This window comes from Carassius carassius, chromosome 30 (assembly GCF_963082965.1).
Source record: "Carassius carassius chromosome 30, fCarCar2.1, whole genome shotgun sequence".
NCBI lineage: Eukaryota > Metazoa > Chordata > Actinopteri > Cypriniformes > Cyprinidae > Carassius > Carassius carassius.
The window spans coordinates 31093092-31165180 of record NC_081784.1 but is presented as its reverse complement, the minus strand read 5'-3'; the positions used below and the strand labels follow the sequence as shown (position 1 = coordinate 31165180).

The window sequence follows — 72089 nt, the reverse complement described above, 5'->3', positions numbered from 1 at the left end:
TTTATCATCCAGTTCAGCCTCAGTTCAGTTCAAATAGCAGCAGCAAGGAACCATATCTCCAAAGGGGTGTATATGTCATGCAGGCAATGTAGCTCGACTACGCCGCCCAATTGAAGAGCTGGGACTCGATTAATTAAATAACTGCAAGTTCTTTTAGTTTGGTGGGAGCAACACAACAGATTCACCAAGACAACAAATTTAGTAAAAAAGATATATTTATTATAATCTCCAATTCAATAGAAAAAGTGCCGATGCGCACACACACACTCGCACTCGGGCTTTAAAACTATTCATCAAGGTAAAAGCTGGACATCAGACAAACACGTTCAAGTCCACTGGAAGTCCATAAGAGCACAGTCCATAAGCAGTCCCTCGGCTCTCACACAAGTCCGTCTCACGCCAGGCAGTGACGTATACGCAGCAGTCCACCTGTCAATCACCGCACGCACCAGCACAACACTCACACAACAGGAAGAAAACCGCCAGTATCTCCACAGAAAACAAACACAGCATAGGCACAGCACCCCACTAGAAAGCTATCAATCGTGCACTAACCAATTACAACACTACAATCCGTGAATATAAGTTATAATGGTATGACTACAGTGGATCAGACTGACGCTCTCTAATTTAGATGAGACCGTGGCGTGGATCTTAACTTCGGACGAGGCAAGACAGCATAACTTGGTATAGAACGTCACTCACCCATAAACTGGGAGCAGACGAATCTAACTCCCAGTCTCGTTGAACAGCGCTCCTCAACCACAGGACCAGAACGAACGAGGCGGGGCTCGGACAGCACAGCGGAGGGCAGCAGCAATCCCAGCGCAACAGAAGACGGCAGAAATTCCAGCAAATCAGAGGATGACAGCAAGATTAGCACAGCAGAGGACGACAGCAATCCCAGCGCAACAGAGGAGACGAAACACACGGCAGCCACCAGGTCGACAGCAGAACCGGCACATCAACAGAACTTCAGGCTTCCATACAAGCAGACAATTATCTGCGCGATGATCGCGGCAACAAATATAACAATCCAGCAATAACGTGGGGACAGAGTTGCAACAACAGAGTTCGCGGGGCAGCAGACGCACCGTTTCAGTTCCTTCGCTCTTTTGAGCAGTCTTTGATTTAACGTCGATTACCAACAGCTGTTCATCTGCTAATCAGCCGTCATATGAACAGCTAAGAGAGTACAGGGGGTGTTGCCCAACATTCTAAATCACAATCAAACAATAATATGTGCATAGAAAATAATCAAAGAAAATCAAAGGAAAAACAACAGTGCAAAATACACACGCACACAGAACACAGCCAAATAAAATAAACCATAATCTCTACATATGACATCCCACCACTCTTTAATGTTGGCAGTCCCTGACAACCACAGAGATCAAGTATCTACGTGTCTCTAAATCTCACTGGGGGCTGTCCCATATTTGAACGGACAGACCTCCTAGGGGCCACACAAGTACCTGGGTCATCTAAAACAGGCAGGTCTACCCATGGTACATATAGAGGTTGGGGTTCACAAACAGGAGATACTGGCAGCTCAGGATGCAATGCAAGGGCACCTTGGGGTGGATTAATACAAGGTTTAAGAGAATTTCTATGCAGGACCCTCTCTTTCCCTGTGTGCTCAGATTTAACACGATAGGTTAAACCCTCTTTATTCAACTGTTCTACCACTACATAAGGCTCTGGTTCCCACTTGCCACAAAGCTTCTCCCTTCCCCCATCTCGCCTATTCCTTCGCCATACCCATTCCCCAAGAGCTAAAGGGAGTGACTTGGCCTTACGGTCATATTGTCTTTTATACTGCTCTGCAGCCTGGCCCATAGACTTAGCTGCTGAAGAGTATGCATACAACAGGTGTTGGTGATGTTCCCCCACCCAACTGTCCCAGCTATATCGGGCATGCTGGTTCTCTACGCCCAGGGCTACATCCACAGGCAATCGGACATGCCGTCCAAACATCAGGTATGAAGGGGCGTACCCTGTTGAGCTGTGTAAGGTGGCATTGTAAGCTTGGACAAGGGCAGGGAGAGGTTCAGGCCAGCGCCCTTGCTTTTCATCCTCCAAGGTCCGCAGCATGCTCAAGAGGGTCTGGTTAAGTCGCTCACACATGCCGTTTCCCTGGGGGTGGTACGGGGTGGTCCTGCTCTTAGAGATGCCATAAAGGCTACATAGTTCGGCCACCAGCTGGGATTCGAAATTTGGGCCTTGGTCCGAATGGAATCTCATCGGACACCCAAAGGTCTGTATAACCGCTTGCCACAGGACCCTAGCGGTAGTCCTCGCCGTCTGATCTCTTGTGGGGATAGCCCAGGCATAGCGGCTGAACATATCTGTCATTACTAAAATGTTTTGATATTGGTCATGGGGCCTCCCTAAAGAAAGGAAGTCTAGCCCAATGCCCTCAAGGGGGAAGGACACAGTAATGGGCTTTAGGGGTGCTTTAGACACAGCATCCATTTTTTTCACCTGGCAACGAGGACACAGGGAGTGGTATTGTTGGACCTGAGTCTGCATACCTGGCCAAAAGAAATGTCAACGTAGGCAACTTATGGTTCTCTCCACGCCCAAGTGTCCAATAGCATTATGATGTTTCTCCCACACCTCTTTGCGTTGTTGAGTAGGGCAGACAATCTGGAGACGAACTTCATGAGTGTTATAGTCAGTAACTCGACGACACAAAACTCCATCCCGCATCACCAGCCTTACCCTCTGTTGCAGCAGCTGCTTCACCCCAAGCGGAGCAGCTCGCCATTCTTGCCCCATTGGAAACTTCCCACTTTCCACATACCTCCGCACTTGGTCCAAGTCCTTGTCCTCAGACTGTTTGGCTCGCAAGTCATCCATCGACAGCCCTTCTGTTGATTGTACATCTGCCATTGCTGCCACGTTAGTCACATCAGCACCTAGGGGGGCTTCTACAGGTACTCTGGAAAGGGCATCTGCATTAGCATTTTCTCTACCCGAACGATACTTCACATGGTAATCAAAGGCAGCGAGTTGGGCTACCCACCTTTGTTCCGTGGCCCCCAGGCGGGCAGTCTGCAAGTGGGCTACAGGATTATTATCGGTGTAAACAATCACTTTGGCCCCCATCAGGTAATCTTTAAATTTTTCTACTATGGCCCACTTTAAAGCTAGCAATTCCAATTTGAAGGAGCTGTAGTTAGCATCATTCTTCTCACTAGGATGCAGGCTCCTACTGGCATAGGCCACAACTCGCTCACGCCCATCCTGTAGCTGGGCTAAAACAGCCCCCAAACCAGCATGGCTCGCATCAGTGTATAACACAAAGGGTTCTGCATAGTTCGCATAGGCTAAGATAGGGGCCTCGGTTAAAGCAGTTTTTAGACTGTCAAAAGCTTGTTGACACTCACCGGACCAAGAGATCTGACGAGATCCTGTTCTTTTTCTGCAGGGGCTCCAATTAAGAGGGCATTCAAGGGGAGTGCTATCTTTGCGAAGTTGGCAATAAAGCGGCGATAATAGCCTGCTAGGCCCAAGAAAGCACGTACCTCTTTGATTGTCGTTGGAAACAGCCATTCAGTCACAGCAGTAACCTTGGTAGGGTCTGGTTTCATTCCCTCTCCAGTGACCACGTGGCCCAGGAACCTTACTTCCCTCCGTAGCAGCTGGCACTTCTCTACCTTCAGCTTGAGCCCATGGTGTTGCAGTCGCTCAAAGACAGCCTCCAGGTGACGTAAATGGGAGGAAAAATCTGGAGAATAGACAATGATATCATCCAAATAAACGAGTACAGAGTCAGTGATTTGGCCACTCAAGCATTGCTGCATAAGCCGCTGGAACGTCGCTGGGGCATTGCAAAGGCCAAATGGCATCCTCTGAAACTCGTATAGACCTAGTGGGGTGGTGAAGGCAGTCTTGGGTCTGTCTTGGGGGTCGACTCCGACCTGCCAATAACCACTGGCTAAGTCAAGTGTGGTGAACCAGGAGGCTTGAGTCAGGAAGGTTAGGGTCTCCTCTATACGGGGGAGCGGGAAGGCATCTTTATGAGTCAGGGCGTTCAATTTACGATAGTCAACGCAAAAGCGCCAACTGCCGTCTTTCTTGCGGACCATCACAATGGGTGCAGCCCAAGGGCTGGAGCTTGGCTGAATAACGTTCTTCTCCAACATATCGGCTAACAGGGCACGCATTTCTTGGTACATCATAGGTGGTAGAGGGCGATATTTTTCTCTTACTGGGGGCGCATCGCTAGTGTGGATTTGGTGCTGCACCACATCGGTATGCCCAAAGTCCTCCTCATGGAGGGCAAACACCCTGACCCACCTTTGTAGGAGCACTTTAAAGTCTTGCTTCTGTTGTTCAGTCAAGTCATCCCTGCCTTGTAAATCTCCTAATACCTCGACAGGTGATTCCACTGATCCTCCATCTCCAGCCTCCACAATATCCACTGCGACAGTTCCAACATCTTGCACAATCAGGCATAGATCTGTCTGGCCATGAACATCAGCGCGGTCAACATGGAACACTTTCGCCAGCTTCTGATAGCGGCCTATAACGACAGGATAAGAAGTCACATTCTGGATACAAATAGGAAGTCGGCCATGTTTGACGAATGCAACAAACTTTGCCACCGAAAAAGCCCCTAGCTCAGGCAGCGCTTCAATCAGGCCACAGTAGTCCTGCCCCCTCGTACTAATCCGCGCACGCCCCCAGACCACCACCTCGCTTCTGGCTGGAACGGTTAGGCCCCTGCGGCTTGCTGGACGTACAAACCCCATCTATCCATCTTCCCCCCCGACGACAGCTGTCCGTTGGCACACAGCAAATGCACCAGTCCAGGCTTTCCTTGTCCCTTGATCCTGAAACACAGTCTTTAGGCCATCTGGTCGATTAAGTAAGTCATGCCAGCAGGTTGTAATAACATTCATACCAATCAGTAAAGGAGCAGTTAGACAATGATCGGCTACAATAACAACCCCCCTCCCTGAAATATTAGCACCTCCTACTTCAAAATCCATCACCGCATAGCCTTGATAAGGGATGGATAACCCATTGGCCGCTCGAAGTGTCAATTTGTTGGGGGCCACACCATGTGATAGGGCATCTGCTGGATAATGCTGGTCAAATACACTCTGTTGCATTAGCGTCACTTGCGAGCCAGTGTCAATTAGTCCAATAAGGGACACACCGTTTACTTTAACCTCAACCTTGGGATAGTCACCTACAAATATGGTCCTTTGACCTGCTTCCCCCAAATTCCCTGCTACTTGGACCTCAGTAGCAGGACAAATTAGTTTAAATCTGCATTGGACTCGGATGGGGGTCTACAGAACCTGGCAATGGGTCCGGTACGGCCACACCGGCGGCATATAGGCTTACCGTCTGCAGCCCAGGTGTTAGGCGTGTAGGACTGGAACCTCCCCCTACGTGGCGGCTGATTAGGTTGCGGTGGGTACCGCGGCGGCTCGTCTGCAGCGGGTTGTAACTGCTGGGTAATTTCTTGCCTTAATGCATTCATCTGCCCCCTCACTTCTTGAAGGAGCTCCCGTCGAAAGGTCTCAGCCCAGTCCTCCTTCCTTGTTACGGATTTAGAAGCAGAGGACTCACCTACAGCTTGCGCCACAATTTCATGTCCAGCCCCAGGCCCCTGTTCACATTCCAGCAAAAAGGTTTCTTCCAATACGGTGTTAAAAGTGGCGTCCGGATTACGACGTGCATAGGTCCTAATTGTGCTCCTCAGTTCTGCATTACGGAGTCCCATCAAGAGCTGGTCCAGCAAGTGACTTTCATCAAGGGGGCCATCTGGGTCTCGCTTCTTTAACCTACAGAACAGTTCCCGCAACCTGAGAACATAAGCTCTTAAACTCTCACTGGCATTTTGTGTGCAGCTAAAAAATTGTAATCTCAAATTTGCCACAGGAACCTGATCTCCATACAGGGTGTCTAGATGTTTCAAAATTTTTACCACAGTATCACGGTCTGTATCCCCTAAAACACAAACCTCCCGCTTAGCTTCATCTGTTAATGCCCCCAACACTATACTGACTTTTTGCTGCTCATTAAACTCTCGTGTCTGCAATAAACTCTGAATTTGTTCTTTCCACTCACTGAATTTTAAATCACCCCCCACCCCTTTAAACTTAGGAATCCAGGGTGCACCCGCATAAATTGGCATCATCATCATGTTCAAAACAGATAAAAAAAATATATATATAATAAGAATAATAATAATAAATAATAAACAACAACTATATATATATATATAAAAGTTATAACAAGTTATGTAGTTTGGCTAACCTGTATGTGAAGCTCCAAACCAAACCCTGCCGACTACGCCAAAAATGTCATGCAGGCAATGTAGCTCGACAACGCCACCCAATTGAAGAGCTGGGACTCGATTAATTAAATAACTGCAAGTTCTTTTAGTTTGGTGGGAGCAACACAACAGATTCACCAAGACAACAAATTTAGTAAAAAAGATATATTAGTTACTTCTTTTTTATTTTGAATGTTCTTCAGATCCCCATTTACAACCATTACTTCCACACCGATACAATACCCTTTACAGGGGATCATAACATTCACACATCCTTACGTGTATGATCAATTCCAAAGAAAAATATGTCCAAAGTTACAAGGATATGAAAAAAAAAAAAAAAAAAAAAAAAAAAAAAAAGTTAACAATGTTTAAAGTAAACAATTTAAACAGAACAAACATAAACTTAAAACAAAACATGGGTTGTATACAAGTTCCCCTGGCAACTATAACCAGTTATTTCTACTGATCCTCCATCACTGTCATTAATGGTGCCCATCTTTCAATAAAAAGTTCCCTCTGTAATCTCAACGAATATGTAATTTTTTCCATAGTGTAGATATTTCTCAAAATTGTTAGCCATTCAGCTTGGTTTGGTGACTCGTTTTTAAGCCACTTTATTGTAATTGCTTTCTTTGCTGCTATCAGTAATATCTGTAATAAATACATATTTTTCCTACTGCATATCACAACTGGTTTAACCCCTAAAATTGCTATCAGAGGATCTCTTACCAGTTCAACATTCAATACTTTATTAATATATGTAAAAATGGATTTCCAAAAGTTATCCAACAAAGGGCATTGCCAAAAAATATGTGAGTGAGTAGCCATTGTCTCTCCACACCCCCTCCAACACTGACTTGATTGATCCGGATTCATTTTAGCCACAACTTGTGGTGTTCTGAAAAATCTGTTATTTATTTTCCATTGAAATTCCTTCCACAAATTGGTGTTCGTGACTTTATGAGCCTGAGTACATATCTCCAACCAAACTTCTTCACTTATTTCGAGCCGTAGCTCCCTAGTCCACTTGTCTTTCACATAGAATGAATTATCTCTTGTCATTGAAACAATGATTTTATAAACATTGGTTATTGGTTTCCTCATATGTTCTCCACTCTGAATTTTTAATAAATACTGTTCTAATAGGGAGGGCTCTATTAATCTGTTCCAGTTTGGGTGCTTCAGTATAAAACTCCTTAATTGAAGGTATCTGAAAAAATCTGTTCTTGGTAGTTTAAATTCTGTTCTCAGTTGTTCAAATGATTTGAAGTTGTTATTACTAAATAATTGGTGGACGTAATGAAGGTTCAAAAGTTTCCAGTTTTTAAATCCCGTATCAAGTCTCAATGGAAGAAAATCTCTAGTATAAGTAATTGAACTCAAAACAGAGAAATCGCCTGTTAGCTTAAATATTTGTTGTATTTCCTTCCAGGCTACGTATGTTGTGTTCGACCATTCTCCCAAAAGTTCTCTGGTGGATTTAACCCTATTAAAAGGGATCACTGACAAGGGCATATCAGGGCTGTAACTTTTTTCTATACTGAGCCATCTTGTACTTGTGTCATCTGATAACCACACTATCATTGCACGTAATTGTGACGCTAACCAATAATGCTTCAAGTTGGGTACGCCTAGACCCCCTTTAGTTTTTGTCAGTTGTAAGACTTTATATCTTACTCTGGGTCTCCTACCCTGCCATATAAATCTTGAAATGAGACGATCTAACAGACTAAAAGTAGATTTAGGTGGAGAAATTGGTAGAGTTTGAAAAAGAAAGAGGAGCCTTGGGAGAACATTCATCCTAACAGCTTCCACCCTGCCTATTAAAGTAAGGGGAAGTGTATTCCAGCGGTTCAAATCTTGTTTAATTTTATCTATTAATTTAATATAATTATTTTGATATAAACTAAGATCAGGGGGTATATTTATTCCCAAATATCTTATTCCCTCCCTGGGCCATCTAAATGAGAAAGCAGATTTCATCTGTGGGGAAATTAAATTGTTCATGGGGAGTGCTTCTGTCTTAGTCACATTTATTTTGTAACCTGAGTAAAATCCAAAGGTCTCAATACATTTCATTAAATTAGGGACAGACTTTGTGGGATCTGAGATATACACAATTACATCGTCTGCATATAGCGACAGCCTGTGTTCTTCTCCACTCACTTCAATACCACTAATATCTGTGCTATCTCGTATTAGCTGTGCAAGGGGTTCTATACTAAGGGCAAAAAGAAGAGGTGAAAGAGGGTCCCCCTGTCTACAACCCCTCCCCAACAGAAATTTCGGTGAGAAACACCCATTTACTTTTACTGTCGCTTTTGGAGATGAACATAACAATTGGACCCATTTAACGAAGCCAGGACCTAGACCGTATTTCCTCAAAACACTAAAAAGGAAAGGCCAGGAGACACGGTCGAACGCTTTTTCCGCGTCCAAAGCCAGTGCCATACATGGCACTGGCTTAGACTTGGCATAGGACATAACATTCAGTAACCGACGAATATTATCAGACAGCTGGCGACCAGTAATAAAGCCTGTCTGGTCTGGGTGCACTAGAGTTGTAATAACTGTTTTAAGTCTTTTTGTCAGTATGGAGGTCAATATTTTGCAGTCCGAATTTTGAAGCGCTATGGGTCTGTATGAACTGCACTCTGTAGGGTCCTTTCCCTCCTTATGAATAACCGAAATTATTGTCTCTTTCCAATTTGGTGGGAATTCCCCCTTTTCAAATGCATAAGCATAAGCTTTCTCTAAAATAGGGCTTATGTCGTCTACAAAGGCTTTATAAAATTCGTTACAGTATCCATCCGAGCCCGGACTTTTGCAGTTTTTTAACCTTTTAATTGTTTCCACAATTTCTTCTCTTGTAATAGGTCGATCTATGGCTTGTGAATCTTCTTCTGATAGCTTTGGCAGGTTTATGCTTTCTAAGTAGGCATATATTTTTTCAAATTCTGTACATGTGTCCATATTTGAGTACAGTTTCTTATAGAAAGTGGCAAAAGCTCCTGATATCTCATCTGGCTTATACAGAAAGGGCTTATCCGGGTCGTTATTTTTAATTTTCTGTACAACTGTTAGGCTCATCTGTTTTTTGAGTTGGAATGCTAATAATTTACTTGCTCTACTCCCATGCTCATAATAGCGCTGTTTTAGGAATCTTAAATTTCTCTCAGTATTATCTGTGAGCAAGTCTCCCAAGGCCCTCCTGGCCTCATTTAGCTGAGTTAAGTCGCTTGTAGATAATTGACTTTTATGTCTCTGTTCTAACTGTTTAATTTGTTCTTCAAGTTCTTTACGTTTGGCTTCTCTAAGTCTCGCCTTAGCTGATGCAAATGAAATTATCCTTCCCCTCAAAACTGCCTTGGCCGCCTCCCACAAGATCCCTGGTGACGTCTCACTCGTGTCATTAAAGTGAAGGTATTGGTCCAATTCCGCCTTTATATAATCTTTAAATGCATTATCATTTAGAAGTGAGACATTTAGGCGCCATAGGCTTGGGTTATAACATCTACCCAGATCCCAAATCAAACTAACTGGGGCATGGTCACTTAAGGTTATGTTATGTATTTTACAATCTAGGACTCTGTAAGATTCATTTTTAGCGACAAAGAAATAATCAATCCTGGAATATGAGGAGTGTGGGTTTGAATAGAACGTGTAATCCCGGTCTCTTGGGTGTATATGTCTCCATGCATCGATCAGGCCTAGATCCTCCATCATTTGCTTTAGAATCCTACTGGTCCCTGAAGGCATGGCAAATGATGGTGGATTTTTATCCATCCTATTTGACAAAATGCAATTAAAATCTCCTCCAATCAAAATGATTCCTTTAGCTTTTTCTATAATCATTTCACTAATTTTCTTAAAAAAATTAGGATTACTTTCATTTGGAGCATAGATATTCAGCATAGAGACCTTCACACCACAAATGGACCCATTCACCAAAATAAATCTCCCTTCTTTATCCGTAATTTCTGAATGTAAACAAAACTGCAACGAACTGTGCAACAATATTGCCACTCCACGCCTTCTGCCTGAACCATGAGATGAAAAATACACTTGGCTGGCCCATGACCTTTTAAGTTTCATATGTTCAGAGTCTGATAGGTGGCTTTCTTGTATAAAAGCTATGGTACATTTAAGATGTTTAAGCTCATTGAGAATTTTTTTCCTTTTTATGGGGTTATGTAAGCCCTTAACATTATAGCTAATTACTCTTATGCTATCCATTAACGCTTACGTATGCGGACCATTTATCACACATTGTAGTTCTTTATGATCTTGAGGCACATTGTTATACATATCCCATGTTGTAAAATAAAACATTAACACGAACACTGTAACTATATACATGGTAACATTCTGCATCCAGACTTCCAATTTGTTCACCCATAAACATATGAGTCTTCCTTGCAGTAACATTGACAGAACAATATAAAGCACCTGAGTCGACCGTGAAAAAAAAGAGTCTTGCAAGGAAGTAAAGGATTATCCAGAGCCTCCATAAAGGAGTCTGGGCCTTGACTGCAAGATCGTTATTGCAGTCCCGCAGTAGATCTGTGTCCACTCCAACCATCACAGATATCCTGCGTTTATGTCTCCCACTCTTATCGCCAGAATTTTTAAATACAAAATAAATAGAAAAAAAATAATAATAAAATAAAAGATCCTTTTTCCGCCACTAAAGATTTTTTTTGTTTCATTGCCTTTATACCCATAAAGTCACCCAACAAGATAGAAACCATGGTTGTTAGAATTTTTTTTTTTTTTTTTTTTTTTCTTTTTTTTTTTTTTTTTTTCCTTCCTCCCCCTTTTTTCCCTTTTCCCCTTTCCTCCTTTCCCCCCTGCCGTTCTGTTATTTCACAATTCACAATCTACTTCCCAGATATCGTCTGGGGTGTAATTGTAGAAATATTAGCTTATAGAGTTCTTATAAGCAGATATGAAAATCAATGAAAAATGCCTATGAAAACAGCAAGTAGAAGTAAAAAAAAAAAAAAAAAAAAATAGAGTAAGGGAAACAAAAAGGGCTCTCGTTAACCAATCAAGAACTTAGTAGCTTACCTCCCTAATAAAGTCACGCAACAAGTTATTATTACCCCGCCTCCGAGGAAGAGCAGGGAGGGAAGCAAGCAGCAAAAATAAATAAATAAAATAAAATAAAAAGTCATGAAAGAGATGACACCGTAGCTTCATCATGCTTCCCCTCCCAGAGCAGCAATGAACTGATAGACTGCAGCAGGCGTGTTGAAAGTGTGTGTGCGTCCTCCGTGGGTCACAAGCAATTTGGCTGGAAAAAGCATCCTGTGTTTGTCAACTCCCTTCTCCCTCAGCTTCTGCCGCACTTCATAGAAGTCTCGCTGTTGTTTATATACTTCAGCCGATAGATCCGGGTGGAACCTGATGCTGTTATTCTTGTAGATCAACTGGCCTTTTGCTCTTGATGCTCTCCATACTCGCTCCTTGTCTCGATAGTTTAGAAACTTAACAATGAAAGTTCGCGGGGAGGAGGCGGGGGCGCGCGTCGATCCGGTAATGCGGTGAGCCCTCTCCAATATCACCGGCGGCTGCACACTTAGATTTTCGGTAAACCATTTTTCCATAAAGGCGCAAGAATCCGTCCCCTCCTCTTTCTCTGGTATGCCCACAATTCTCATGTTATTGCGACGGCTTCTGTTTTCCAGATCATCTGCCTTCGTTTCCAAAAACTTCACCTTTCCTTCCAACGCACTGACTTTTGTTTGCAGGCCGCTAATTGAATCCTCCGCCGAGGAAACCCGTTCTTCAGCCTGTGTGATGCGCCCGTTGCACTCGTGTATGTTCGCCTGAACATCCTTAATAGCCGTTAACACACCACTAATTTCTACATGAAAGTCGTGTTTGAGGGATTTAATGGCTTGCATAATATCAGCGCTGGTTACGTCGTTGCTGTCGTTCACCTGCGCGTTGTCCGTGTCCACCGACATGGCGTCTCCTTCACAGTGTTCGGGTTCTGAGACACTGTCCTCACCAGCTTGGAAGTCCAGAGAGTTGAGCGTTTTCTTATGTTTGTTCTTTGATACTCCTCTGGGCATGTTTATAATGACATTAAGTTGACTTTAAGAAGTTTTAGAATAGATTGGGCGGGTTTGTAGCAATAATCTGAAGTTCAGCGACGGAGCGGGGAGATCGTGCTGCCGTTCAGCTCGACGCCATAACCGGAAGTCCCCAAAAAAGATATATTTATTATAATCTCTAATTCAATAGAAAAAGTGCCCATGCGCACACACACACTCGGGCTTTAAAACTAATCATCAAGGTAAAAGCTGGACATCAGACAAACACGTTCAAGTCCACTGGAAGTCCATAAGAGCACAGTCCATAAGCAGTCCCTCGGCTCTCACGCAAGTCCGTCTCACGCCAGGCAGTGACGTATACGCAGCAGTCCACCTGTCAATCACCGCACGCACCAGCACAACACTCACACAACAGGAAGAAAACCGCCAGTATCTCCACAGAAAACAAACACAGCATAGGCACAGCACCCCACTAGAAAGCTATCAATCGTGCACTAACCAATTACAACACTACAATCCGTGAATATAAGTTATAATGGTATGACTACAGTGGATCAGACTGACGCTCTCTAATTTAGATGAGACCGTGGCGTGGATCTTAACTTCGGACGAGGCAAGACAGCATAACTTGGAATAGAACGTCACTCACCCACGAACTGGGAGCAGACGAATCTAACTCCCAGTCTCGTTGAACAGCGCTCCTCAACCACAGGACCAGAACGAACGAGGCGGGGCTCGGACAGCACAGCGGAGGGCAGCAGCAATCCCAGCGCAACAGAAGACGGCAGAAATTCCAGCAAATCAGAGGATGACAGCAAGATTAGCACAGCAGAGGACGACAGCAATCCCAGCGCAACAGAGGAGACGAAACACACGGCAGCCACCAGGTCGACAGCAGAACCGGCACATCAACAGAACTTCAGGCTTCCATACAAGCAGACAATTATGTGCGCGATGATCGCGGAAACAAATATAACAATCCAGCAATAACGTGGGGACAGAGTTGCAACAACAGAGTTCGCGGGGCAGCAGACGCACCGTTTCAGTTCCTTCGCTCTTTTGAGCAGTCTTTGATTTAACGTCGATTACCAACAGCTGTTCATCTGCTAATCAGCCGTCATATGAACAGCTAAGAGAGTACAGGGGGTGTTGCCCAACATTCTAAATCACAATCAAACAATAATATGTGCATAGAAAATAATCAAAGAAAATCAAAGGAAAAACAACAGTGCAAAATACACACGCACACAGAACACAGCCAAATAAAATAAACCATAATCTGTACATATGACATATATGATCCATTTAAAGGGTATTGAAATTACAGAGACATTACCACTATCCATATTATATTCCCGCACACATCAACAGCTTTTAGTATGTGCAGCTAAACGTAGGATAAACTCACTGATCTGTTTCTTCTCTAATGTGCATTGTCTTTAGAATGTAATGATGTTGTCGTAACAAGATTCGGGAGGAGCGCGTCAGATACTTAGCCTAATCAACACAGGTGGACCACAATCTAGTAATCAATCCCACAGTATAAATATCGCTGACTTACCTCTATCCATTGACGGTTTATCAGCATTTGGTTCGCCCTGTCTGTCATCTTATCACAGACCCGATTTTCCTTACAATGAAGAGATCTGTACTGGGGAATTTTTTCAGATCTGCCACTTTTTGCCGGACCCATGATCACTCCTACCTCGCCAAACACGGCCGCCGAACACCATTAAGCGGCTCAGCCTTTTCACCGCGGCTTTTCCGGTCGCAGTGCAGTTGGTTTGGTGAAAATGAACAGGTCTACTTATAATTTTACTGGAGTAATATTTTATTGGGGTATCTGTACTTTTACTCAAGTACTTGTGGGACACAGCCTGATTATTATAGTGATTTTTTGTGTATAACTGTTCGTTAGTAGTTATTTCATAGTTATTTTTCTTGAACCTTAACTAGAAGATAATTAATAGTAGTTCTTCAGGAGGTATCACAGAATACATTAGTTATTGATTAGCTAACTGTTACTTAACACAATCATAAAATTATATTACATACTGATTAATTAACACATCTTTCTTAGTAGTTAACAGTAGTGAGTTAAGTGTTAATGAATAATCACCTGTTAGTTCTTTAATAATTCCTTATTAGTTATATAGTAAGCAAGAAACAGTATTCTAAAGTGTTACCGAAATATGAATTGGTTAAATTTGTCATCTCGAATTTTTGCTAATCGCATTATGTGGTCGCGTAGTTAAATTACTAAACTTATAATAATCGTGTCTAGATCGCGCTTAATTCAACTGAAGAGCCCCGCCAGTGTCTGGACATGTTTAATCAGTAGCGGGGTCACTGCTAGCCCCTCAGACTTAGAGCTGCAGCCGAGCCAAAGTTTCGGCGGGATGAGGGTAGGGTGCTCCAGGGACAGACTCTACGCGTGCTTTTCACCAATAGCCTAACATTAACTGTGTTGACTCCGTACTCGTGAGCTTGTTGAGACGGGGGAAGGAGCACATGCTTTTTATCTACATCTGTGCTGTTTTGTGCTGTAAAGATTTCCGTCTGTGCTGGTTTGGTTTTTAAATTATTAAAAACTTTAGAGCCTTGAGGCGTCTACAGTCCTCTGAGGCGCGCGCACGTGTCTGTGTGGCGCACGGCAACACACACTGCGTGCAAAAAAAATATCTCAAACAAAAACAGCACAATTGTAGCTCAAACGATTGACATTTTTATATACATGTACGTTTATGGGGGTGTGTAATGTATATTATATACATTTACGTTTAACATGTACTTGCTAATCAAACACTTTATATGAACAAACTACTAATCTTTAAAACACAATCGGTCTTCCGACCCTTTACTATTGTTAATTGATATTGATATGCGCGAGGGAAGAGCAATAGAGCGCTCGTGCTGTTTGAAGGTGGTTAGTGCGCGCGCGGCCAGGGCGCTCTCTCTCTCTCTGCTGGTTTTTTATGCGCCCTGTCCACTGATCTAAATAATTAGTTGTTACGACAACTTATTTGTTCCCTCCTTTTAATAAATCGAGGACACGTTGAACTATTTCCCTCCCTCATTTTGATTTAACAAATTACAACGTGGCCACAATATAGTAAAACGAGGGAACAGTATAATCTGCTGAGGTTTTATTAATTCGTGCCACGAAACAATATTCACCTAATCTGCTGAGGTTTTATTAATTCGTGCCACGAAACAATATTCGCCTGAATATTCACCAATGCACAAAAATATAGGTCTTTTTAAATATATTTAAATGTTAGAATAAAATAAACCAAAATGCGTGGGTAAAACTGCTGTAGTGAAACTGCGCATGCGCGGGGTGAAACCGTGGCTCTGCAGTCAGACCCTTCTCCAGCTCCGTGCAGTTTATAGTCTGGGTCGGGATCGGACAAACCTTGAACGACCTCGGGTAAGGTCATGTTGGATTTTTTTTGGGCCCATTGTAAACTCGTCCACCCTGTGAACCTGCTCAGATTAGAGATAGAAGAGGACGACAGTGTTGCCATACACATTTATAAATTCAATGTCCGTTTTGCCACAATGGCTATATTTTCTCTTAAAAACCTTCCTAATGTTAACTTACTATTTACTACTTGTATGTATTTATCACATTGTATTTGTAGCAATGGTGAGAGCAATGACTGATTAAAGAGAAACACTACATAAGTTATAATTTAAAGTGACTAACGTTAATGAAAATAATAATCACTGTCCCCTATAAATTCATGCCATTTCCTTTGTATTTACAGGTGCCCTCTTTAGTAAAGAGACCAAAGAGAGAAGCTAACCATATACCCGACATTCCAACTGGAGAGACTCGAGAAAAACTGGAAAATGAGAGACACTCACTTTTAACAGAAGTAAAGAAACGAGACAATCGTGCAGTGGTAAAGGACAAAATGGCCAAAACCTTTTCACTGCGAAGACAAGAAATTGTGGAAAAGGAATTGGGAGTTGATCGAAAGATGGCCTGGCGTTGTTCACAGAGGATGAGGCATGTAATATTTTGAACTATAAGTAATGGCCTGTAAAGTAGAGGATACTAATGGCCTAGTATAAGAAATCTGCTATGAAATATTAACATTTTGTTCAAAATGACATGCATTTAAAACATTTTTTTTGTAATTTTGTGTTTCAGAATGTATCTCACATGTAGATGTCATGTAATCGTTCTTCTGTGTTTTGTTTCATTTCATATTAAGATCAACGCTGAATTTCTCAGGATTACAACTGTTCCACTTCAGACAAGATTCCTGGCTTCTTTGGACAACCCCCACAGCAAGCTGATCGAGCTCTTCAGAAGGAAGGGAGGAGTTATCAGAGAGAAGACCCAGAAGATATTTAAAGTTCTTGATCTGGTATTTACTCGGGTATTGTGTATAGATAGATCTAGATTCATTTGTATGCCTATCCTTTGATCCTTTGTTTGCCTTGTAACTTGTATTCTGAATTAGAAAGTTACAATTGTGGGTTGAAATTAGTTTTAAAAATTAAAATGAAGTGCCATTTTACTGGATATGGTAAATGCACTCTAATCGAGTGACACTCTCATGGTTTTATTTCCCTCGTAAAAGTTATCAAATGTTTGTGTGCAATTTGGTCACTTAAAGGAGCTATATCACGCAAACTCTTTTTTTAACTTGATTCATGTGTGTTTGAGTAATCTTCGTGGATCCTGCTTGCTGAGCAGCAGCCCCTCCAAATATACTTAAGAAAACTAGATGGGACATGATAACCGTTAACGTGGCAAATGTGGCGGACATTTTGTGAGTGGCTGATTAGCTGGATTCTTATTTTAAGTAATTTAAGAAGAGGGACAGAAATGTCAAAGAAGAGATCCAGTGGTAATGCTGGAGTCCTAACAACACAGGGAAGGGCATCTGTCTTTATCAGGACATCATTCTACTGAACATAATTCTACATTATTACACTAAACAGAAATATTAACATCCAAAAACACTGCACTGGGCTCTGCATTAAACAGTATCTTTCTATGTCAAACTTCAAAATATTTTTTAAAGATATTTTCCTATTAGTATTGTTAGATCGTTACCTTGTCAGCAAGCTGAATTCTTGTAGGTAAAGACCTAAATATGATCACAATTACTGTAACTCTGTCCGCATCTTAGTCTTGTCCATGTTTCCGATTTAAAATGTAAAAATATATATTTGTGTGTGTGTGTACTCATCTAGAGCCTTGAAGTCAATATGAAAAGAGAGTGTCTAATTCTCTACTTCGGGGAAGACCTGGACCAACTCATTAAGGAGTATCTGGTGAGTAGTTTTGCATGAATCCATAAGCTTTTATAATGATAAAGGATGCATCTGGCACATTGCCACCCTTGCCCATGTGGAAGCAAAAGAAAGAGTTGCTGGGAAAGTGCTAATTTGGTCATATTTTGATGAGAAAATGCTGATTTTTGTTTTTTTTTTGCATTATTTCATTACATTTTGAATTTGCTAGAGACCAAAACCAAGTCGTCAGCAAGGCATTTTACTTACAATTTATAATCATCCTACTTGAAAACTTGCTTGTCTCTGGGAACCAGATGACTGTGAATCCTGAGTCTTGTGTATATAATATAAACCAGCTTAATCTCATCATCAACATTTTTTTATTTGATTTTGGGAACTGTCTGTGTCCTTTATGTCTGTACATTGGAAACTGGTTTCATCAGAATAACTTGTAGCTCGTCTCTTGTCAGGTTGTCCAGAGGGATGAAGCTGAAACAGAGCTTGCAAGTTCCAGTTCGTCCTCAGGGAAGAGGGTGATTCTCTCCAACCACCACATGAGATTAGTATAGTCATTGAAGGTGTGAAAGTCCTGAACAGGTTGCCATCAGTCGCACATGCATGTGCCATGTTATTTGGCCTAATTTATGTGCTGAACTTGAGCTAGCCAGGTGAGCTGGAACACACCTTTGATGCACTACAAAAGTTATTAATGGAGATTGAACCAAAGAAAATGACACTCAGCCTCAGTGTTAAGCTGTGAAAGTGAAGTAGCAAAGAGAAATACATTTGAATACGTTGTATTTGGTTCTGTTTTAGAGCTTGTACTCAAATACATTGCAGGTTAATGAATTACTGTTCAATGAAAAAACTTTAAACTGATGTTAAACTCAATTTATTGTCAAGTTGTTTTGTGGTATAGATATTTGGGCACATAGTTAACATTAAAGGGATCGTTCACCCAAATAGCAAAATTATGTCATTGATAACTCACCCTCATGTTGTTCCAAACCCGTGAGACCTCCGTTCATCTTCTGAACACAGTTTAAGATATTTTAGATTTAGTCCGAGAGCTCTCAGTCCCTCCATTGAAGCTGTGTGTACGGTCTACTGTCCATGTTCAGAAAGGTAAGAAAAACATCATCAAAGAATGAAGAACGAATCACTTGATGTAACTGGATCTTCTTGAACCTGTTCACCAAATCGAACTGAACTGGTTCAAGAAGATCCGGTTACATCGAATGATTCGTTCGTGAACCGGATATCACAAACTGCTTTGTTTTGAACTCTCTCTCACAACAGACACGGAAGAGAAGACAATACTATAAAGTCGTAGTTTTTGCTATTTTTGGACCAAAATGTATTTTCGATGCTTCAAAATATTCTACCTGACCCTCTGATGTCACATGGACTACTTTGATGATGTTTTATCAACATCCTTACCTTTCTGGACATGGACAGTAGACCGTACACACAGCTTCAATGGAGGGACTGAGAGCTCTCAGACTAAATCTAAAATATCTTAAACTGTGCTCAGAAGATGAACGGAGGTCTCACGGGTTTGGAACGACATGAGGGTGAGTTATTAGTTACATAATTTTTCTATTTGGGTGAACGATCCCTTTAACTTTTAAACGGTTTTACAGTTATTAAAGGCTATTGCATTACATTACTCAGGTTTTACATATTTTACTGTTTCATTGATTGGTAATGTGCTCAATATTGATGTGGGACTTAAGCACTTGTTTTTAATTTTATTTTTTTGTTAATCTAGCCAAGTTTGTACAGTGTAGAAACTGTATTGCATTTAATTGCATACCATATTTACTGTCACAGCTGTGGATGTTACATGGTCTGCGAACATGTTTTAAAAGAGATGTAATGCTTGCAGAATAAAATTTCCTGTCCTTTTGAAGTAAATTTTTGTGTCTTTATTTAAGGAAAATGAGCTACAGACCGAAACAAGGTATTTTGTACAACAAAACTTGAATAAGGGAGCAACTTTGGCTTTTTTATTGAGGCATTATAATATTGACCAACATTTATTGACTTTGTTATAATTAAAATTGATAGTTTGTTCTGAGTAAAAAATTCAACTTGAGAAAACCTAATCTAATAACTTGTAACAAATTTACATCAATCTTATTAGTTTTTTCCAAAGTAAAAATTCAATTTATTTTATTGAAACTGGTTCAAATTATTTTTTTAATTTTGGAAAAACTAATATTTTCAAAGCAAAACTTTGATTTACATCAAGTAAAAATTTATAGTTTCAACAAAATCAAAAAAATTATTTGAGAGAAACTAATCTATTTAATTAGTTTATTTCAAAGTAAAAACTTGGATGTAATTGTAAATGTTACGTTTTTCTAAAATAAAAACACTAGGTTGTATCAAAGCAAAAAAATGACATGTTCTTTGTAACAAACAATATTATTACTTTGGGTTTAAAGTAAAATGTTGTGTTGGAAAAAATTTAAATTTTGGTTTAACGTTAAATCAAAATTTACGGTTTTAACTAAATCATAAATACAACTTGAGAAAATCTAAAAAAATTAGATGTAACAAATTACATAATTTTTTTTTTAAGTTAATCCAAAGTATAATTTTTTTCAGTGCAGTTACTTTTGACAGTAACTAATACTGTAACGCATTACTTTTTAAATAAATTAACTCCGTTACCGTTACCACATGGTGCATTGTGCGTTACTTTTTTTAATTAATTAATTTTGGCTGAAGTATTGCCTACAGCCTAACCTGTTTGAAGCAGCGACGCATTATAGGATTGGTGGATGCCAACCACTGTAAACACGAAGACGCACTGTGGGCGTGTTTCCGTTTATTCAAGTATGTGCGGCAGTCATGGCGACTAGTCAAGGCGAGCGCAAGATGAGTGGAAATATGCTCATTATTTTACTTTAGTTGAGCATAAAGACAAAAACATTTTAGTCAAATGTGAGCTGTGTCTTTCTGGTTCGAATGTACGGAGCCCCGCACGTCACCTGTAGGAGAAAAAAAATAATTCCGTGGCGACGGTTTTGCAATCTGTCCTGTCAGTTCATAAACCGTACTCACGAATTCATAAACTGTTCCCTCGGTTTAACAAATCGTGCCCACAGATTAACAAACCGTACCCTCGGTTTTAGAATCTGTACCTACGAATTCATTATCCGTGCGCACGCTTTCGCAATCCGTTCCCTCGGATTTGTAAACTGTACTCATGGATTCATGCTGCAAGCTCCTACGTGTTAACATACAGTTTTAATGAATATTATTATGTGGAATAGGTCTACAGCAAAGTGTTTTAAGTGATTCTCTTTCAAGTGCAGTACGAGGTGGAATACAATGATTTAATAAGAAAGATTTGCATCAAAATCTTGTTTAATTTGTGATCATCTTGATTATTATTATCAAATAGACCTGGCATTGTGACTGACTCTGAAGTAATTTGTTCCTCTTTTGTAAGTTGTTTTGGATAAAAGTTTCTTATGCATAAACTGTATAATAATATATAATAATGATAAAAATAAGTTACTTTTATTAGTATTTTAATTTATAGGCTTAATCAATGAGTGCACTTAAGAAAGTAAAAATGTTTGTCATTAAATAATTCATGAATGCCTTATTTTTAAATAACCTTTTACAGTTTTGGAAATGTTTGTGTACTATTTTTTCTTAACATTAAGACTTATTTTGTTGATTGTATTATACTAAGCTCCAAACAGAGTTAGATGCATGCTTCACTGTTAATGTTATTATTAAATAATTAGGCCTATTATAACATTACATTCAGTTAGAAAAGAAATGACAACATAACCGGCACATTATGTATTGCTTTTTGCCTATTTTTCTTCTTCTTTTTAGCGTTTATATTAGGTTATAAAACACAGGTGGCGATGTCTTATCCTATTGGTGATTTAATGTAAATTAAACACTAAAAAGCTGATCATGGCCTCATATACATACTATGAAAAAATAGTGGGGGCAGAGCCACAAAGCCGTGAGTTTACAGATTTGAGGGATTGCGAAAGCGTGCGCACGGATAATAAATTCGTGGGTACGGATTCAACTCTCTGAGCGCATGGATTGAAAATGTGTTTAAATGATGTTCTCGTTAACAAGGTTCGGGAGGAGCGCGTCAGATACTTGCCAAACTCGGCTGCCGAGCACCATTAAGCGTAGTCGCGACAGCTGCTCTTCTCGCAAAGCCACACGTTGTGGCCAATAGACCGTGCAAAGCCCCGAGCCCGAGCTCGTCTCGCTCCCGCTCAAGACTGGGCTCTCCTCGAGCACTGAATCGCAGCAGACATTCAACCAGCCTGGGCCGCACCCCAGTTCTCACCGCAGCAAGTCTCTCTCGCTTCCCGTCGCGGCTCAACCTTTTCACCGCAGCTTGTCCGGCCGCAGCGCAGTTTGAGGCTGCCTCCTCTAGCAGCGCAGACCGCCGGTCGTAAATCAATACATTCTTCAGGTGAAGACGCTAATGCAGGTTTTGCGGCTATAGTTGTTAAACGACGTCATGAAGTAATTCTGTTGGATGATGCCCTTTAACCACGAAGCCAAGGCATTTTTTCAAGGCAAGCCATCCACACCGAAATGTCTGAAGACATTACATTTGCCCTACCGTGCATGTTTAAACCTCACTGAGATGATACAGACATAGGTCCTGCCAGAATGATTGCATGCAACTTAATTATTTAGGTAAGGCAAGTTTATTTATATAGCACATTTCGTACAAAATGGTAATTCAAAGTGCTTTACATAAAACAAAGTCAAATTATGAAGGGAAATAATAAGTAAAACAAGCAATTTTTTTACTTTTTCAAAAATTATATTAAAAAAATGTACTTATTTAAAATGAATTTAAAAACCGTTTAAATCAGAAAATGATTTTGCCAAAAAAAAAAAAAGTGCAACCAGTTCGGACATTGCACAAGTGCTCATTCAATAAATGCACAGCTAAACAGATGAGTTTTAAGTCTAGATTTAAATGTGACTAGTGTATTAGCACATCTGATCTCTTCTGGAAGCTGATTCCAACTGCGGGCAGCATAGTAACTTAAATGTTAAAAGCCGACTCCCCTTGTTTGCGTGAACCTTTGGTATTTCATACTGACTCGATCCTAGTGATCTGAGTTGTCTGTTAGGTTCATATTCAGTGAACATATCTGCTATTTATTAAGGGACATAATTCACCATTTACTTGCGTGATCACTCAGAATTGATCTAAAACACAACTACCCTCGTGTTTTGCCACAGGACAGCAAGGGTGAGTAAAATTTCTGTTGTCTTTTCAGGACTGTAATACGAAAGCACTCAAAGTAAATATCTTTAGAAACTGCTTGAAAGTGTGACACAGAGAGATGTTTGAAATCTGTCTGAGAAGAGAGAGAAAAAAAAAAAGTAGAATGAGATTATATATTAGGCCTTTTTCGTCTTGGTATTAACATGCTTTCCAGTAGCTAATTTCACCGTGACACTTCCCTCTTATTTCTCTTAGTGATTTATTTCTGTCAGATGTCTACAGAAGATCTTATTGAGCATTACAGTTACAATGTTTTTACAGTGTTAGTTCTACTGTTTTGGACCCTGTTATAGCTTTCACTTTATCAATCGTGCCCAAACCTTCAGAGAACTTACCTACTTTATGCATTCTTCTTATAATGACTTTGTCACCAACTTCAAACCACAAATTTATCTTATCCTTCCTTTATTTCCGGTTCACCATATTACACTTGTTGAGATCCAATAAACACTTATCAATAAGCGTGTCCCACCTATCCAGTTTTAATTATTAGCAAACCATTCCTTAACAGATATAATTGTGCATTCCAAAATTCAATTTGTCAAAATAGATTTCATTAGTATTATTCTATTTTCTTTACAGAATTTCTCTACTAGTTAACTGCTTATATTATGCGCACTATCTGCTCTCAAACTTTACATCGGTCCATGCCACTTTATACATTCTTTCAAACAATCTACAGGTGCATCTCAATAAATTAGAATGTCTTGGAAAAGTTCATTTGTTTCAGTAATTCAACTCAAACTGTGAAACTTTATTAAATAAATTCAGTGCACACAGATTGAAGTAGTTTAAGTCTTTGGTTCTTTTAATTGTGATGATTTTGTCTCACATTTTAAAAAAAATCTCAACAAATTAGAATACTTCATAAGACCAATAAAAAAAAAACTTCCACTAGGCCAACAATTCATTAAAAATGTTATGTAAATTTACTAGACATGCAGGAAAAGAAAGAAATCAGTATCGTCAACCACTCTACATGTTTGACACCATCTGTTAGAAATGAAAGTTAAACAGTTAGACGACGGAGTTTTATAATTCTTTTGTTGATATCTGGCAATGTTTTACCAAATACCGGACCTTATAATGACAGTACCTCAGTTTTTAATGTTCCTACTGATCTCAAATCTAGATCAGGTTTGGGTTTTATTCATATTAATGTGAGAAGCTTGCTTCCTAAGTTGGACATGGTGCGTATCTGGGTAAAAAATACCAATGCTGACGTTATAGTATTATCTGAAACATGGCTTAATAAATCCGTTCCGGATAAAGCTATTGGTTTCGATGGCTATATTGTCCATAGGACCGATAGGCCAAAAAGAGGAGGTGGGGTAGCAATTTATATCAAAGATAGATTTGAAGCCACTGTATTACTTTCTGAATCAGTGGCTAAACAATATGAATTATTAGCTTTAACACTTATCGTTTCTAAAACTGTACATCTTACAGTAGTTGGATGCTATAGACCTCCTTCAGCTAATAATGACGCCATTTCATCTCTGATGCACACAGTGACATCATTGGATTATAAGAAGCTTCTTATACTGGGTGATTTTAATGCAATTGGTTGCAGCTTCTGATGGTCTTAAATTAATTTGTGATACTGTTAACTTCTCTCAGCTAGTTGAGACGCCCACTAGACCAAATTTGAAGGACTATAAAAAGTCAAAATTAATTGATCTTATTTTTACAAATGTTCCACACAAATATTCATTGGCTTCTGTATTTGCAAATGATGTTAGTGATCAATGTGTTGTCGCCATAGTTAGAGATACAAAACTACCTAAACCGAAATCACGTATCATTACAAAAAGGTGTTTGAAATATTTTAATGAGCAATGTTTTCTCCATGACCTTGCTACTTATGACTGGGAAAGGATTTCCCTCATCCCCGATGTCGAGTCTGCTTGGAAATATTTTTATGATGGACTTACTTCGGTTCTTAATAGGCATCCACCAATTAAGAAATTTAGAGTTAAAGGCAGGAATAACCCCTGGTTTTCTACAGCATTGTCTACTCTTATACGTGAGTGGGATATTGCTTGGTCAAAAGCTAGGCAATCTGATGTAGATTCTGATTGGATTTGATTCAGACAGCTTCGAAATAAATGTACAGTCGCCATCAGGAATGCTAAAGCCGACTACTTTATTGCTAAAACTACGACTAATTTAAATAATCCTAAACATTTTGGCAGAATATAAAATATATAGCAGGGAACAAAAAAATCATCCGATTTTCCTTCACGTATAAATATGGATTCCACTATCATTTCTGATAAAGAGAAAATACTTAACCATTTTAATAAGCATTTTATTGATTCTGGGTCTTTGAGTCATACAATCTTTGGCCCTCAAATAATGACTTTGTTAGTGCAGAAACTAGTTTTTAAACTAGCACTTAAATCGCTTGATATAAATAAATCTCCAGGCCCTGACTGTGTGGAAACTATCTATTTGAAACTGGCAGCTGATATCATTTCGACCCCTTTAACTTATCTTTTTAATCTTTCATTAGATACTGGTGTTATTCCTGAAATCTGGAAATCAGCTTTTGTTATCCCCTTATTAAAAGGGGGAGACTCTACTATACTAGATAATTATAGGCCAATCTCTAAGCTTTGTGTTCTATCAAAAATTTTAGAAAGTTTTATTAGTGATCAAGTGACTTGTTTTTTGAATGCTCACAAAGTTCTATCTAGTAATCAATCTGGGTTTCGCAAAAAACACAGTACCACTACAGCCGTTATGAAAGTTTTAAATGTCATCATTGGATTAGTTGATAAAGGTGATTACTGTGCTTCTCTTTTTATCAATTTATCAAAGGCTTTTGACACAGTGGATCATGAGATATTGCTGCCTAGATTAAGGAGTCTTGGCTTATCAAAACATGTTATTTTTTGGTTTAAAAATTATTTAATTAATAGAACCCATTGTGTTAAGGCTGAGGGCAAAAATTCAGGACTATTGGAGATTGTTAAAGGAGTTCCTCAAGGATCCGTGTTAGGGCCTCTTTTATTTACTATCTACATAAACAGTATTGACCATGGTAATCAAGACGTTAATTTTCATTTTTACGCAGATGACACTGTTATGTATTGTGGTGCACCTTCAAAACAGCATGCCTTGATTAAACTTCAAGCGGCATTTGATGTTTTTCAGTCTCGGCTTCATACACTAAAACTTGTTCTGAATGCTGATAAAACTAAAATCATGTTATTCTCAAGCTCGAAAAAGGCGGTAGACAATCTTATTCCTCTTCAGACTTTGCAAGGTAATGTGATTGAGTTAGTGAAAGAATATAAATATCTTGGTATCACTATCGATGATAAATTATCTTTTGGGTCACATATAACTAATTTAATGAAACAATTAAAAATAAAGCTTGGGTTTTATTTTAGAAATAAGTTCTGTTTTTCATTTAATGTAAGAAAGAGGTTAGTTTCTGCTACTTTCTTGCCTGTACTCGATTATGGTGATGTGGTTTATCAATTTGCTTCTTCTCAACTTCTTTCTTCTTTGGATGCTGTTTATCACAGCGCTTTAAGATTTATATCAGATAGTAAACCTTTAACTCATCATTGTATATTGTATAATAGAGTATCCTGGCAATCTTTGTCTATTAGAAGGATAATTCATTTTTACTTAACCTAGATATGAAGGCAACAACCCCAGAATAGTTTTATAAATGATTGTCTAATTCAAAAGAAAAATGTTGGGAAATATTCCGTCCGGTCTGATAATTGTTTTACTCACATTTGTCACATTTGTGAGAACTGAACTGGGAAAAAGGGCTTTTATGTACGCAGCTCCATTTGAATGGAATTTACTCCAAACAAAATTGAAATGACAAACTCTGTTGCCTATGGAACATTTTAAATCTATTATTCGGTCACTCGAAGAAGACTCATTGATTTGTAATTGTTTTTAAGTGTTTTAAAATGTACATTTGTTGTTTCAATTTGTAAGTTGTGACTGTAACTGCTGTCCAGTCTTGGCCAGGACTCTCCTGTGAAAGAGTTTTTAATCTCAGTGAGATTTTCCTGGTTAAATAAAGGTCAAATAAATAAAATAAATGTACTCAATACTTGGTAGGGGCTCCTTTTGCTTTAATTACTGCCTCAATTTGGCGTGGCGTGGAGGTGATCAGTTTGTGGCACTACTTAGGTGGTCTGGAAGCCCAGGTTTCTTTGACACTGGCCTTCAGTTCATCTGCATTGTTTGGTCTCGTTTCAATTCAAGTTTATTTGTATAGCGCTTTTTACGATACAAATCATTGCAAAGCAATTTTACAGAAAATTAAGTTTCTACAATATTTAGTAGTAGCTTATCAGTGGTGACAGCCATATGATGAACATTATTTACAGCAATTATTATATGATGTAGTCACACATGTAGCAATATTTGTTAGTTCTGTTTGTTGATTCAAGGTTAGCATCATCTGGGGTCCTCTGAGGGTCAGCATCATCTCTTCTCAGGTGTTCTGGATCCAGACTGGAGCTTGTGTAAATCCAAGTTAAAATAATGTTTGTTGGCAATGTTTCTAAGATGGAAGAATGCAGTTTTTGTAACATGGGAAATATGATTTTCAAAACACAATTTGCTGTCTAATATAACACCCAGATTTCTGACTGTAGAGGAAGTAACAGTACATCCGTCTAGCTGCAGATTGTAATCTACAAGATTCTGTGTACCGTTTTTTGGTCCAATAAGTAATATCTCTGTCTTATCTGAATTTAATAGGAGAAAATTATTGGTCATCCAATCTTTTACATTTTTAACACACTCTGTTAGCTTAGATAATTGGGAAGTTTCATCTGGTCTCGTTGAGATATATAGCTGAGTATCATCAGCATAACAGTGGAAGCTAACGTGGGCTGCAATTTATCTTCATAAATGTCCACTTCTCAATTGTGCACATACATCAGTTTGTTTAATCTAGTATTGCGCATTTGAGTGGTTTGTGTTTGAAAGAAAAAATCCCTGTGGACTGATTAACTGCTGACGCTGAACTGCGTAATCAACAGAAGAAAAAATAAAGCAGTCTCTGCATTGTATCTTGATGAATTTCCACACAGAGGTACGCAACAAAGTAGGGAGGATGTTTTATCATGTATTTGATATACCACTATTTGCTGTTTAATTTAAAAACGTATTATATCCATCTAGCCAAGTTTCGTATGTAATTTTCCTTTACAGTAAATGTGAGCATTGCAAGACTGGAAGTAAATATGCACACACTCGTGTCGCCAAAGCTCACCGGGCACCATCTTGTGCTCTGAGCCCATACCCAATAGATTCTCTCTGGGGTTCAGGTCTGGTGAGTTTGCTGGCCAGTCAAGCACACCAACACCATGGTCATTTAACCAACTTTTGGTGCTTTTGGCAGTGTGGGCAGGAGCCAAATCCTGCTGGAAAATGAAATCAGCATCTTCAAAAAGCTGGTCAGCAGAAGGAAGCATGAAGTGCTCCAAGAGTTCTTGGTAAACGGGTGCAGTGACTTTGGTTTCCAAAAAACACAATGGACCTACACCAGCAGTTGACATTGCACCCCAAATCATCACAGACTGTGGAAACTTAATACTGGTCTTAAACCAACTTGGGCTATGAGCTTCTGCACCCTTCCTCCAGACTCTAGGACCTTGGTTTCCAAATAAAATACAAAACTTGCTCTAATCTGAAAAGAGGATTTTGGATCATGGACAACAGTCCAGTTCTTCTTATCCTTAGACCAGGTAAGACGCCTCTGATGTTGTCTGTGGTTCAGGAAATCTCTTGACACTTGTGTGTGTGGTTACTCTTGATGCCTTGACCCCAGCCTCAGTCCATTCCTTGTGAAGTTCACTCAGATTCTTGAATTGATTTTGCTTGACAATCCTCATAAGACTGTGGTTCTCTCGGTTGGTTGTGCATCTTTTTGTTCCACACTTTTTCTTTTCACTCAACTTTCTGTTAACATGCTTAGATACAGCACTCTGTGAACAGCCAGCTTCTTTGGCAATGAATGTTTGTGGCTTACCCTCCTTATGAAGGGTGTCAATGATTGTCTTCTGGACAACTGTCAGATCAACAGTCTTCCTCATGATTGTGTATAATTAACAATAACAAGTAGAAAAATAACAGTTTCATTTTTGAGTTTTTGGTCATAACAGTCCTGCAAAATCTATGCTAACCTGTTGTCCTTGATAGTCTTTCAGCAGTTTGCTTTCCTTACAACCTTTAGCTGTCATAAACTTCCTGCATATCTGGCATTCCTTTCTCACCTCCCTATAATTATTTCTCCAGTTAGGGATGTTTAGATTTCTTAATCTAAGTTCCACTTGAATCATTTTTACACTGGGAAGGATTAGCTCATTATGCAGTTTTTTAAATAACTCTTATTTCTTGGATTTTTCTTTACCTATCTGTTTATCTATTTGTCGATTCCCCTCAGCAGAGTCATTATTCTGCTGCGTATGACTAACTTAATGATAAATATGATCTTTTCCCACTGTTCTCTGTGTGCCATTGGTTTACCTCTAGCTGTATGGAAGTCATTAGATTTCCACCTATCCAGTTCTAAATTAATTCCATCAGTCACATATTCAGAATCACTGGATAGAACGATTTCTTTGAGCCCTATTTCAACAGCTCGCTGACGTGCCCTCTCAATAGCAGTAATTTTCTCTTTCCTTTTTTGTTTAATTCTTCTCCAATCTAATTGATTGTCCCCCAGAATTAAACTCCATTGATCCCATCTAATACTACTGATATGAGCCTGGTTCATCACTAGGTTTCTATTTAACCTAGCCAGTTCTCCAGCCATAGAAAAAATAACTATTGGTTGCTCTTTAGCTACAGCTTTTAACTGTAATTATATTTTACTCACAGCAGCTAGTATTTATTCCAGCACTGTTTTCATCAAAACATTTCCTGCTTCCTGCTGATGTCAGAAAGGCAATGGGTCATTCCCCCTCTGCATTCCACAGTGTTAGAGTAATTCCTCTTCTTCTTTAGAGACTTGAATGTTTAGAAGAAGTGTCACATCTCGTCTTTCTAATGCACCACTATATAGAGCCATTCGGATTAATTTTAATCTAGCCTGGTCCATTTGCTCGGTCCATTGTCATTTTCCCTCCTTGGTTCCCTGATATAATATTTTATGCCTCCCTAGAATATTTAGGGATCAACTCTCTAATATAGTTCAGGGTCCCTAGCAGTGACTGCAGCCGTTTCCTGTTTCTAGGAGGCACAGACCATTCCATTTCCTCTAACTTAGTTCTTGTATTTGTTGACAGAGCTTTTGTATATTTGCCAAATTTAAATCTTAGAAAATCTACTTCATGTTTTCCAATTTCCATTCTCTTTAAACAAGGTTTTAAGACAGCCTTTTTTAACCTGTCCAGTGTCTGTTCTAGCAGTTTCAAGTGCTCTCGCTTCTCCTTTGTGAATAGCAAAATATCATCAATATAAATGCAACCAGTATTCCTTATAACATTTCCAAAATTGTGCTGTGAAAGTAATTAGGTGCATTCTGATAACCTTGCGGTTTCCATACGTTATGGTCACTTCCGAAAGTAAAAGCAGTTTTTAATTGACTTTCTTTTGCCAAAGGAATACTCCAAAAACCATTTGCGAAGTCAATTTTTGACAGCCAGTTTTTCGCTCTGCCTATATTTCCACTCACTTCACGGCAGTTAATCAGGTATCTAGTATCTGGGATTGTTACTTCATTTAACATCATTCATTTAACTTCAACATCCATCAGGTTTCAAGAATGCCTTCAGGGGTACATTAGTACATTCCAGTTCCTCGTTTGGCAGTTTCCTGATAACACCCTGTTCTGTCAGTTCTTTAATAGTTTCACCTATTTCCTTCTCAGCTGCACTATTAATTTTGTATTGTCTCTGTGGTGGAGGAATTACTCCCTGAATCACATGATCATACTTCATCTGAACTCTCCAGCTCCCCTTTATCACGTAATTCTGACTCTCTTACTGTTCGTTCAATCTCTCGAATCTGATCCACTATTCCTAATTGTTTCGTCTCTCTGTCTTTGTCTGTTTTTTTTTTTTGTTTTAAGCTCAATTTATAAAATTTCTGGACTTATGTAACTGTATTTCTCTCTACTGTTCTCATTTCGGTTTTCCTTAGGTTTTGATTGCTCCCTATATTTTTTCCCTCTATGGGATTTATCTTTAGGGCTAAATCTTTCTCCCCTTTTCTACAATTTTTATCTGCTTTTGGCTCAGGGCGATATAAGCATCTACTCTCCATCTCATAGTGGTTATAGGGCTTCTTTTCACGGCTTGACCGTCTCATTTGGTCTTTAGACCTCTGTGTTTTATAATCCGATTTTTCTCTGTCAGTCTGAATTATTTGTTTTCTGTGATATTGAATTAGAAATTTTTCACATTTTTCAGGAGATGTATCTGGGCCATAAACAAGGAATTATTTTGCTCCAATTAGAGTGTTTCTTTTTACACCTTGAAAAATGTGTTTCAAAATCCCTTCTACACCTTTTTCTGTGATCTCTTGACAGGCTGTCAATGCTCCTACCATACACTACTTTTCTTCAAAGTGTCCCTGTTCAGTTTCTTCTTTATTAGTAGGAATTAACCCTTCAAGAGTCCGAGATAATTTTCTGCCTCTATGCAGCCCAAATTCAGCCCAAATGCAAATCTACTGACTCACCAGACATCTTCAACTGTTCACCATATCGGACTTATTCCCTCACTTTCCTTTAACTATGGTATTTTTAAATTTGGCCTTTGTTTTAAATTAGTTTCATCTCCTGATCTTTTCTCATTAATTCTTCCAGAGTTACTCTGGATTCCATCAAATTCATTTCAGTTCGTCTCGGGAGTATGCAACTGATTTATGGGAGTTATTGGCATTTCTTCCATTCAGCAAACCCCACAACGGCCCACATGTTATACCTGGAACACATTCTTCATCCCACTTATGTAATCTGTCTAAAGTAGCTTCTCTTTTTCTACCTCGAGCATGTGTGGGTCTATAATATCTCTCTCCTAATCAGAATGTTTCAAAAGTTTTTCCAAGCTTCAATTTAGGAAATGGGTTTTCTGCCCTATCTTTCCTTCCTCTGGCGGCTCTTGTCTGTTTTACCACTGACCATTCCAGGTCTGAATCTTTCCTCTGAAAACTTGGCCGTGGTGTTTACTGGTCTCTGTGTATTATTAGATCCCAGACCTGATCTCCCCTCTCCTGCAGCCTGATCCTCATTCACTCTCTGAGTTACTCTTTCTATAACTGTAGGGTCCGGGTGACAGATCTTCCATAATTTGGGCAAATTAGTTCTATCTGTTTTTCTTATTAAATGCACTCACAATGGCTGCCCCCATTGTGATTAGAGCTGAAGATCTTTGCCCGAACCCGATGGGACCCGGCGGGTTTGGGATTAATTTATATCATCTCCCGCGGGCTCGGCCGGGCTCGGGCTTGCGCTCCGGTTTGCGAGGTAAATGAGCGGTCATGTGATGTGTTTCGATTAACACGAGAAAGATGCGAAAATGTATGCTGGGAAGGTGTAACGGAGGCTTGCCTCTGGCGAACATGTTTTGGTGTCACCAGCAACTAAAGCAAAGTCTGAGGTTTGGAAAGGTTTTAACCATGTTTATAATGAGAATGAGTGAATAATGACGCACTATCAGTGAGCGCAGGAACGCGCTGAAGCCATCTACAGTGGATTCAATCATGTTCCTCCACAAAAACATGTAGACCTAGCCTAATCTCTGTGAGTAAAGGTTTTTCAAATGATAACTAAATATTAATTGAGTCTTAAATGCATAATGTAGACAGAGTATTTATGCTAATGTTGGCATTATTCTTTTATTAAATGTCAGCTGCTAGTGGCGAAGCAAATCCGGCGGAGCCTTTATCTTAATTTCGTTATTGCCAAATACCCATCTTAATTTAAAATCTATTTTAATTTAATTGGTTAAAAAAAATGTGTTTTGGTCTATTTATAGGTTAAATGAGTCTGTGTCTGTTTAAAGTGCTGAGATGTTAAGATGTTACAGAGGACTTATTTTATTTCTTTGCTCCAACATCCAAGTGGTGTAGTCTACGTTAGTTATGAATACATTGTTAAAACATGTATAAATGACTCATTCTTGACACAAGGAAAAAGAGCTGTGTGCGCAGATTTGGATAATGTCGGGTTGTAAACGGGTTCGGGATTTTAAAAAGCTGTCAATCAAAATGTACCTGTCTGACTCGGGTCCTGTCGAGCCTAACTTTTAAGGCCCAAGTACAGCTCTAATTATGATTTCAATTTTTCATTCTAATTGTGATTCTCTAGTATTTGTCTGATTAAGCCTGACGTCACTGGCCTGCCCTTCTTCTGAAGGCACCTGCTACAACATCTCCATGCTGGAGATCTTTATTGGCCGCGTTAATCAAAACAAAACCTCCTCGTCTAATTCCAAATATCCTTTCTTAAGAATAATTAAATACCTTTCCCAAACTAAGTCTTAAGCGGTTCTTTGCTCTCTGACTCTGACTCATCATCTGGGCTTAGAGGATTTTCCAGCTGTGGAGCACTTGAATCTAGAGTATTTCTAATCCCCTCTCTGCGGGGCATAAAACTGGGGCTACCGATCCGCGTTCAGACCCTTCCCTAGTATCTATATCATCCAGATCATCCCAACTCCTTCCCCATATTCATCAAACACTCTAACTTTGGGAGAACCATCTCTTTCCCCTCTGTTTGAATAAATAAAGGTTGGGATTTCTGCTCCTTCACAGATCCTAAGATTCACCACTGAAGCTAGCATTGTTATCTCATGCCATGGAATCTGATCTGATCCACACCTGCACTGTGTGGGATCAAACGAGCCTGACCATTCTCATCTGACCCACTCTGAATTTTCCCTGGATATCTATTTATTTCTTAGCAAGATCTCTTCTCTTGCTTCTAGCTCACCGAGCACTTTGTCTTTCTATTTCAGGTCTTTCTTAAGCCTGCGCACGGGTTTCAAAGACTAAAGTCCTAGGTATAGTCCTAGTTTCTTAGGTTAAGTTCTTTATGCTTACTGTTAATTTTAAATTATCCTTCTCCTATATTCGAGCCCCACATGTTTGGGAGCCATGTTGTAAAAGTATTCTGACTAAAGAATATACATAAAAGCTCTATTCACATCGATGTTTCCCACAAGCAAAGGCAATCTATAAATATCGCTCTTACCTCTGTTATTTCTCTGATGCAGTAGAGACTTCAGTACTTCTTCACACCAGAGTCCAGTTCAGCTCAGTGGAGTCCATGCCGCTGTGGAACTTTGTAATGTAAGTTCAGGAATAAAATAAAATAATAACTTTACTCTCTATAAATTACTCAGTAAATGTTTTCCAACCACAATATTTTATAGTTACAAAAGCGATGCGTCTTTTCTGTCCAGATGCCTTTTTTCGGTGGACACACTCACCCACACACACACACACATACACAGGTTGCTATGGATACAGGGAGCTTGACCCTTCACCTAGCAACCTGCAGCAAAGTAATTGCTGCATCTTTTTCATTAAAGCAAATTAATCTATCCCCAGTTTTAATCTTAACAATTACAACATCTTAAAGGCGTAGGCTAAGCGAATAACTATTTCTAAACTGCATAGCATCATTTCTTTTATGATAAGATAAAACATATCATAATACAACACTTTAAGAAAGAAGGTCCATTCTGCAACGATGTTGCAATCATCACAGTTAGCAAAAAGCATACATACGTGGCAGTCTTAACTGCTGAGTAAATTCTAGCAGAATGTATATCTCATTACTGCCTTTAAAGGCTTTTCAGGTTTTGTGGCAGATGTTTGCAATCTTAAAGCTCTGATATCATTTGTGAGAGATTGCAACTCATAATTAAAGTTAACCAACTCAATCATTTCTTTCAGCATTCTCATCATTTTCTTAATCAAATCCTTTTGTTTTCACATAAGTTGAATTGTTCTTCTTATCCTAAAAACAGTCTCCTGTTGTTCCATCAGTTGACATTGTCTCCTGTTTTCCTCGACGTATCTCCTTCTTCTTTTGTCTTTTGACTTCTTTGTTCCAGTTCCTCTGAATCCCTTCTACAAGAAGATCATCAAAGTCAGTTTTTAATTGACCTGGATCATTATCACAGTTAGCGCATGAGAATCGATTGTGAATGAGGAACTTCATAGCAAACGAATCATTAGATTCTACGACAGTATGAAAGGGAATGTGATGAAGCTTTAGTCCTCTGGCCACACCAGCCTGTCCAGTCTTCAAAGGGTCAAAGGTCAGAGTGTGCTTGTGTAGCTTCCTCCATCATGTCCTGCTGCAGTGGAGCTCAGATTACTGTATAAAGCCCCGCAGAACAGAGTCAGTACGTCTACATTTGTGCTGATGGGTCGAAACACAGTGACTCTGACTGATCTGATCTGAGAGAGGAAACTGATCTGAGGTCAGATGTGAGAGTGATGTGATCAGAGGTGAGATGAACAGCTTTAGTGGAGAACTTCTCCATGTACTGCGATTGCCATCATCTAACTGTTATTTAAAAGTATTTTAATGAAATGTGTACAAACAAGGAACAGTAGTTAGATGTGGGTCCTGACTGATTAAAAGATGTTATTGTTTTGTCTATTAAACAGAGAGAAAGCAATGAGTCTGGAAGAGCAGCAGAAGTAAGATGAGAAACAGTACAGTGTCTATGTGTCAGACTACACTGCAGCAAGTGTGTCAGCACACTGTACATCATTCAGATACTGTAACTTCAGCTCTGCAGTTTAATCTTCTGAGCCAGCTGTATAACGCATCATTGTTCATGCCTACAGCAATGTGCTTAAACATGAGTGTGAGGGTGAATACTTATTATTCAAACCATTTATGTATGCAACAAATGTTTGCAGAGTAATGTAGATTCAGTCAGCTCATTTAGCACATCACATCTGCTCAGGATTCACTGCATTTCTTTTATTTAGCTGTGCACCTCACATGCTGCAAACACAAGGTGCAAATACCATCGACTCAGCAAGATGGCAATGAGATTTCATTTGTTAACGTTAGTTAATAAATATAATAAAAATTAGTTCACTTGTTATAGCACTTGTATATCATTGCTCTTTTGTTGTTTTTGATTGCTTCTTTAGTCCTCAGTTGTAAGTCGCTCTGGATAAAAAAAAATGTCTACTAAATAACTAAGTGTAAATGTAAATGTAGTTGTATAATAATAATTGTTTTATAATAATTAATGTGCATACACACACACACACACACACACACATTAAAATAATAAAAAACAATGTTAGTATTAATTAACATTAATTAATGATGAATCATGATTAATGTAAATGTTAATGTACAAAAAACTATTTACAAAAAAATTCAGATAAATTTAAGAAAAAATAAAACTCATGAAAAAAGTCATTAAACATTTAACATTTAAGTCATTAAATGTTATTATTTGTGTCCTGATGAAAAATATCAATAAATTAATTTTCTGGTGTCTATGGGTTAAATGAAATATTATTCAGTAATAGTCTGGGTCTGCGTGAAATATCAACAGAAGTATAAAGGACAGGAAACGCGTTAATGACAGCGTCCGTTTTGACCGCTCGCTGCACCCTTAAGGCGGGCGTACACGGTGCGAATTCGGATGGTCGGAAGATCGTATGTCCACGCACACGGCACGAGTGAGTTTATCTGAAAATCGTACGGACGAGATGATATACGACACGATTTTACAACCTGCGAATTCCAGAAGCAATCGCACGAAGTTGATAGACGCGTTCGACTTGAAGCACCGCTGCACGCACAGAATGTATGACATTAAAGTACCGCGAGAGCGCTAAGAAAGCACACATATCCAATGCATTCGAATCGCTCTCGCGGTACTTCAATGTCATACAGGTGATGTCATTCTGTGCAGCGCTGCTTCAAGTCGAACGCGCCTAATATAACTGCTCTCCCTCTCCCATAACTGCTTATAAAATATTGATACAAGCCGTGACTGTTTCCTACACGTACATGTTATTTTTCAGCAATAGGAAACAGGGACGTTTGGTCACCCTGTGTGTGTGTGTTCTTGTAGGTTTATAAATATCTGAAATAGGTATTACAATGTAATCATGGTTTGTGAGGACAATTCCTGTGCCCTCGTAAACCAAATGGCTTTAAAAAAATACTATACGGTGTTTAATAGAAATTTTTAACATGCATTTTCCGTAATGGATAGAGGTAGTGTATGGGGATATACAGTATAGAATACCGTTACGTCTATGGAGAGTCCATGTAAACTACATAATGCGTGTGTGTGAGAGAGAGAGAGAGAGAGAGAGAGCGAGAACTAAAAAGCATGGTACACGTTGCTAGAAACATCATACAGCGCTCGCTGTTCCTGTCAGACTTCAGCGAGTTTATCCTCCTGGTCAATAGTCCACATTCGCCGTGGCGCTGACCTGTTCGTGTTTCTTCTTCTGTGGTTTTCCTAGTTCGTGATTGGTCAACTTCAGATAAATCAACAAATCGGCTCGTTCAACCGCACACATGTCACGAATTCAAACCGATAGCTCACGAACTTTTTAGACCTGTTTAAAAATGATCGGGAGGTCGGGAAGTGCTCGTAAGCCACTCTGCTCGGCTCGTAATTCATCGCAAATGATACGAGCCGCGAACATACGAGCATACGCTTGCATTTCCACACGATTGAAAAAAATCGCATGCGAACTCATACGACAGCAAAAATCGCACCGTGTACGCCCGCCTTTACCGAAAGCGCGCAATTAGATGCGCGGCAGGAGCGTGACGCGGTGTGTATTTTATGGAAGGCCAAAAGGGCCAAATACACGTGAATTTTAACGCATCAACAACACGTTAAATACGTGTATTTCACGCGTAAACAACATGTATTTAACGCGTTAAATACGTGTTGTTTACGCGTGAAAAAGTGAAAAATCAGCGCGTATTTAACGTGTATTTCACGTGTTAAATACATGTGAAGTACGCGTTAAAAATCAGTTTGAACGGGTCAATGTCATTGGCTGCTGAGGACTTGGGTCAAACCACTTCTGTGTGCTTAGGGGGGTGTACCATTCATAGATAGGCAACCACCATTTAACATGCTATAGATCAGCTTATTCATCCCTTTTATATTGTCCTTTTTTGTATAGCCTATAGAAATAACAGTTTTATGAAAAATTAGATATTATATTATGAATAAATTTGCCTTGTTTTTCTCCACATATGCCTAGTAAATAAACCTATTAGTGAACATTATAGTTTTAACAGTGATCAAACTTAAGTTAGCATCAGAGATTTTACATTTATGTGGGTAAATCACTTACAGTGGAGGTAAGCAATCAATGCGGGTTTAAGACGGACCATTGTAATCAATATATGTCTTTGGAAAAAGTGAGCTTTTTCTTGCTTACATTTACAGCTCTCACCAGCAGGTGGCGCTCATTATGCAGTATTTAAGACTTTCAGTTCAGGAATGAGAACTTGATTTGGCTTTCCTGACAGCAGAAATATTCTACCACTTCCACCATTTAAGATCCTCCTATTATATCCTCCTTTTGTATTTTTCCCCCTTTCCTTGTGTAGTCCAAAGACAATATCTAGGTTGCTGTTTTATGAAAAAATACTTTTATCAAGAATCAAGATAAGATTACCCCTTTTTATGCACATTAGTTGGCATTAACCACACCTCAAGTTTTCTTACATTAAACAGTAACATTTGAGGGGGTGGAAAAGTGTACAGATGTGGTTCTTGATTAATGCAATTGTAATGAATATCTTTATTTGATAAACAATATTACCTTGTTTTTTATTTTTTTTATTTATCGGTACAGCAAGCATTCCACCAAGATGCTACACAAGGATCTTAAAAACGGTAAACCTCAGTGACCTTAATGCACACTGAACTAAACTGAACATTACAGTGACACCATAAACAAAACGAAACAAAAAAACTTTTCAAATTACACAGGGCTGTTCAATGATTAATCGTGTCCAAATTAAAAAGTCTGTGTTGACATAATATGCTTGTGTTGTGTGTGCAGATATATATATATATATATAACAACAATTAATAGTTGAACATCCTTATTACAATAGAAACAATCGACAAGAAGCTACTGATGCAGAATATTAATTACGGTTTGCAGTGCATCAATAGCTAGACTACCAACAGGTCCTGCAAGATTGTCTACATCCTGCACTTGTTGCATCTGTGCCTGGGTTGGACTGAATTGGTTAGCAGGAACTGTAACAACTTCCTGCCAATCCACAGCAGGAATTGCAACTTCTTGAGCAGGTCTGTGTCCAAAAATCTCTGCCATGGCAGTGAGCGATGATGTTTGCCTCTGAAGACATCCTCTGACAAACATCTGATATGGTGTGTGGTAGCCAGCAGTGCGCAATCCATGATTGTTCCACTGTTCCCTGAAAACCTCCAAGTCCCGGTTAATCCGGGGAATGTACACATGATGCAGTGCCCACATGTGTCGCTCGTTGGTACAGTCAATGACTCCATCACTCTCGAGAAAGGAGAAAAGCTGGTGGTACACATTAGTCATACCCCGCCAAAGATCTCCCCAAAGTCTCTCGATCCTCTGGTTGTGCACACTTCTACCACGGATGGCACTTCCTCTCTCAGATCCATGATAGATATTCATAAACAAACCAACTGTATTGTTTTCTCCTCCGTGGTCACATCTAACTCGAGATGGAACACCATACCTAGCTGTGGCTTGAACAAACTGGTCAAACACTGTGCCAGCCCTGTTGTTGTCAGAAACTTGCAAAAATACAACCAGTCTGCTGAAGCCACAGATCCCCCCATGGATCACTATTCTCCACCTAAAGATGAAATAAAAAGCTGTTATTTGTCTTCTGTGTTATGATTAAATAAATTAATTCAGGCTTCTATGTTTACACATGGCAGGAAGGTAAACTCTCAGAAATAAAGATACAAAAACTGTCACTGTGTTGGTACCCGTTCAAAAGATATGCTTTGGTTCCTATTAGGTTCTAACATGTACCTTTTAAAAAGGTACTGCCCCAGTGACAGCTTTTGTACCTTTATTTCTGAGTGTCTAGGGTCACAGTAAAATAGTATTTTCTATATAATGTAATGTCACTGAATCAATATTATTATTAATACTAAAACAACAGAAACATCTCAATTACAAGTGCCATAACAGGAGGACAAATGTGAGTGATATATGTGCACTGTAGAGCCCTGGAAATGATGCATGTAAGTTATGTAACTGATGTATCATCCACATCTACCTGATCAGCTTGTGGTTCCCATCTATGTGCCACAGAGAGTTAGGACCTGCAACATTGTAGGTTCTCCAGTGCAGTCGATGAGATAGTGCTCTGTGTGCAGCTCCGGCTGGGTTCACTCGGATCAAACTCTCCCTCACTCTCCTCCGCTGAACTCGTACTCCCATAGTAGCCATTCTGGCCCGAACAGCATTAGATCCAATTTGTTCATTTTCTCCAACCAACTGACGAACGACTTTGTCAAGTTCGGCCTCCGAAAGGTGTGCATACCTCATGCTATCAGATAAGTGGGACCGCCTAGAAGATAACTTCATTTCACTGAACATGACCATGATAACTACACCTGGAAAAAGAAAAAGTTTGACATTATAAAATAATAATAATAAAACAGTTGATACCCAAAGGTACCTAATGTCAGCAAAACACATTTCAGCCATTATCCAAAGATCTGAATTAAGCTCTATCCCTGTATCTGAGATTCCCGCATACTGTTACAGAATGAACTAATTTAGACTAATTAACTGTTAAAATATAGTAGTAATCTATATAGTATGTGTTTGTGCAGTATGAATACATTTCAGACGCATTACATTCGCCATGTTTTCTTTTGTCATGTGAACTGTATGCTCCTTGACCAATGACTAATTAACAACTGACAAAATAAGGTACTTATTTAATACAACAATTTAATAACTTGATCCTCTATAATTTACACTTGAAAAGTCCCAACATGTTTCCGTTATTTTTAATTTAAAATAACATTTTAAGCCTATCTCCTGGTTCAGTTGAGGAACCCTTGCGCATGTGTAGTAAAAGTATTACCTGTGGGGAAAAAGCCGTTTTAAATCTTATTTTGAGGCAAAGTCATGTTGAATGACATGGTGAATAAATGATGAAAATAAAAGAAAACTATTTACATTTTTTGGCTGAACTATACCCTTAAAGTTTTACTCACTGGTGAGAAATGGCCCACAGTATTAATAAAAGTCATTACCTTCTTCAGTTGACAAAGCGGTTTTCACAAGTTGAATAAATTCGCTAACTAATGGGAGAAGTTCATCAGCACCATTAAGATGGAGAATCCTCCCTCTTGCCCATCTTATGCTCCTTTCAAGGGTTTCCAGTCTAGGGAATTGGCACAACAAAATGGGACACAAACAAATCTAAATTACAACATCTAATATCAACATTTTTAATGGGAATGTAACGATTACAATCTCTATACCCATTCAAGCACATCTGAGAACAAGAAGACCGTTTATAACTCTAAATTGAATTTTTATTACAAGCAATTAGGTTGAACAAGTTCAAAATTCTGACCCCGCCAAATTATTACACCAAATTATTTAGGATTAGGTGTGGACGAGGGGTTAGGATTAGAGGTGGTGTTAGGATAAATGAGGAGTGTAATAACAAAGACTATAGAATACCCTTAAAAGGACTTTGGTAATAATTTGGCAGGGAGTCGAAATTCATCACGACACCGGTATGAAAGAAAAAATTAGGGTATGCTCAAAGTCCCAATTTGAGGATTTTCTCGGAGGTCATATTTGCAAGGCATCCATAAAATAAGTCCTGAAATCGGAAACTGCTGGACTCGAACTCATAATTAAATAACGCATTTCAAATCAGTAACCAAATCTGACATAAAATACAACACAAATGTTGTTTCTTTTGCTCAAACATAAAATATATATATATTTTTTATTTCGAAGAAGGTGCATGTTCAGTTTTTATGGGAACCGGATCCCTAAAGGAAGCTGCAAGACATAACGATTATCAATCAGTAATTGGCTCTTTTATTGAGGCTAACGTTAGATGTATTCCATCATATTGCGCTTTGTAGTTTCTCCAGTTCATAGCGAGTGAACCGTCTTTTCATATCTAGTTGCCAGATCCAGCTACTATAAGCCGTTTTTTTTTTTTTTTGTTTTTTTACTTGTTTTTGCACTAAATTTAACACTTTAGAAAGTTAATAAATTAGGAAGTTGCTGTTTAGGGTCAGCGACAGTCTTATCTAATTTCCAAAATATTTTAAATAATTTCGGTTTATTTTATTTATTTATAGGTTTTTGTTTATTTTAAGTGACATCTTGTCAAAGGCAGCAGCTATTTAGACTAAGTGCAAATAGCAGCATTTTTTAGTGATATGTCTATGCTATTTACACTAGACGGAAATATCTATAGATTCGATTTATACTATGATAAAAATAGCAGGATTTTCTCCTGTGTATACCACTTACTGCAAATAGTGGAAATTACCTGCACCTCAGTATTGTAGTATATTATAAAACAGTATGCAAAAATTATAACTTATTGAGTCCAATTTAATGGATGCCACCTTATTGGGACAATAAAGCCCTCCCTACCCTTAACTCTTTGATTATTTACTTTTCACTGAAAATAAATGCTTTTCTGATGTGATTTAAAAAATTTGAAAAGGGAAAAAAGAAATCGCCAAAAGGCGGATTGACCACGTCAATACATGCATATCACACGTTTTACCTTCTGCACCACTAGCAGATGCATCTTTTCAAGTGTTAGAGTATATAATTAGTTTTATTTATAGGGGTTATTATAACACAATTCTATAAACCCCCTGGACCTCATGAACAGCATACCAGGCCAAACATGCTCGTGTTGTCCATTACTTATTTCGTAATCGAACGTAAAGTAATTGCTACTCTATAGTACTTACCTTACAAGCACTGGTCTCAGGACATCACTGGATACATTATCCGTGAGGAAAATTCTAGCACTTTGTGTGTACGTAACTTTACAATGATCCAGAAATCTTGCGAAAGCCATCGTCTTTTTTTCTATCCCACTTCCTTCAACCAAAAAACAATCACCAAGCAATCACACTGCCACCTCCTTATGATTTGATTGGCAACCTAGTTAAAAGGTGCATTACTGCAACCTTCCAGACGGTAGTGTGGAGCAGCAGATTGCAAGAAGGAGAATAAAATTAACTCTAAAATGGGCGGAGGAAGTTTATTTGGACAGAATCTCCCCTCGATTTTAGCATGTGTAATTTGCATGTAGAAGTATTTTAAAGCTGTCAGTTATTTAGGTCAGTTAAGCAATTTAGAGGAGTTATATAAATACTTGTAACTATTTGTTCACTGTTGCGTGATTCCCACAGGGTTAATTTGCATAGAACACAACTACAACGTTTATAATAAACCAGCTCAAAGAAAACTTTTTTATAGACTTAAAGTGTTCTTAAATGCAGCCTATCCAACTGAAGTAGCACAAACTTAGCTGTTTATTAGGGTAGATGTATTTCCAAACACCCATTCAAATTTCAATTGTTAACTCATAATACATAAAGTATTGTGTGCAACACAGCTTTGACAAGACCTCAAAACGTTATATTACATTATATGAATCCTCAATTTTTAGGCTTGGCCTATCAGCTAAACTTTGAAAAGCACTATGTCATTTGATAAATTCCCCTTAAGACTCTTGGGTTATTTGTAATAACAGACATCAAAGAAGAAAAACACAGAACTGGTTCTGAACTTTCTGATTTTGTTTTGTGAGAACATTCAACTATCCATTATTGATTACAGTTACTTTAAGCCAGTCCAAAAGTGGGAGCTTGAATAATGCCCTCACACATGTACTTGGTGAACACTTCATAGGGGTTATGGATGGGAAGTTTTAGTTTTACAAGACAAGTATTGGCCTCAGGGTACTTTCGCCCTGTCTCATGAATGAAATTCAGCGTTGGTTGCGGAGAAAACCCCAGAGCTGGAATTCTGTCAGCTCCAGAGGCGAACACCAGCAGTTGATCTAGTGTTATCTCAAACACACCATCTATTAAATAGTAATGGAATAAAATCAATAACATTTGTGAGATGCAGGATTGTGCAAAATTAAAATACGATTGTGTCACCGGTGCAGGCCGGGGCGGACTCGGATGACCAGCCGCCCCTGACTCCAGACGCCACCGTGAGGAGCCGATACCACAGGAACGCAACAGACGGACAAAGGAGGAGGCAAGTAATGGAGTTCAAAAGTAACAATCTTTATTGAATAATAATCAACTTAAGGAAAGAGTGAGCAACTCGTCTTCTCGGGCTATTTGACCGGAGACGCCGCTGGGACGATTCTTCACTGTCTTCGGGACACAATGGTGTGATAGTGGCTAGGAAGGCTTACTCCACGGCGTTGTTGCACATCTGTAGGACTCAGACGGTAAGGAACAGGTAATGCTTCTCTCAACAGCAGATTCTCTTATCAGGACGTGAGGGGGAAATTGTGACTTTAAAACTCACTTCACAGCGTTGCTGCACATCTGTAGGACTCAGACAGTAAGGAACAGGTAATGTTTCTTCGAGACTTGTAATTTTCAGAGAAAGAGAGAGAGTTAACAGGAGCCTTCAATGAGGAATTACTTCACGACAATACTCCGTGGAAGAGAGAATAATACAAAGCATTACTTCACAAGTTCAGTTGTATCGTTCTGGAATTTAGATGGGGACCAGTAGATCATTTCACAAGAATGAAAGCAGGTGTTGGGAGACTCTTCTCAGCATAGCACACAGCACTCGTGTTCACTACAAATCCACAGCATTAATTCAGCGTGCATCAGGTAAGGCAAACAACTGCAAATCACTCACACAGTAGGGCTGATCAGAAGCCTCGCTTCATCCATGCATTTCAATGGGAATATTCAACTCTCAATTCCTCTCCAGTGTATCTGAAACAGATGTCCTCCTCAACAGTACATTTCACATTCACAGTCTTTTCTTCAAGCTCTACATTTGATTCAACGATGTAATTAATTCACTTATCTTTCTCTCTTCCTCTTCCAGCACAGATCCAAGCAGCAGTTCAATCCAGTAATATTCCACAAGCGGCTCTAAACGACAGACTCCAATGGCAGTTCTTCATTAACACGAATTTCCAGGATTACAACGTCCAATGTGAGGGCTCAAACAGGAGATCTTCTACCCCAAAACACGACGACAGAGACCCAGCCGAACCACTGATCAACTGGACACCGACTGCCTTTTACCAACTCCAACCCTCCTCTTCTCTTCTGAACGACTCTTTTATCCTCCTCTTGTGAAACGGAAAGCCTGTGCAAACGCCGCTCCTCTCTCTCTCACACCTGCCGTGTATCAGCGGTAATTAGGTAGGGAATAGTCCCGGTTCTCCCGATGTCCAGTCAGCGCCTGATTTCCACAGACACGCAGAACGTGCAGGATTCATATTCAGTCTTTTTGCGGCTTAATATTCACAGACATCAGTCCATATGGGGTTTTGATTCAAGTGTACTGACCTACTTTTGATTTATTCGTCCAAAATGTGGCATATTGCGTCCGCGTTATAGGCTGAATTCCATTTTTATGACTGGATTCTATGAATGTGTTTTCCGCGTCTCTGAGATTATGGGCCATATGTCTTAGTGCAATTTGGGAAAGAAATAAGCTGTATGTGGATGTGTGTAAATATTCAAATGTAATCCTCTTTGTAATCGTTACAATTTTCATAAGTAACTGTAATTTAATTACTCATTTTTTCTCAGTAACTGTAACTGATTACTGTTACATTTATTTTGTAATTAAATTACGTAACGCCGTTACATGTAACTAGTTACTCCCCAACACTGTAATTAGGTAGGACAATGCCTCTGCTACACCAGGAACCGGAGTGAGGCGTTACACCAAAATAATCCCCTCGGGGAACATGGAAAAAGAAAGGTTCCGCTTTCCCAAGCATTCTGTCACCCGTGACAATTACTCAGCAAATCATAGATTTAGCTTCAATATCTAAAAGGAAGTCTCTCCAGAATCCTTCAACTTTTGTTTCCAGTCGCCACCGATTGCTTCCAGGAGGGGAACAAGATCATCAAGTCTGTAGCTTTTAGAGGCTTATCAGATGAACAGAATGCTGTCTTGAAGGCGCTGTGATGAATTTTCATCATGTCCAGAAGGCCAAGTGTGCTTAGCCCTTCAGCAAATCTGTAAAAAAGAAGGTATGCCGTTATACAGAGACTATCTGTACATTTAAAAACATGTTCACAGAAAATCATGTTACCCCAGTGATCATATAAGTCAGTGGTTCTCAAACTTTTTTCGTCTTGCCCCCCTGTAAACCTATAATAAAATCTGGAGCCCCTCCCCCCAGAAAACCCACAAACACCTCTGACTACCAAATAATTTCACTACAAATCTAAAAAAACAACATGCAATGTAACACAACTGCATTATTTTCATTGTTTTTTTTAAAGTATATTTCAGAGATGCTTTGTATGAACAATATATAAAAGTTCCGATAACAGTGGTCTGCAATCAGCAATCAACCAATGAGTAGTTGTTACAGAGCCTCACAAGTTCAGCTTCTTGCAAGTTATGTCTTCCCACCAGAACCCGTACAGCAATGGAGTGAGCGTCATTCAAAATAGCAGCTTGTGATTCCATTTCATCTGCTGAAGCTTGCTTTTCTATGGCAACTGGCAAGCAACATGTTGGGTTTGTTCACACAGTGACAAGGCAAGATCTGAAGAACGATTCAGTGTAATTGCCATTCAGTGCAGCTTTATAAAGGCAGCGTGCCAACTGCTATTCATGCCCATGATGGCCTTTCCTTGATTTTCACTTTTTTTCCAATACTTCCCCCCACCCGGCCCCCACAGTTTACGTACCCTTGGTCCCGCCTCACATTTTGAGAACCACTGGGTTAAGTGAATCAGAAGTAAAATCCTCAATTCGCCATCATAATACAGTGAAGCAATTCTGGCCGAACAGTGTCGGTCAACCCCTGGCCCCACATTTTTTCAAATAGGAGCAAGTTCACCAATGAAGGTAACAGTGTTTAGCACTAGCCAGAGGTTTGTAAATAAATCAAATAAAAACTGGCTCACCAAGTACTTTTCCTTACAATAAGTGGGGGGGGGGGGGGAATATCTGCTCCAACCACTCTGGTACTGTCGTGAAACAAAACGAAGGCTTTAAAACAAGGTTACAATTTGTGTTGGTCATTAAAGATGAACTGCGGAAGTACACAAATTACATATAAAAAAATATTATATTACATTATACACACACACACACACACACAACTACATAAAATATACACACTTACTGTAGTAAGGCTTCTTCAGTCCTTCCTTCCACATAGAAAGTAATGGCTGCCTGAACTAACTGGTCCCGTTCCTCCATGGTGGTGATATGCCCCAGGAACCCCGACAAGGATAGGCTATCTGCAGCTTCCATAATGGCATCCCTAGCTGCTGTAATATCTTCTGCCTCACTGATCTTTGTCATGTACAGTTTATTAGTAGAAGTTGGAGTTTGTGATACCTACATTATTGTCTTGAATAATTAAGATTGTCATACCTTTTTTAATTTCCACTGCAAATCCAGATCAGTGATTTCTTCAAGAGTGGGTAATGATGATGGAATAGAGCACAGGTTTTGGTAAAGCCTCTCAGAAAAGAAGGAAGGAAACAACCCTCCATGCACGAGTGCCACCGCAATCATTATTCCATATATTCGGTACAGACCTCTCTGTAATGCTGCAAAAATAAAAGTGTTGAAAAACGGAAAATTATTATTTTTCTATCAGTAAGAGTGTGGGAAATAATTGCATAAAACAATTATAAATTGAAATCTACATTTGAAAAGGCATAAATATAATTTAAGTTTGTAAAAAGAGCAGATCATATGTGAATACTAACCACGGCTATCCAGAGACAGATTCTTATTATTCTGTGGCCCTGTAAAAAGAGAGCGTTCCTTGAGAGCTACCATAAGGAGTCTGAAAAACTCCCGTTTAGGCCCACCCTCATCCACTGCACCCTCCGCTTGATTGAAGTCATCCATAAAGACAACACTTAATTTGGCCTCTGGGGTAAAGGTTCTCCTTGCAAAGGCTCGCACAGCACCATCCGTTACGTTTTGTCTGCATATATTTATCATGTTACTGCTAGGCGTCTCTTTAATACATACATTCGATACTAGGGTGGCCAGTAATGTTTTCAGATCTGGTCTAGAAAAATAAAGCATAACAGTAAATTAAAACCAATACATGGACAGTTATATTCTTAAGCAGTAGCAGTTAATAAAACATATTGCAGGTGAGGCTTTGCAATATCCAAAACAGATGGGCTAGCATATTATCTTGAATCTATATGCAGCACCCGGCCTGCCAGCAAATCAATGAACAATACATTAATAATAAAGTAGGAAACTTCCACTTACTCATTAGTGCCATTAGTGTCATTAACATGAGTAAAATCTGGTGAGCCGACAGTTCTATCCAAGTACCCAGATGAGTCGTTCTCATGCATGTTCTCTATAGGAACCAGGGTGTGCTGACAGAACAAAATTAAAAAGCCAAAGTAAACTCCTAAATAGAATTTAATAAGGTTTTGAATTTCATAGTTATGAGTCTCACATCAATGTCTGTGTTGTCCATTACATCATCCCAGGTTACAAAAACGGTGCAGGACTCATTGATGTAGTAGTACTCCTGATTCGTGGCGCCATGGCCCTCTGGATGAAGAACTCCTCTGTTGCCATCTCATCCGAGCCAACAAAGTCAAACAGGTGCTTAAAAAAAAAAAGAAATATACTGAGATATTAAAATACAACATTGCCTTGTAAAATTATAAATTTTAAAGGAAATCAAATTATGTATTGATGTTAGTAGCTTGAATACCTGAATTGGGTGTGTGAGGTAAAATCTTCTCCTAATGATATGGCCATCAGGATACTTTAATTGAAGTGGGATGCCATCCTGTGGCTCAGCCAGTCTGCTCAAACTGAGACGCCTTCTTTCCAAAGCCTGTCAAGAAAGCACAGTTAAACACATCAATACTAAATATTGTAGAAACTTCATTTTCTGTAAAGTTGCTTTGCAATGATTTGTACCGTAAAAAGCGCTATACAAATAATCTTGAATTGAATCAGTTTATGATTGGTTAAAGGGTAAGTTCACCCAAAAATGAAAATTCTGTCATAAATAACTCACCCTCATGTTGCTCCAAACCAGTAAGACCTTCATTTTCAGAACACAAAATAAAGATATTTTTGATGAAATCTGAGTGATTTATGACTGGTCCATAGACGAGAATACTTTTTGTGCACAAAAACAAAACAACTTTTATATAACTATGTTCAGAATGCCGACTCGCTATTGGGCGGCTCCAGCGTCAGCATCACATGTGGTGCTCACATGCACAGCGTTGCCCAATACTGAGTTTGTTTTTCACTACATAAAATTAAGGTTGAACCACTGCAGTCACATAGACTATTTCAACAATGTCTTTCTTGGCTTTGACAGTAGCAATTACATTTCTGTCTATGGACTAGTCATAAACCTCCCAGATTTAATCAAAAATATCTTGATTTATGTTTGAAGACGAACAAAGTTCTTACGGGTTCTTACGACATGAGGGTGAGTAATGACCGAATTTTCATAATTGGAAGATCTAACCCTTTAAATTAAACAACAAATGAGTCACGTACCTCTTTGCGTCTTTTCTCTAAATCAGCTTCTCTGCGTTGTGATGGTCCTGTGGGTAAATAAAAAAAAATGACAAATTCACATGCAAACACATGAAGACATGTATAAAACAGAAAAAAAGTTATAAATATATACTGTAATTGCTTACTCGGTCTTGGTCAGCTCGCAGACTCGAAAGGTATTCCTCGTCTTGACTTTCACGAAGTGCACGCCACTCACGCAGTTCCTATAAGCAACATTAAGAATGCAAGACCATTCAGTCTACTTATGATTAACATTAATCTTTAATATTTTTTTACATTTTAAAAGCCCCTAGTATTAAACTATTGGAGATTACATCATAAGCATAATTTTCTATTTCCGTTTTTGTAGCATGAGATTCATGTGCAACCTGTAAAATTATCCTGTGTAGCTGCATTGCAACACCTCATTATCTTTCAAAGTAAAACTGCTTTTGATGTTGAGTAATTTCCATAGATAATAACTTATTAATCTATATCCCATGTGGATAAACTTACATCCCTCTCCATTGTATGCGGCCTCAGAGAATCTGAGGTGTCGACCACCTGTACATCCTTCAAAATACCATTACAATACACAAGTTATTGTTAAATGACAGAATATGGTATGATGTAAGAATTAGGGGTGTAACAGATGGTGGTTGATCCGTGATCCATATAAACCAGCACCCATGGTTCGGAACACATGTGACTTGTGGATTAACTGCATTTAGCCATTAAATAGTAAAAGATTAGTATTTGCACGTGTTTGTAATAAAAATTAAAAAAAACTCGCTTTTTTTTTTATAAATCAAATGCAAGCAGCAAATTTCACAAATCAGTTTTCTCTCTGCGCTCAGCCACACACAGTCAAAGATCGACACTCACAGAGCCACCTTTCAGATGGCGTGTAACCACATAACCGAGCTCTGTTTTGCGACTCCTTGAGCTTGAATAGACAAATAAACAAAATGATCGTAAAATCCCGGTCTCGAAAAGTATTCTTGTACAGTCTATTATAATGTCATGTATTCGTACATTGATTGCATGCCTTTTTATTTTTAGCAGCCTAAAAATAACTTTCACTGCTGTAAAACAAAAATTTTACTGATTATTCTATATTTAATATATAGTGTACACCATGCATGCAGTATATCACTACATTTATGTACACGAGTACTGTAAGACCTAACTTTATTTGTAACTGTTCTATTCTATTTATCTATTTTAATTTGTGTATTCTTATTTTTACTGTCTGTTCACTTGTCTTTAATGATGTTTTTACTTTATCTGAGGAGTTTTTGCAGTGTTATCAAAGTAGGCGTACTTAATGTTTTGTTTTATTTGTATTTTATTTATTCTTCTGATCTGAAAAATTATCTGATCCGTGACTCAAAAACCACAATATGATCTGAACTGTGGGCTTTGTGATCCGTTACACCACTAGTATGAAGCACACAAATCTAGAAACAGGTTTTGAATACATCTTGGTCCAGGCGTTGGCCCGAGTCGCTGCCTTCATCCTGACAAACCAAAACAACATTTAACATTTCGGCATCTGGATATTTAAACCCTCAGTAAACTGCTAAATGTTTATTGCAAATCTGTAAGTTGGTAAAAAAAAAAAAAAAACTTACATGACACTCTTCTTGCTGTTCTTCAGCTTGCCCTTCCAAACGCTCCTTAAAGTAGTAGAGAATAAACAGAAGTTCAATTGTATGAGTTAGAAATTGTTAAGGGGTAATTCAATTACTAGAATGTTTTTTTTTTTTAAGTAAACTATTTTATTGGAAAACAACATTTTGATAGACTTTTAAACTAAATAAGATTGTTTTATAAAAATCATAAGTCAAGTTCAATATCAAAACATCAAGATCACTCATAACCAGAATCAAAAGTTATAGCCAACATTGTAACAAAAAAAATGGTCAAGAACAGAGAAATTAACAATAATATTAAAATAAGGAAATGTTAAAATCAGAATGTGTAGGTTGTGCATAAAAACGCCTTTGATTAAACAACATTAAGCTCAAGGTATGGTTGATGTACCTTTGGGAGTAGATATAGAGCAGACCGATTTAGCTCTTTGCTGGCTTTCAGCACAGATGGTGAAAGTGGAGAAACATTAAGTCTTCTAATTTTTTTGTTACAATCAACCCTGGCCAAGTCAAAATCAGTGCTGCCCAGTCTTGGAAATGCAGTTTTCAGAACATCAAGGAACTCCTCGGCTGATAGAGACAACGGCACCTGTATTTTTTTTATAGCTGCCACTACAATAAAATGTGCATAAATAAAATCACAACTATCTTATTATTTTGCAGTGTTCTTCTACAATGAGGATTTATGCATAATCTAGTATCATACCTTTTTGGGCATGGAATGTTTCCAAATCAGGAAGGAGAATGAGACCAACTCTAAATGTGACATGCCGTGTTTGCACTCTCCTTCGCCTCGGCCCTCTAACAGGGTCAGAATTCTGTCTAAACATCCTCAGCCTGAAAGAAATTAGAGAAAAAGTGCAGACTGAAACTGCAAAGCCAAGTGCATTAGCCCATGCTCCCAAATCTAATTTATTTATTTTTATCAAAATGGAGTAGATATACAATGGCAAGTGGTCAATAATGCTAGTTAACGTCAGGTTTATTACATTTAGTAATTTCTTTCCACTTTTTTCCAAATCAAATTACAAATGTGGATGATGGAAGCAATCAAAATCAACAAAAGAGCAATGATGATGATGACATGTAGACAGAGAAGAGAAGTGGTCCAAGAACTGAGCCCTGAGGCACCCCAGTAGTTAGATGTTGCAACTGGGACACCTCACCTCTCCAAGATACTTTGACGGACCTATCTGATAGGTAAGACTCAAACCACTGGATTGCGGTTTCTGAGATAACCTTTGTTAATAGGGTTGACAGGAGGATCTGGTGATTATCAGTGTCAAAAGCAGCAGACAAATCCAGCAAACACCTCCACAGTTTATCTCAACCATTGTGCATATAAATGGATATAAATACAAATATGAAAACGGATAGCCTATAATAAAATGTTTCTGGAAATTAAAACATTTTGTATAATAAGAATGCTCATTTCTATAGTGAGACATATTAATCAAATCACTTCAAGTGCATTGCTAGATAATTACAACCTCTAAGCCCCAATATAAACATTGAAAATAATGGATAAAAGCCGCTTGCGAAATCTGTAAGATTTTGCTTGTATTGCATTAAATTAGTGATTTTGGACCAAACAGTGCCTTTGTCTGCCCAGCCCTGTTCTAGATGTATTTTGTCAAATGGTGCTGTAATGGTGGACATTCTAAAATGCTTAGCGTGAAAAATGCTTAAAGTGGCTTAACGTATGTAAACAAGAACCAGGAAAACCCAATTTTTTTTCAAACCTTACTTGTTATAAACACTAACTACTATCAAATGAAGGAGCCCTTCACAGATAAAGTGAAAAATATGACCTGAAGAATTTTCTCCCCCATTAAAGTACATTATAATGAAACAGCTTAACGTGGTTTAACATACCGAGCGAGACACTGCAGGTTAATAGGGTTAAAAAATTAACTAATAGTTATCACCTTAACTGTAGATGTGTTAAAAAAAAGAAAGAAATATATATATATCCATCCGAGTCCTGATCGGGAGGTAACGTCAGATTCCGATAGAGTCTGAAACCACGTGATCGGGCCCAATTTCCAGAACGTGATAAGATCTGGACATCCCTAATTACAGGTAAGGTTTGACAAAAAAATTGGGTTTCCCTGAATCTTGTTTACGTAGGTTAAGCCACATTAAGCATTTTAGAATGTTTTTGTTTTTTGCATGAATCTATTAATCCCCTCTGTCCTGACGAAAACCAAATGTTTTTTTTTAAAAATCCAATATTTTAACTCTTTAACTACCAAATTCATAAATGATGTCACTGATTGGGGGGGGGGGGGACTTGGTTTCAATATAAAAAGTGATTGTGGCTTTTTTTTTTACCTTTTATCACAGTCTTGGGCATGTCAAAGATTTGAACAACATTGGCTTTGATGCATTGTTAGTTTTTGTGCAGCATTAGATTTAAATTTTTTCTCCCTCATTTACTGTTCGTGGCTGTTTTTGCCCTTTTGACTTCCATTATGATGGCATTTTTGATTGCAAAGCCATTCACTAGGTGGGACCATTAACCCTTTAAATAGGCCTGTGCAAAAAAGCTTCGTTTCTGGCTTGAATATGGAGTTATATGGATTATAACTGCAAATTATAGTGTTTGTGTGTGTGAGAGAGAGAGAGAGAGAGAGAGAGAGAGAGAGAGAGAGAGAGAGAGAGAGAAAAACATTTGCGCACTTATCTTTATGTATCTGAAAAGATCAAAATGCATCTCAGCTCTCAAAACAAGTAGATTTAAACACTTGCATGCCATCCTGCTGGTCATTTGATGGTGAGAAGAGCAGCAAGCAACACGAGAATGGGCTTGACTTGTACCGACGTTTTAGAAATGATTATGCAGCCTGACCACTGATCTATAATATATAACTGGATTGCTCATGACGTCATGACAGTGAAGCCGCCGCACCGCCATATTGGTAATCCCTAGTGTTTGTTAACGTTCTATTGAATTAATAGAACATTTTATGATTTTAATGAGAAAACAAGTCACCTAACAAGTCAGCAGTTATAAATCTGAAGTATCTCTGTACATTGTTACAATGCAAATACCCTAGTCATGTAAATGTTTTTTTTTTTTATGTCTGGAATTTCCCCTACTTATTAAAAACCTATGTCTATTAGAGTACCGAACACCATGAACATGATAAACATCAGACGGACACGATCTCAACATATAAAACAAACGACAAACTGCTCATTCTGAAATCTGAATTAATTCAGAAATAACTGACTATATACAGTACTGATTTAAAGACATAAAGCTTTATTTCCCAGATAGTAAGTTAATTTTCCATTTCATTATAGAGCAATATTAACAACATAATTGTATTTTTCATTGTCATATATTCAAATCCATTTCTGATACTTATACGTTCATGTTTATTAATTCCAGAATAATTATATTCTTAAAGAAATAGGCTTGTGTTGGATCGTTACCGGTGTCGTCAGTGCTCAGCAGACACACCCACCTAAACAGTTAAAATATATTGCTTATACTGCCCCAAAAGACCATAAACACTGCAGATAACACCTGAAGTAAACATTAATTTACACACACATAAACATAAAAATGAGTCCCGTTTGACTGATTTGCTTAAAATCAGGTGATTTTAGGTCAGCAGTTTGCATGCGTTTCAATGGTGCTCTCTGCCGGTAGTAATAAGTACGATCCAGTCATATTTAGATCAGTGAGCCTGACCCCTCCAGAGAGTTGCAGGATGTATTGTCTGCTCCCTCTGACCCCACAGACTCAGGAGAGTCAGATCCTGATTTTGTTGTGGCACCCTCATCATCCTCTCCAGCTTCAACTGAAGGCGAGGAGGATTCAGAGGATCCTGTATCAGGGTGGATTGGGAGAAACGGTAAAGTGTGGTTTTCCACCAGCGTGGAGACAACTCACTTCCTTCAGCCTGCCAGAGGAGTGACTCCAGGGACGATGTGTTATTCCATCGTAAGGGTCCAGAAGTGTGTGTGAGAGAGTGAAAGAGAGACCTTTGTGCACTTAACTTGATGCATCTGAAAATCTAAATATGCACCTCAGCTTTCAGAACTACATGGAGTAAACAAAAAACAAAGTAAGTGTATTTGTGCACCTGCTGCCTTTTGATGGTGAGAAGTACGGACAGCCTGTGTGTGAAATGCTTGACTTTTCTTCAGTTTAAAACCTTAAAATACTTCAGTGATACACTTTGATTTTTCTGTAAAAAAAAAAAAAGAAAACTACTTTGCATCAGATTTATGAACATAATTTATTATGAACCAAAATGCAACAACAACTTCAAATAAACTGCAGCTCACTCGAGGGGTCCGGCTGCATAATCATTTCTAAAACGTCCGTACAAGTCAAGCCCATTCTCGTGTTGCTTGCTGCTCTTCTCGCCATCAAATGACCAGCAGGAGGGCATGCAAGTGTTTAAATGCACATCCACGTCTGTGCTGCTCACCACCATTAAAAGGCAGCAGGTGTATGAATACACTTACTTTGTTTTTGTTTACTCCATGTAGTTCTAAGAGCTGAGGTGTACATTTAGATTTTCTCAAATACATCAGGGTAAGTGCACAAAGGTCTCTCTCACACACACTCTCTATAATATGCTGTTATACTCTATATAGCTTCATATACAAGTAAGAAACTAAGCTTTTGTTTTTGCACAGAACAATCTAAAGGGTTAATGGTCCCACGTACAAATTTTACCTCTTCCCAAAAGGGAAAACCACCAACCACCAAGAATGCATGATTTAATGGTGTCATGGCTTTGCAATCAAAAACTGTCGTTATAATGGAAGTCAATGCGGGGAAAAACAGCCTAAAACAGTAAATGAGGGAGAAAATTTTTAAATCTAATGCTGCACAAAACTAACAATGCATCAAAGCCAATGTTGTTACTAATCTTTGACATGCCCAAGACTGTGATAAAAGGTAAAAAAAATAAAATAATAATAATAATCCAGCCGATACAGTTTCATATCGTAAATAAGTCATTTTGTGTGTTTTCCCCCAAATCAGTGACATAATTTTTAAACTTAGCAATTAAAGAGTTAAAATCTTGGATTTTTTTCTTAAACATTTGATAGTTTTGATGAGGACTGAGGTTGATTAATAGATTTATACAAAACGTTTTGAAAAAAAAAAAATATTTATCTGATACACTCTTACAGCAGTTTAATTTAGTGGATGATTTCACCCTGAACATAACGAAAGGTTAGTGAATTTGAACAACTACGCTTTGCATTTTGTACTTTGCAGATATTTTCCAGATTATTTGAAATAAATACCTTTCAACAAGACTATTTGAAGACGTCTGTTCAGGAAGCTGCTGGGTGTTTCGAATTCTTTCAATTATTGTATTAAATCTTTCACTCATATCATTAATGTAATCTCTATTCGACGACATCCCTTCGCTACAAAGTCAAACCTTATGCCAAAGCAAATCTAGGTGGCTGCAGACGAGTGGGGGAGGGTACAGCCCCCTGATTGGCTGTCGCTTAACAAGCAATTTGATAGCGAGCGCGAAGCAGCAGAAGAAAGCACAGTTAATTTACCGTCAGCTATGTGCAATATTTTTTCCCCTTCTTAATATTTAATCCTTGAGAATATGAATAATATTGTTGGTTTAATGCTAATTATATATTAATTAATATCTAATATTTAATTTGATGTACAATTTAGACATTATAGAAAATGCCAATCCATGTTTGAGATGATAATATAAAATGCAATATATATATATATATATACACACATACATACATATATAATAAACATCACCCTAGCATAGTGTTTTATAATTTATACAGATATCTGTTATATAAAATGTAATATAAATTATATAAAAATATAATAACCATGTTAGAATAATATATTACCTTATTTATTACTTATATTAGTGCTTCATTATTCAAGATTCAAGATTTTATTTGTCATGTACCAGTTATGACACAACAAGCAGTGAAATATAGGCCTGGAATGATCTTTTTAGACTTTGCAAAAAAAAAAAGAGTAATGTAAATACAAATAATGAAATATACACAATATATTAAACTACAACACAGATAATTGTGCAGAGATAAAAAAAACAATGTGCAGTGAAGATGAGTTGCATAGCTAGCTTATCACAAAAAAGTGCAGTGTGCAGGGAGGTATTGGATAACCCTACACTAGCAGAGTCTCTAAAGTGCAGTGTACTTAATTTCCATGTTTAGTAGTCTGATAGCATGAGGTTAGAAACGCCTCCTGATCCACTCCATTTTTGCAGATTGTGGAAGCGTCTGCCTGACTGTAGCAGATTAAACAATGGGTTTCCAGGGTTGGTGGAGTCCTTGAGGTTCTTTAAAGCCCTAGACTTACATCTCCTGGTGTGGATGACTTGCAGAGAGGGTAGAGATGTTCTGGAGATGTGCTTAGCTGAGAGCACTACGCTTTGCAGGGCTTTACAATCCTTTCCATACCACAATGAAATCTTACAAATAAATATACAGGTGTTTCTCAATAAATTACAATGTCATGGAAAAGTTAATTTATTTCAGTAATTCATCTCAAATTCTTAAATAAATTCAATGCACACAGACTGAAGTAGTTTAAATATTTGGTTCTTTTAATTGTGATGATTTTGGCTCGCATTTAACAAAAACCCACCAATTCACTATCTCAACAAATTACAATATGGTGACATGCCAATCAGCTAATCAACTCAAAACACCTGCAAAGGTTTCCTGAGCTTTCAAACTTGTTTTTCAGTTCGGTTCAATATGCTTCAAAATCATGGGGAAGACTGTTGATTGATCTGACAGTTGTTCAGAAGACAATCATTGACACCCTTCATAAGGAGGGTAAGCCACAAACATTAATTGCCAAAGAAGCTGGCTGTTCACAGAGTGCTGTATCCAAGCATGTTAACAGAAAGTTGAGTGAAAAGAAAAAGTGTGGAACAAAAAGATGCTCAACCAACCGAGAGAACCACAGTCTTATGAGGATTGTCAAGCAAAATAAATTCAAGAATCTGAGTGAACTTCACAAGGAATGGACTGAGGCTGGGTTCAAGGCATCAAGAGCCACCACACACAGATGTGTCAAGGAATTTGGCTGTAGTTGTCATATTCCTCTTGTTAAGCCACTCCTGAGGCGTCTTACCTGGGCTTAGGATAAGAAGAACTGGACTGTCTTCCAGTTGTCCAAAGTCCTCTTTTCAGATGAGAACAAGTTTTGTATTTCATTTGGAAACTAAGGTCCTAGAGTCTGGAGGAAGGGTGGAGAAGCTCATAGCCCAAGATTTGGGGTGCAATGTCATCTGCTGGTGTTGGTCCATTGTTTATTTAAAAAACAAAAGTCACTGCACCCATTTACCAATACATTTTGGAGCACTTCATGCTCCCTTCTTTCTTCTGACCAGCTTTTTGAAGATGCTGATTTCATTTTCCAGCAGGATTTGGGATCTTCCCCTAACTGCCAAAAGCACCAAAAGTTGGTGTTGTTTATTATTATTGTTATTATTATTATACATTTGTATGTATCAGCTGCCAGAATTTGTGCCAGGAGTCACGATCCTTTGTCACCATTTCTGCTGTAAACTACAATTCTTTTACATAAAATATTTGATGACAGGTATTATATACAGTACCAGCAAGCAGATGCAACCTGAATATGATTATAGGAGGAAACTTTATTTTCTCTTATTTCTTTATTTTAATTTGCTAAGAAATCAGATACACTGTTGGACAATAACCAATAAATGTTTTGTTGATGTACTTCAAACACTTTTTTTAAATCACATAATAAGGCAGAAATAGTTTCTGTAGCCTGTAGTTTATGTACTGTAATAAATGCTATGTCAAGTAGCACTGAATTGTTCATTTACTTTATTACCTGGTTGAGATGATAAAAAAAAAACAAATAAACCATATATTGTCGCAATCGTGTGTTTAATGTCTTCACGTTTCCAAATATTTCTGCCTTTTATTCAGATAACACAGTGAAAGCTGGATGCTTTTGTCCATATTAGGGATTTCCTGCTACATCAAGTCAAGTCACCTTTATTTATATAGCGCTTTAAACAAAAAAGATTGTGTCAAAGCAACTAATTAGGAAAACAGTGTCAATAATGCAAAATGATAGTTAAAGGCAGTTCATCATTGGATTCAGTTATGTCATCTCTGTTCAGTTAAATAGTGTCTGTGCATTTATTTGCAATCAAGTCAACGATATCACTGTAGATGAAGTGTCCCCAACTAAGCAAGCCAGAGGCGACAGCGGCAAGGAACCGAAACTCCATCGGTGACAGAATGGAGAAAAAAACCTTGGGAGAAACCAGGCTCAGTTGGGGGGCCAGTTCTCCTCTGACCAGACGAAACCAGTAGTTCAATTCCAGGCTGCAGCAAAGTCAGATTGTGCAGAAGAATCATCTGTTTCCTGTGGTCTTGTCCTGGTGCTCCTCTGAGACAAGGTCTTTACAGGGGATCTGTATCTGGGGCTCTAGTTGTCCTGGTCTCCGCTGTCTTTCAGGGATGTAGAGGTCCTTTCTAGGTGCTGATCCAGCATCTGGTCTGGATACGTACTGGATCCGGGTGACTGCAGTGACCCTCTGATCTGGACACAGACTGGATCTGGTGGCTACTGTGACCTCGGAACAAGAGAGAAACAGACTAATATTAGCGTAGATGCCATTCTTCTAATGATGTAGCAAGTACATAGGGTGTTATGGGAAGTGTTTCCGGTTCCGGTTTACCTAATTAATGCAGCCTAAAAATCCTTTAACGGATTTGGATATTAAAGGCATATTAGTATGTTATGTGTATGCCAGGTTAAAGAGATGGGTCTTTAATCTAGATTTAAACTGCAAGAGTGTGTCTGCCTCCCGAACAATGTTAGGTAGGTTATTCCAGAGTTTAGACGCCAAATAGGAAAAGGATCTGCCGCCTGCAGTTGATTTTGATATTCTAGGTATTATCAAATTGCCTGAGTTTTGAGAACGTAGCGGACGTAGAGGATTATAATGTAAAAGGAGCTCATTCAAATACTGAGGTGCTAAACCATTCAGGGCTTTATAAGTAATAAGCAATATTTTAAAATCTATACGATGCTTGATAGGGAGCCAGTGCAGTGTTGACAGGACCGGGCTAATATGGTCATACTTCCTGGTTCTAGTAAGAACTCTTGCTGCTGCATTTTGGACTAGCTGTAGTTTGTTTACTAAGCGTGCAGAACAACCACCCAATAAAGCATTACAATAATCTAACCTTGAGGTCATAAATGCATGGATTAACATTTCTGCATTTGACATTGAGAGCATAGGCCGTATAGGGCCTCCTGTCCTATAGTAGAGAATAAGTGGAACTGTTCCTCAGGGGATCTATAGTTCATACTGTAGCTGATGGCTGCATTGACACAGTTTTATCTCGATTTTATGTTGAGGGAACGACATCCATTATTCGTGTCCATTACTTCTTATGTTGAGGGAACGACGTGTTTCTCGTGGCCAAGAGTTTAATGTATAAACAAACCTGCATGACCATAGCAACCCAGGTTTTTCAGATATTTATTAATTAATAATTTATTTTGAATTAAGAAATTATTATATTAATTATTAGCCTATACAAAATATTTAATTAATAAATTATTATATTTACCACAGGACATAGCTACCGGACTGTATTACATGCCATTGTCAGCATTCAAATTAAGTTCATGAATCATGAATAAATGTTACATAAAGTGCATAATGTAAATAGTGCATATAGTAAACATTTTTATCCATCCTACAGTCTTGTGAGTCTTTTCTCTTTATTTAGATCTCTTTACTTAAAGTTCTGAATACTTTAGTAAATTATAGTGTACTTTAAATGCTCACTGGCAAATCAAGCTTTCATTATGCTGACTGGATTCTTTGCTGGAATGCAGTTTAATTTTTTACATATTTCATTTTATTTCGGCTAATTAATAGACCATAATTATAAATACTATGGTGTAATGTAGAGGAAAATCTTTCAAAGGTTTATTGCCATAATTGTCAGATAAATTATAAATCAGCTGTTGTGTTTTCATTTACAAATGACATTTACAGGCTTTGATCCTGAGTTTGTGGAGCTCGTGTACATGAATGTGTGACATCACTGGCGAACAGATAATAACGAACCTTGCAACACAAATCAAGTTTGATTTACTTCTTGTGAGAGACCCAGCGAGATTCAAAACTAAAGGTTTTGTTAGAGGTTAAGAGATGGAAGAATATGACAAATAAAATAAATAATCTTGCTCTATCAGTGCAGTGACAGGTGAAACTTGTTAACTTAGTTTATACATTTGAAAATATATAGTGATAGAGACTCGAACATGTAAGGTCAGATTTTTTTTTTTTTAAATAGTGCAATCTTTTGATACTACAGCTTATTTATATTACATGATCTGTATTCATTAATATTTATTTAAAATAAATGATTTATAATAACCGTTAAACTAAAATTGCTTGAGTGTAAAAGATTAATAATGATAATAATAAGAATAACAATAATTATACACTGTAAACCCTAATGTTGTCTTGACTTAAAAAATCAAGTAATGTTGACTAAACATTACTTAAAATTTTGCGTTTTGGCCCTGCCACTTAAAAATATGAGTTCATTTAACTAATTTACCTTCAAAATGCATAAACTTAAGATTTCAAGTGTTGTGAGCTCAAAATCATGAGTAATCCTTTGGAAAATCTCAACGTCACTCTGTTCTTCCTTTAATGTGATTGGCCATGGGAGGAATTCTGCCTAGCAACAAGAGAACAAAAGCACTGATTGGTGGATTACAAAATTCGTCCTTTTGGTCTGTTTGGTTTGCTGAACTACATTTCAAGATGACGTTTTTTTTTTAGTGTATTATGTTAGGTGAGTAAAGTTATGTATATATAAAGTTGTTTTGCATGATTTCTACTAGTGAAATATGTTATCCTTGTGGTACGTGATTTTGATATGGTATGATTATTGAAACGACAACTTATAGTATTTGATGAAGTGGCCCAATCATTTTCCTTTGAGAGAAAGAACATGGCAGCTAACGTTACTGCTTAACTCGTTAGACCAATACACTGGAAACCCTTATAAGTTGACTGAACTAAATTGATTGAGTAAACTCGTTGCCTCAATTTAATTGAGTAATGGAGTTTCCCAAAACTTACATATTTAAGTTTATTTAACTTGACTGTTTTGTAGATTGTACTTAAATCACTCAGTTCACCAAACTTGGTGCTTATTTAATGTACTTAAACGATTATGTTTACTTAACTTGGTATTAATTTCAAGTGTACTTATATATTTAAGTTAACTCAACATGTAAATTTAACAGAAAATTATGTTCTTATTTTTGACCGCACACTTTTTGCACACTGAAGTAAAACAAATAACAGCATATTTAAACTTTGACCTTTTGACAAAATGTCACAATATTTATGAAAATACAGTAAACCCTATACTGCACTGTAAAAAAAAAAGTTGTGTCAACTTAAAAAAATAAGGCAACTTATCGCTAGCGCTTTTTTGAGTAAACTTAACAAAAAATTACTATGTTTGCGTATTTTAACATCATCTAATCCACTGGGCAAAGTTACGTCCAGTGGACATCTTTTTATGTCTTTGCAGACGTTGAAAAGATGTCCACTGAGGAGGCAGAATGTTTTATGAGGTCTTTTTTAAAATGTTTTTTATGTCTTCTGTACGTCCGATATAGACGTTCACAGATCCTCCTTACAAGGTTCTGTGACTTTATTTCTGTCGGACATCTAGAGAAGCTCTTATTGAGAATTAACAGAGGTTTAAATGTTGATACTTTATACATTTGAAGTCACCATTGTGGTGGAAAGTGTTTGGTTTAGTTGTGATCTTGGTCCAGTTACTTCTTGTGTTAGCTTGTCTTTTGCTGCTGTAACAGTGTATTTTAAAACACTGTTTTTGTGGCGAAGAAAGACAAACTTAAATGAGCTCAGGAGTCATCAGCTCTTTGTTGGTGTAAGCTTGTCTCTTGCTGCTGTAACTTGTGTGTTGTAAAACACTGTTATTGTGGCAATGAGAGTTGAGATCAAACATGCACATCTTGCTTGTAATGGTGACAAGTTAAAATAAAATGTATTGCTGCAACTGTGGATTCACTTTTATGGATAGAAACCTAGTAGATAAAATAATGCACTTAATTTTTGAAAACAGATCACGTCGTCACAACCAGACATCAAGATTTTGGATATGCATCACATCAATGGTGACAATCAGTACAAAAAATGCTGTAAAATAAGGATGAGTTTGTGCTATGAAGCTCTTTTGTTTGTCACCGTTGTTGTGATGCATATGCTAGTCATAAACCTCCCAGATTTAATCAAAAATATCTTGATTTATGTTTGAAGACGAACAAAGTTCTTACGGGTTCTTACGACATGAGGGTGAGTAATGACCGAATTTTCATAATTGGAAGATCTAACCCTTTAAATTAAACAACAAATGAGTCACGTACCTCTTTGCGTCTTTTCTCTAAATCAGCTTCTCTGCGTTGTGATGGTCCTGTGGGTAAATAAACAAACCCTTGAGGATCCCTCACGCTCATATACTATTAATAATCTCTGATTGCACAGAACAGTATTATAATAATAATAAAGGCACCAGTATAAAGCGTCACAGAGCGCTTCTGCACATCCTGTGCTCAGAATGATGAGCTTGAAACACAGAGTCACAGTGTGCAGCTGCACAGTCCTCCGAGTCAGAGAAACACAAGAGATATTGCTTCGTAGTGTATTAAACCTATGCGTTAGTTTAATGAGCTTTTTCTTTCAACAGTTTTAAACTTCAGTTACTGTGCCCTCTTGAAGGGAGTTTCATGGTTCTGTCTGTAGTAACAGAACGAGACACAGTCTGAACACTGAATGGAGGATGACAGACAGACGCAGCAGTGGAGAGTAGAGTTTGTGTGAACTGAATTTAATGACTTCAATATTAATCTGTACCTCATATTGAACAGCTTCAGAAATACGTTTTGGTGCCTTATAATGTTTTTGTGCCTTTCGTGGGGCTTAACAATAACACAGAATAGTATGCGCACAATATTGGATTCGGATCGGTCTTGTCTGAAATGTCAGTATTGGAGCCGATACCGATCCTAAGAATTAGATTGATGCATCCCTACTCATTTATTTGCACTAAAGTTTACAAACACATTTTTTTGTTTTGTTTGAAGTTTCGATTTAGAATTTATTCACTTAAGGTTTAACAACATCAGCATGGTTACAAACGTCACACTGATTTTATACAAAACCGATTCCAAAAAAGTTGGGCACTGTACAAATTGTGAGTAAAAAAGGAATGGAATAATTTACAAATCTCAAACTTTTTCATGAGAGCTACACATTCCAAAAAAGTTGGGACAGGTAGCAATAAAAGGCCGGAAAAGTTAAATGTACATATAAGAAACAGCTGGAGGACCAATTTGCAACTTATTAGGTGAATTGGGAACATGATTGGGTATAAAAGAGCCTCTCAGAGTGGCAGTGTCTCTCAGAAGTCAAGATGGGCAGAGGATCACCAATTCCCCCAATGCTGCGGCGAAAAATAGTGGAACAATATCAGAAAGAGTTTCTCAGAGAAAAATTACAAAGAGTTTGAAGTTATCATCATCTACAGAATAGCTAGATATAAATAGGGAGCCTGGTTTCTCCCAAGGTTTTTTTCTCCATTCTGTCACCGATGGAGTTTCGGTTCCTTGCCGCTGTCGCCTCTGGCTTGCTTAGTTGGGGTCACTTCATCTACAGCGATATCGTTGACTTGATTGCAAATAAATGCACAGACACTATTTAACTGAACAGAGATGACATAACTGAATCCAATGATGAACTGCCTTTAACTATAATTTTTGCATTATTGACACCGTTTTCCTAATGAATGTTGTTCAGTTGCTTTGACGCAATGTATTTTGTTTAAAGCGCTATATAAATAAAGGTGACTTGACTTGACTTGACTACAGTGCATAATATCATCCAAAGATTCAGAGAAGCTAGAACAATCTCTGTGTGTAAGGGTCAAGGCTGGAAAACCATACTGGATGCCCGTGATCTTCAGGCCTTAGACGGCACTGCATCACATACAGGAATGATACTGTAATGGAAATCACAGCATGGGCTCAGGAAACATGGCCTTGTCCCAACTTTTTGAGAGATGTGTTGATGCCATGAAATTTAAAATCAACGTATTTTCCCTTAAAATTATAAATTTTCTCAGTAAACATTTGATATGTCATCTATTTTGTATTCTGATTAAAATATAGAAATTTGAGACTTCCACATCGCTGCATTCTCGTTCACAATTTGTACACTGTCCCAACTTTTTTGGAATCGGGCTTGTACATCAGTTCCATAAACAAGACTGTGGGTTAATATTGTAAATCTACAGTTACATAATAAGTCTGTTTTTCCTCAACTTCTCTAATGAAGAAAGTTCCAGTCAAAGCCCCAGCAGAGCTGCTGAGTCTCAGAGAAACACACCGTGCTGATTCTTCACTGGAGCACTATACCTTTAGCTTCGGTGTTGAAAACAGTACGAACTCCTCATGTTCATCTTCATTACAGTTCACACTGCTGTATGGGGGTCTTCTCTCTAAAATACCCAGTTCAGAAGGATTCTGTTCATCCAGCAGCCTCCTCGGTTTCATTCTCAAGCGTCTGTTCTGAGAGTGTGTGTGTGTGTGTGTGTGTGTGCGTGTTTGGTGATGGCCTGTGAAAGTCTGTGCACGTGTACAGTTGTCTATCCTCAGTACAGTGGAGCGCAGCATGTGTCTTATATCTGTATCTGAACTATATTCATGGATTCACTGAGTGCTTTCTCAACAGTGGTGATCTGTGTCATGTACTTCTGTTGTGACTGCATGTCATTGTTTCAAACACACGAGGCGTCTCCGCTCAGACGTGGTGCTGTGCTTAAAGCACACTTTAAAGGGGATCAGCGTGAGACCTGATGGTGCTGCTATGGTTAGTGGTTCACTCTCACACTGAAGCAGAATTATCACATCTGTCTGTGCCTTTATAAGCAATCACACCTGTACAATCACTGAAGCTACACACACCACATCGCTTATTTACACATGATATAATGAGAGGAAGTGTGAACTTCCTTCAGCAGATCTCTTCTGCGAAGCCTTTTCACGACTAATGCTGCTGATTACTGACCTAATAAAATCTTTTGGAGTCAAGCAAAATGTCACCGGGCCCACTCATCGCTTTAATCATACACTAGATTTAATTATATCGCATGGAATCGATCTTACTGATATAGATATCGTACCTCAAAGTGATGATGTTACAGATCATTTCCTTGTATAGTGCATGCTGCGTATCACTGATATTAACTGCCGTATTTTCCGGACTATAAGTCACACTTTTTTTCATAGTTTGGCTGGTCCTGCGACTTATAGTCAGGTGCAACTTATTTATCAAAATCAATTTGAAATGAACCAAGAGAAAACATTACCGTCTTCAGACGCGAGAGGGCGCTCTATGCTGCTCAGTGCTCCTGTAGTCTACACTGAAGACATAGAGCGCCCTCTCGCGGCTGGAGACGGTAATGTTTTCTCTTGGTTCTTGGTTCTAAATAAATGCTACTTATAGTCCAGTGCGACTTATATATGTTTTTTTTTCTCGTCATGACGTATTTTTGGACTGATGTGACTTATACTCAGGTGCGACTTATAGTCCGAAAATTACGGTATATGGCTTAGCGTTACCACTGGTGTCAAAAGTATTGACATTCATTACTCAAGTAGAAGTATAGATACTAGGGTTTAAAAAGACTTTTGTAGAAGTTGAAGTATCAACTCAAACTTTTTACTCAAAAGTACTGTAAAAGTACTGGTTTCAAAACTACTTAAAGTATAAAAGTAAAAGTAATGTAAGAGAAAAAAATGTCATTAAGAACAAAAGTTTAGTCCGTGCCACAGGGGCCTATTGTGCACTACCCCTCCTCAAAAAAACATTTTTCTAAAGGCCATAGGCCATAATGGCTATAATGTTATATTAAAATGTTCATGTTGAAAAATTTGGGATGCACTACCTGTTTCAGTCACATATATGCCCATTGAAAATGAACGCACTTTACAATGCAAATACATTAAAGAACTAGAGATATGATGAATAGTTGCCTCGAAGTATTGTTATGGTGCAAAAAGTCAAACTTCAGAGGCATGTCATCAATAAGCTTTAATGGAATGTAAATGTACATCCAAGCTTAGCTGCAGGAATCTGTGAGGGCAATGGACAAGAACATTGGTGCAGGCTTAGGAACAATTACCCTTGTATGGTTTAGTGTTCAATTACTCTTGTATGGTTTAGTGTTGGGCGATATGGTCATTTTTCAGATCGTCATATCGTCAGCCCGTGAGATCGACGATACACGATATTATCGTGGATGGGTGGAGCTAGAGAGAGACTCTTTGTTCTTGTCATAGCATAACTATTGAGTGTTTTAAACCTCGCAGGTGCGCGAGAGAGGCCTTTGGTGTCACCAATAATCGAAAAAATATACTTTCAAACATACTGATAAACTAACGTTAAATATAAAAATACTGTATTTAAAACAGCTAGTTCATACATAGTCGGACAACTGTCATATCACGCAACTGTCATATCACGCAACTGTCATATCACGCAACTGTCATATCACGCGTCCATATCTGCGCAGGGAAGTTATCAGTCTAAATGTTCTGCAAAATCAGTCAACGGTGAAAATCAATAGCAGATTTCATTTAGAGTCCATCAGTTTAACACTAATATTGGGCATAAACGAACATTTAAATATAAAGAATTTAAAACAGGTAAGTTGATATATTTGTAGTGAAGTTGAGTTGAACTGATGCATCAGTCATACAGCTCTCCGGACCGCACGCCTCATGACGAGACTGACGCACCGTCACAGAAACAAGAATGAGATGCATCTAACATAACTGTGCATTAAACTCAGTTAGTGAGGGCTCGTTTAATATAGTGCACATACAGTATAAAGGCCATTTAGATTACTTGTTAAAGTGCAATGAAACACCTTATATCTGCAGATGATGTACATCTGTTTGTGGATGGTGACGAAACTCTGTATTTTGCATGCATCACATTATAGTGCGGTGTGCATGAAAATAATAACAAGGCGGCAGATTGAACTTATTATCCATAGTGGTTCTCACGTAGTCCTTCTACGTCATCACCACATAGTGTGTTTTATAAGTTAAGTGATCAGTCTTTAAGAGAAGGACTACGTGAGAACCATGCACTATGGATGATAAATTTGCTCTGCCGCCTTGTTAATATTTTGTCTTTACTTTATTTGTGACACCAAGAAAGAGTTAATCTCTCATGTTTGAGAAGAGCGCGTTGCCGTGTAGCAGCCATTAAATGAGTGGGACATCAACTCCTCGTTTTCTATCTCTTTCATTTCATGGATTTATGAGTTATCCGAGTCAAAGCGGACAGTTTCAGTGACTACAGGCTGTAATCCTCCTGCGTTCGCGCGCGCTGTGTGTGTGTGTGTGTGTGTGTGAAATGCGGTGCTGAAGTGAAATAACTGGGCAGTTTGATAGCCAAATTATAATAAGCTCCCTAATAAAAATAAAAATAATAGTTATTATTATTATAATCTAATACATTAATAGGAAAATGAGCCTAATATCGTCTTGATTATCGACAGAGAAATCTGCTTATGTCGATATCTCTTACGATTGTCGATACACGATACTAGCGTCTATCAGCACAACCCTAGTATGGTTGTCTATTTACAATATACATTAGTGCTGTCAAAATGAATGATTAATTAAAATTAACTCATAATCCTGATACCTTCTTGATTGATACCTTCCTGTATTTGCTACATACATCTGCTATGTCCGGTGTTGGGGGGGTAACTAGTATAGCTGTACTCGGGCCTTAAAAGTTAGGCCCAACAGGACCCGAGCCTGACAAGTACATTTTGATTGACAGCTTTTTAAAATCCCGAACCCATTTATAGCCCGACATTATTCAAATCTGCGCACACAGCTCTTTTTCCTTTTGTCAAGAATGAGTCATTTATACATGTTTTAACAATGTATTCATAACTAACGTAGACTATAGGCCACTTGGATGTTGGAGCAAAGAAATAAAATCCTCTGTAAAAGTCCTCTGTAACATCTTAACATCTCAGCACCCTAAATAGACATAGACTCATTTAACCTATAAATAGACCAACACACCAATAAAACACTTCTTTCTTAACAAATTAAATTAAGATAAATTCTAAATTAAGATGGGTATTTGGCAATAACGAAAATAAGATGTAGACTCCTCCGGATTTGCTTCGCCACTAGCAGCTGACATAAAAGAATAATGCAAACATTAGCGTAAATACTCTGTCTACATTATGCTTTTAAGACTCAATTAATATTTAGTTAGAATTTGAAAAACCTTTACTCTCAGAGATTAGGCTAAGCCTAATGCGTGAGAGATCACTTCTGGTGCTTTCCGCGCTTGCGCAGACTAAGCCAGAGCGGAAACTACTGCGGAAACAAAGAAACCTACATCTTGGATGTCCTTGAAGTAGGCTAAAACATACCAAAATTTAATTTGAAAGTGAACTACCACTTTAAGTAAGGTAACAAAGTATTTGTACTTCGTTACTTGACATCTCTGAGCGTCACCGTCTGGGCAGAACTATTGTTCCAGCCACCAAAGACAGATTCGCAAATAACCTGCCTGATCTATCTCAACTGCTATTTGTACCCAAAAATACACATGAATTAGACGAAATTACTGACAACATGGGCACTATTTTCTCTAATACATTAGAAGCTGTTGCCCCCATCAAATTGAAAAAGGTTAGAGAAAAACGTACTGTGCCATGGTATAACAGTAATACTCACTCTCTCAAGAAATAGATCATGACATACTCATAGATAGATTACAAAACTATACAAGTATTCAAGGGCAGGCTCTAAGATGGTTTAGATCCTACCTGTCCGATCGCTACCATTTTGTTTATTTAAATGGGGTCATCTCTTTTATCACCAGTAAAATATGGAGTGCCACAAGGATCTGTACTAGGTCCTTTTTAATTTTCAATATACATGTTGCTCCTTGGTAATATTATTAGAAAATACAGGATTTGGAGACCTCCGGCAGAAAGAAGAGGTGGTAGTCGCTTTTCGCCTGCGCTCTCACATAATTTCATTTTATTTGCATTAAGATACATTTAAATATACTTTGGAAAGGGATAACTTTGTTTCTATTAACAACCTGCATCTACGGTCAACCGAGAATTTCCAAAATGACAAGCAAAAACTCGATGACAAGACAGACACAGCTTGACAGTCCCAACTTAAAGCAAGCTAACATGGAGCCCGCCGCTAGCAACAACACAAGTCACAGCCATGCGGAGCAATCTTTGACACCAGAGGACAAAATACTTCTTCAGTTGGTTAAAACTGACCCAACACACCTCGCTAGACACAATGGAAACCACAATTTCAAATTTGAAAGATCAAATACAGAAGTTCCAAGAGCAACAATAAGATCTCGAGAATAGGAGTCGCCACCAAAACCTGCGGATAATTGGCATACCTGAAGATGTGGAGAATGACCAGCCTACTGACTTTATGTGTGGCTTCTTCTCAGAAGAAGTCTGGTCTTCAGTCAGACTCAGAGGTGTTAGATCGCGCTCATCGTACCCTCGCTCTGAAGCCCAGCCCATTTTTTATATCCAAATATTAAACAGTTGTATTTTTTCCCCCAGTGCATCATTCATATTCACGAATCGACTACTTTTTAATAGATGACAAACTTTTAACTTCTGTAACTGACTGTAAATATGAATCTATTGTAATCTCGGATCACAGACCAGTGGTTTTATAGCTTTTCCCAAATCGGCAATTCAGAAGACATGGCGCTTCAATAATTTAACTCTTTCTGATTCATCCTTTGTAGGTTTTATTAATAGTAGAATCTTATCTTTTCATCAATGATACCCCAGATACCAGCAAAGCCACACTTTTTCTTTAAAAGCCTATATTAGGGGGGAAATAATCTTTTTTTCATCATGGGACAGGAAAAAAAGAAGCCAGCAACTAAACGACCTCATCAATCAGATTAAACAATTGGACTTGAAATTTGCAATCAATCCCTTACCCGAAGTTTTAAGGGAAAGAACAAAGCTGCAGACAGAGATTGATCTAATAACACCTGAACAGGCAGAAAGATTTCTGCTTCAATCTCACTCTAAATTATATGAACACTTTGATAAATCTAGGAAAATTCTTGCACAACAAATAAGGCAGTGCTCAACTACAAACATTATAACATCTCTTCGTAGAGATGATGGCAGGGTCACAAAGGACGAATTAGAAATCAGTTCGGTCTTTGAACAATTCTATATAGCCCTATATTCATCTGAAATTGATTATAACCCTTCTGAACTTGACTCTTTTTTTAACTCCATTAAAATGCCACAAATTACCTCTAACAATAATGCAGATTTGGAGAAAATTCTACATTTAGAAGAACTTAATGCAGCTCTCTCAAACCTGCAAAACTCAAAAGCTCCAGGGCCAGATGGCTTTACAGTATAATTTTTTTAATGTTTAAAGGGAAACTAATGCCTCTTCTACTTGCTGTATTTGAGGAATCATTCTCTAAAGGCCGTCTTCTGCAAATGTTTTATCAAGCAACAGAAAGGAAAAGACCCTCTGAGCTGTAACTCATTTTGGCCTATATCTTTGCTCAATGTGGACTGTAAAATATTGCCAAAGGTTC

At 38.4% G+C, this 72089-nt stretch overlaps 3 protein-coding genes across 3 annotated transcripts; all 3 read right to left on the bottom strand.

Annotated features, from left to right (window-relative positions):
* Positions 1-38970: 38970 nt before the first annotated feature.
* LOC132111041 (uncharacterized) lies at positions 38971-40485 on the bottom strand. The gene is made up of 2 exons (XM_059518211.1): positions 40176-40485; positions 38971-39743 (listed from the first exon to the last, which is right to left on the bottom strand). The coding sequence occupies exons 1-2, from the start codon at positions 40445-40447 to the stop codon at positions 39017-39019; spliced, it is 999 nt and encodes a 332-aa protein (XP_059374194.1). The 5' UTR covers positions 40448-40485; the 3' UTR covers positions 38971-39016.
* Positions 40486-45952: 5467 nt separating this feature from the next.
* LOC132111042 (G2/M phase-specific E3 ubiquitin-protein ligase-like) lies at positions 45953-48088 on the bottom strand. Its single transcript, XM_059518212.1, has 4 exons — positions 47866-48088; positions 47525-47703; positions 47271-47443; positions 45953-46147 (listed from the first exon to the last, which is right to left on the bottom strand). The coding sequence occupies exons 1-4, from the start codon at positions 48008-48010 to the stop codon at positions 45982-45984; spliced, it is 663 nt and encodes a 220-aa protein (XP_059374195.1). The 5' UTR covers positions 48011-48088; the 3' UTR covers positions 45953-45981.
* Positions 48089-48619: 531 nt separating this feature from the next.
* LOC132111056 (uncharacterized) lies at positions 48620-52236 on the bottom strand. The gene is made up of 9 exons (XM_059518225.1): positions 52019-52236; positions 51704-51924; positions 51292-51336; positions 51139-51177; positions 50174-50230; positions 49791-49881; positions 49658-49704; positions 48849-48974; positions 48620-48739 (listed from the first exon to the last, which is right to left on the bottom strand). The coding sequence occupies exons 1-9, from the start codon at positions 52140-52142 to the stop codon at positions 48620-48622; spliced, it is 870 nt and encodes a 289-aa protein (XP_059374208.1). The 5' UTR covers positions 52143-52236.
* Between the last annotated feature and the right edge of the window lie 19853 nt (positions 52237-72089).

What these genes read in the sequence shown, in the direction of transcription:
- LOC132111041 (XM_059518211.1), bottom strand. Translation starts at nt 40,447, where the DNA reads ATGAGGTATGCACACCTTTCGGAGGCCGAACTTGACAAAGTCGTTCGT. An exon ending in GGGAACCACAAGCTGATCAG is followed by an intron (nt 39,744 to 40,175) that starts GTAGATGTGGAT and finishes TTTCATCTTTAG; the next exon opens with GTGGAGAATAGTGATCCATG.
- LOC132111042 (XM_059518212.1), bottom strand. Translation starts at nt 48,010, where the DNA reads ATGGATGACTTCAATCAAGCGGAGGGTGCAGTGGATGAGGGTGGGCCT. An exon ending in TCTGTCTCTGGATAGCCGTG is followed by an intron (nt 47,704 to 47,865) that starts GTTAGTATTCAC and finishes TTATTTTTGCAG; the next exon opens with CATTACAGAGAGGTCTGTAC. An exon ending in ACTGAAGAAGCCTTACTACA is followed by an intron (nt 46,148 to 47,270) that starts GTAAGTGTGTAT and finishes TCTTTTTTACAG; the next exon opens with ATTTGCTGAAGGGCTAAGCA.
- LOC132111056 (XM_059518225.1), bottom strand. Translation starts at nt 52,142, where the DNA reads ATGTTTAGACAGAATTCTGACCCTGTTAGAGGGCCGAGGCGAAGGAGA. An exon ending in CTCTATATCTACTCCCAAAG is followed by an intron (nt 51,337 to 51,703) that starts GTACATCAACCA and finishes TACTACTTTAAG; the next exon opens with GAGCGTTTGGAAGGGCAAGC. An exon ending in ACCTCACACACCCAATTCAG is followed by an intron (nt 48,740 to 48,848) that starts GTATTCAAGCTA and finishes TTTTTTTTTAAG; the next exon opens with CACCTGTTTGACTTTGTTGG.